Consider the following 72089-nt stretch of genomic DNA (forward strand, 5'->3'; position numbering starts at 1 on the left):
GTGTCATATTAAGAGGTCTTATGCTTACTATTTCTGGAAAAGGTGGACATAATATTTGCTTAATTTGTTTGTTTGGTTTATGTTTTACCTGAGTGGTGTTTGTTGACAGCTAGGTCTTCTGAGCTTCGCGGCCGGGTTCTCACTGGCTGGTGGCAGCGGGGACTTGCTGTCGTTTCGCACCACCTTGGTGTTTACTGGCTGCCTTTGAGGTGTGTCAGTTATTGTCTTAGCGCGCTTGTTCGCACTGCCTGTTAGTAAATTTTAAATTAAGTAATGGCTATATTGCTTAATGATCTGAACTATGGAACTTGTTTAAAATTTTACTTGAAGTTATACATCTCCTTTGGAATATATATGTATTGCCTATGTGATGAATTTTGGTTAGCTATGTTTTTTTTTCTAATCTTGCTTGGACACAAATTACTGTCTTAATTATTATGTTACACAAATATTTTCAAATCATTTAATCGTAATTACTAGTTTGAGCCTAAATTGGGATTCTACTTGCCTTACATGTGGACAATCTTAACCTATTTTGTTGTTTTGTTAGTTTTCAGTAGATTTTATGCTCATTTTAGCAGTGTGTTTGCCCTCTTGTTTGTTGAGGGCTGTTTCATTAAAAAAAATTAGTTTTCTGAAAATCCTTTGAAGGTCCTAAGTGAACTTCTCTTAACGTCTTTAAGGTATCATGCTGTTGCCCTTTGAGTAGCTTCTGTTTTGTGAGGAAAGAAGTTGCTTTTTAAAAAAAAATGTTTATATTTATTCTGGCATTGTGAGTTGTTGCTTGTTGAGGTAAAATCATGTGCTAAAGCCGATTACTTCTGTAAGGAACTAATTAACTTTGTCCTGTCGCTCATAATTACTTGTGATTATTGTATTTATTTATTCACGTTATTATGTGGTGGTTAAATAAATGTAACAGTTTAAACAACAAATGATGCTGCTATTCTGGGTTCGCTCTTACCTGCTTTCCTTGCCCTGCCCCATCCTGTGTTTAGGTATTTCTCTACGAAACGATGGAGTTTTATTAAATTCTTATGGAACTTTCAACCGGATCAGTTCCGTTATCAACATACTTGTAATTTGGCTTAGGTTCCTGATTATGTATTTTTTAGTGACTGAAAAGCAGCAGATGAAGCTCCCATCAACATTAACAGCTGTTGAAAAGTTCAGTATCTATCTTTAGTATCTAAAGTTGACCAGATATTCTCGTGGTAAACAGTATAGATTACAGGAACATACATAATGCGGAACCAATCACTGCTTGTCGCATATACTGTCCTACAATCTCTAGAATAAGCGAAACCAAGTTAATTGTGTTATTGATAAAATGTAAAAAAAGTCAAAATAATACAGTTTCGCTGAAAATGAGCTATTGGATCGAAACTGGTTTCGCCAATTTATAAATGAATAACATTTTGTGCATCTCTTGTCAGTTTGTGTATCAGTGTCATACTTACAAATGGCAGAAGAATTAATTAATAAATTCTCTTTCAGAGTCCTCGTGATAAGAAACGGATGGTGGTGGCTAAACTATGTTAGGTAACAGTAAATAGTTGTTTGCATTAAACTGAGGATGGTAATACACCGAGAACTGGAACAGGTCTTTCTCAAATAGTGGGAGAAAAATAATTTCAAAAGAAGGGAGAATTAGTGGGAACATGAAATGAAACCATGATAATGGATCAGAAGCGGATGAAGAAAACTGTAGGATCAGTTTAGGTACTACACTGGACAACAGTAGCAGGTCAAGGGGAGAGATAACTCCATGAGCTTGCATGTACCGTAATGCTCCATTGCGCATGCATGTAGAATCTATAAGGGGTTGTGAAATGAGAACGAGACAACTGGGAAAGGAAGTAAGTAAACTGTTTGTTATTTCAAAAGTAATCGCCGTAACTATTGATAAATTTATCCCACTGTGAGACAACACGGTTAATGCCTTCATGGAAAAATGTTCGCGGTTGCCTACGGAACCATAACTGTACCCAGGCGAGCACCTCTTCGGCCGCAGCAAATCAACGGCCATGAGTGTCATTCATCAGGCCTCCAGAAATACGGAAGTCGCATTGGAAGAGTATTAGGACGACGTGTTAGCTTGTTCCAGCGAAACTTCTGCAGTGTAGTCCAATCAACCTTGGCAACATGTCGGGCGCGCATAACCTGCAACAGAAAAAGGCGTTCGTCAGTATACCTAACTTTTGGACTTGACGGCGTGCTGCATTTTTTTCAAAGTGTCCATGTATCGCTGTGTTGTTAATTATGGTGACGTGTGTCAGAAAGTCAGTGAACAACGGAATCATCATGACTTTCCCGGAGATGGCGTTTTTGTTGTTTCGACTGCGCTGCTAAAGTTCCGCTGGGAAACCATTAACAGCCTCAATACAGTCCCGATTTCTACATATGCTATTTCCATACTTGTCGAGCCCTGAAGAAAGATATTCGTGGTATCCAAATCCTTCGGATGAAGAGATGCAGGCCTGGTTACAGTCACGGTTCCATAAGCAACGGCTAACGTGCTTACATTTTGGCTTTGACCGTCTTGTCTCACTGTGGGATAGATGTGTCAACAGTTATGGCAATTACTTTTTAAATAATAAACAATTTACTTACCGTCTTCCAATTGTCTTGTCTCATTTGACTGCTCCTTCCATATCACGCAACACGAATTCAAATATAGACGCTGTACAAAGAAAGCGAGGTTTCGAGTTAATGTAAACAACCCTCCATGGAGGTCTGTTTTCTGATTAACAGAGAAACGATGAAAATTCTGAAGCCTTCCAAACAAATGTAATTGTCCTAAAAAAAAAAAAGAGCCGACAGATTTTTAGCAATTGTTTCCCATATCCTGCAGACTGCTCTATGGTGCTTCTACAAGTGTCGTGAGGGCAACACTAAATTCACTTGAATACTAAAGGACAGTCGCAAAGTGGTCATTCTTCCCACTGGCCATCCATGAATGGAATGACAGGGACAAAGTACAGACCACCACGCACTTTACAATAATTGCAGCGGATGCAAATTCCAAAAAGATTTATAGGCATCAACCCCTCTGCCGGTTTTCTGATGATGATATGATCTGAGAAATGAACGTGTATATGCGTCGTTGCATAACTGATGGAGGTCTGACGATCACTTCTGCTATTGACTGCAGAGACAACTTAAGAATTATCAATAATTTGTTTCATAAGCACTGCCTGATGATTCCGCGTATCCATAAATTTTAGAAAAATATGAGGGATCTATATCTGAAAAGTAGTTCTCATTAACAAGAGTTTGTTTGCGTTGACATACATGTGGTGCCTTATAAAAATCAGAACCTATTTGACCGTAATACTTACCATTTTTCACCGGTAGGTGACGCTGTGCAGTTGCAGCATCTGCTGTCAATCGTTATTTACAAAGAATTGTTGTGTGCAGGAAACGACAAACAATTTTTTTATGTGTGCCATGGAAAGACAACGTCACTTCTCAGTTAATGGAAATAAATTATACTAAATCACTATACAGACAACGCGACGAATTGGTGAAAAAAGTTTCATTGCTGAGAAAAATGTAATGTATTTCCGTGAAAGAAAACAGCGCTACTGGTAACCACAAAATCATTTTTATTGCTGCTCTTAGTTTCTCAACAGAGGTCTGTTTATGAAGTAAAGTGACCCCGTAATTTATGTTTACATCCAAACATTCCTAACGTGAAACACATGGTTACGGACTGGTACCGCTTCATTTTTTGAAGCTGTTATAACACTGTACCACGGGGGTATAATAAAGGAAGTTGTTATTACGTCACAAACTTGAAACCGACATCTGCCACGTTAGTTGCCCCAAACACTAGATTATGGTGGAAGTGATTTTATCAAAAGTGCCTGATTGCGTCATTTGGGAGTGTACTAATCATTCTGATTATAGTCTAAAGTGTAAAGGACTCACATTTCACTCATGAATGGGTTCGCTCAAGCGATATTTTCTTTTACATACATTAATTTTGATTATTTAATTTTATTTTAGTAGTTTTATTTCTGTTGTTTGAGTTTAGGTGTTCTAACCTGTTCAACTCAAAAAGCTCTCCGCATGAATGCTGTGCGAATGGAAGATTGGAAACCGACGGAATATAGCACAATTTGTTCTCAACATTTTACGGAAGAGAACATAAACCAAAAATTAGTTTTGTCGGTCTGGTTTAGGAAAGGAGCTTTTCACATCATATACTTTTCTTTTTGGTTGTTCGAAACGGATGGCAAAAACAAAGTTACACTAAAGAAACGGAATGCGTCATATTACTAGATCAAACATGCATTTAAAACCAGAAAACCGTCTGAAATTGGCTTCCTGGAACCATCTTTATCTCGAAAGCACTGTAACAGTTTTTATTTAAAACAACTGTTGCGCGCACATGACAGAAATTAAGAACAAGTTGCAACCGCTGACAGTAGTCTGTTAAGATTAGATTAGATTAGATTAATACTTGTTCCATAGATCATGAATACGACACTTCGTAATGATGTGGAACGTGTCAGGTTAATAAAAGATGTCTGTACAAGAAATTACATTACACAAAATATTGCATGACACTAATGATTAAGTTTTTTTTTTTTTTTTTTTTTTTTTACTTACTTTATATCTAAAAATTCAGCCAATGAGTAGAAGGAGTTGTCATCTAGAAATTCTTTTAATTTATTTTTAAATGTTAGTTGGCTATCTGTCAGGCTTTTGATGCTGTTTGGTAGGTGCCCAAAGACTTTTGTGGCAGCATAATTTACCCCTTTCTGTGCCAAAGTCAGATTTAACCCTGCATAGTGAAGATCATCCTTTCTCCTGGTGTTATAGGTATGCACACTGCTATTACTTTTGAATTGGGTTGGATTATTATCAACAAATTTCATAAGGGAATATATATACTGTGAGGTTACTGTGAGGATCCCTAGATCCTTAAATAGATGTCTGCAGGATGACCGTGGGTGGGCTCCAGCAATTATTCTGATTACACGTTTTTGTGCAATGAATACTTTTCTACTCAACGATGAATTACCCCAGAATATGATGCCATACGAAAGCAGTGAATGAAAGTAGGCATAGTAAGCTAATTTACTGAGATTCTTATCACCAAAATTTGCAATAACCCTAATAGCATACGTAGCTGAACTCAGACGTTTCAGCAGACCATCAATGTGTTGCTTCCAGTTTAACCTCTCATCAATGGACACACCTAAAAATTTTGAAAATTCTACCTTAGCTACAGACTTCTGTTCAAATTCTATATTTATTACTGGAGTTTTGCCATTTACTGTACGGAACTGTATATACTGTGTTTTATCAAAATTTAAAGAGAGTCCGTTTGCTGAGAACCACTTAATAATTTTGTGAAAAACATCATTTACAATTACATCACTTAGTTCTTGGTTTTTGGATGTTATTACTATACTTGTATCATCAGCAAAAAGAACTAACTTTGCATCTTCATCAATGTGGAATGGTAAGTCATTAATGTATATCAAGAACAGTAAAGGACCTAAGACCGAACCCTGTGGGACCCCGTGCTTGATAGCACCCCAGTTTGAGGAATCAGCTGTTTTAACATTACACGAACCACTTATTTCAACTTTCTGCATTCTTCCAGTTAAGTATGAATTAAACCATTTGTGCACTGCCCCACTCAAACCATAATGATTTAGCTTATCTAAAAGAATTCCATGATTTACACAATCAAAGGCCTTTGAGAGATCACAAAAAATACCAATGGGTGATGTCCGGTTATTCAGAGCATTTAATATTTGATCAGTGAAAGCATATATAGCATTTTCTGTTGAAAAGCCTTTCTGAAAACCAAACTGACATTTTGTTAGTACTTTATTTTTACAAATATGGGAGGCTACTCTTGAATACATTACTTTCTCAAAAATTTTTGATAGAGCTGTCAGAAGAGAGATTGGGCGGTAGTTGTTGACATCCGACATATCCCCCTTTTTATGCAATGGTTTTACAATGGCATATTTCAGTCTATCAGGGAAAACACCCTGCTCCAAAGAGCTATTACATACGTGGCTGAGAATTCTACTTATCTGTGGGGAACAAGCTTTAAGTACTTTGCTGGAAATGCCATCAATTCCGTAAGAGCTTTTACTTTTCAGTGAGTTTATTATTTTACTGATTTCAGAGGGAGAGGTTGGTGGAATTACAGCTGTTTCAAACTGTGCAGGTATGGCCTCTTCTATTAATAGCCTTGCCTCTTCTAGAGAAGATCTAGATCCTATTTTCTCCACAACATTTAAAAAATGATTATTCAAAATATTTTCAATTTCTGATTGTTTGTTAGTGCACTTGTCATTCAATTTTATTGCACTAAAGTCTTCCTGTGCTCTTGGTTGCCCTGTTTCCCTTTCAATAATATTCCAAATTGCTTTAATTTTATTATCAGAGTTACTGATCTCAGACATGATACACATGCTTCTGGACTTTTTAATAACTTTTCTTAGTACCGCACAATAGTTTTTATAATATTGAACAATTTCGGGGTCAGTACTCCATCTTGCTGTTAGATACAGTTCTCTTTTGCGGTTGCAAGATATTCTTATTCCTTTAGTTAGCCAAGGTTTTTTATATGTTTTCTTGGAATTATGTTTAACTATTTTCTTGGGAAAACAATTTTCAAATACCCTTAAAAATGTATTGTGAAATAAGTTATATTTCAAGTTTGCATCGGGTTCCTTATACACTTCATCCCAGTCTAGCTGCTGTAGGCTTTCCCTAAAGTTTGCAATATTTATATTGTTAATTGAACGCACTGCTTTGAAAGTCTGATTTATTATACTGCATGGAGCTATGTCATGTACTGTAACAAGCTGTGTACTATGATCTGAAAGACCATTCTCAACAGGATAAGCATTTATGTCCTTAAACTTATCTTGGTCTATAAAAAAGTTATCTATCAATGTACTGCTGTTCTTTGTTATCCGAGTAGGAAAATCAATGACGGAGCTCAAATTGAAAGAACTGAGTAATACTAAAAGGTCATTCTTCCTATTACACTCTTTCAGGGAATCAACATTGAAATCCCCACAAATGATAATTTGCTTCCCCCTGTCTGACAGATAGCACAACAAAGCATCCAAGTTTTCCAGAAATAGCTGGAAATTCCCTGAGGGGGACCTATACACTGTTACAATTATGAAAGTGCCATCCTTTAGTTTAAGTTCAGTGGCACATGCTTCCATATGTTGCTCTACACAAAATTTTTTAGTTTCTAAATTTTTTGCACTGTGGAAGCTTTTGACATATATGGCAACTCCTCCTCTCATCATATTATCTCTACTTACATGTGCAGCTAATTTGTACCCATTGATGCTAACCTTTTGCATATCAGTGACAATGTGATGCTCAGACAGGCATAGTACATCTACTACATTCTCAGTTTCTATATCTTCTAAACAAAGCAGAAGCTCATCAATTTTATTGTTCAATCCCCCAATATTTTGATGAAATATACTAACATTTTTCATTTTACTTTTGCAACTATCTTGAACTTTTTTGACATCTTTAGTACTTGCATGGCTGAGTTTCCCACTGGACACTGATCTTACACTAAAAAAGAGTTTCCACCATGAGATGTAGTTCCTCCCCCCTTTAAATTTCCTGCTATCAGCCCAGCCAGTTTACCCTTCCCTTTCCTGTTGAGGTGTAGGCCATGTCTAGTATAGTCCCACCTACAGAGTGAATCAACACGAACCACACCAATGTGTGACCCCGCATCAGATCCAAGTAGCCGTTCCAACTCCAAATTAACTCTCCTGACAGAAGAGGTCAAATGAGGTCGGTCGTGGCGCTCCAGAACCGACACAAACCCAACACTGGTATGATTCGATGCCGATGCAATATTTGCCAGGTCACACTCTATGCTGTACCCCGGATCTCTGTCAATACTGTTGCCCGGCCCACCCACAATAACCACGGTGTCTTCCTTAGTAAAACCTTTACATAGTGAACCTAAATCCTCTGTAACCTGCCCAAGTTCAGCACTAGGTTTGAAAAAAACTTGTGACCTGGTAATCCAACCCTAATTCATCCTGCAGAAGTTGGCCCACACCCCTAGCATGCGAACTACCTAGCAACAAGACTTTCTTTCTCTTTGCAGACTTCCCTACATTCTTAATCAATTTGCTGCTGAAAGCTTGTTGAGCCCTGTGTACATCTACTTCTGTGAGAGGCTCATCAGTTTCTGACTGAGACAACAGGTCAAACCTATTTTGTACATTAATAACAAAGCGGTCAGAAGAATTTCTTGGCCTGTTCCTCATGCCTGTTGCCACTTCCCACCCCTGTTTACCCTTCTCCCCCCTTAACCTGCCCAGTTCTCGCCTAGCCTCATCTAACTCAGCCTGAAGGGCAGCAATTTTCCCCTCCTGTTCCACAATCTTCCTATCTCTACTGCATAGCCTACAGAACCACTGATGAGTCTCGCTCATTTTCCCAATTCCCACGCCACTACAGTCACCCCAATGAAAAAAGTTACTACATCCATCACACCAGACCCCGGAGCTAACGATCCTACGGCACGTCAGGCACTTTACACTCATGGTACAAATCTATTTTAGTGACAGAAAGACAATTAAGTTACCGGAAAACAATGAAAATACGTGTACGAAAAATTAGGCCTACTCGCGACTATGTAAACAGTGGTTCAGAAGTTTTTTACTGGAAATTACTTAAGAGATGACGATACTCTACAGATATAAATGGGCAGCAAACGTATTTAGCACACTAAACTATCAGTAAATGCTCTTAAGATTGCGGTATGAAGTTTAATCTGAAAACTCAAAAGTTCGGCCTGGCCGCGATATGTAAACAAAATGAACTTTACGTGATTACTGTGAAAATACGCGAGTAAGACAAAAACCTTTAATGGTATGCTTGCAGAGCACTATAATTAACGTAATAAATTAGTTTAAAGTGTTAAAAAACAGTTTATTACTACTTAAATTACTTATCTTGTACAAGAGCTGTGACTCAGACGTCCGTGTAGCAGGCGCAGGGCTACCAACTGTTAAAAGTTTACGACATCCAACACGGCGGTGCCGGCTTCAGAGCAACGTACACCTAAGTCTGCGGCACCATCTCCCGTTATGATAGCTCCACGGATATAACATAAAATGCTCAAATTCTCCGAACACGCTCGTTACTGCACGGAGACAAAAGGTACCGAAGCTTGGTTGTAACACAATGACGGGTTTATTCCCGTGACGTAAGTGCGACCGATGTCAGACCGCAGCGATAACATCTGAGCGCGGATCCTGCCTGTCTGGGCGGCGATTTTGAGCATCACAAGTTAATCAGGCCGAGAACTTCGAAGGATTGAATTTTCTCATTTTGAGAGAGCTGAAGGGCGATGTATATATATTTTTTAAAAACCATTCAACAGCCAAGATTCTTTTATTGAAGACTACGGTTTCAACAGACTATGCTGTCATCTTCAGGTCCTAGTCCTTTTGATGTAAATCATGTTCATTTTACACTGACGACAGCGTAAAATGAACATGTTTTATAACCGGTAGTCTTAAATTAAAAATATATTTTATGTGATCTTGGCTGTTGAAGGGTTTTTAGCTTCAAAGGGGTCAGCTCGATAAAGATGCTCACTGAAGGAGCATGCATTTTGTGTATTCTTGTTCAACAGTGGTTAGCACACTGGACTCGCATTCGGGAGGACGACGGTTCAATCCCGTCTCCGGCCATCCTGATTTAGGTTTTCCGTGATTTCCCTAAATCGTTTCAGGCAAATACCGGGATGGTTCCTTTGAAAGGGCACGGCCGATTTCCTTCCCAATCCTTCCCTAACCCGACCTTGCGCTCCGTCTCTAATGACCTCGTTGTCGACGGGACGTTAAACACTAACCACCACCACCACCACCACCACCACCACCACCATCTTGTTCAGAAGTGTATCTTTCAGCGACATTGGATCTTAAGTCAATGTACCTCACTCGTAGGATGAAGAGGTGTTGTGCCTCACGGGTAACACTATATGGCGCTGTAATCTTTAGTCCATAACAGTGATCTCTGACATAATTACCTGGAGGTCCTACTTAGGCGGGGCTTTCAGTAGGCGATAACACTGTGTCGCAGGGTGGAGCTTATTCAGGCAGGCCATTAAGTTATTGTGGCAACAAAAGAATGAGGTGTTCAACAGCCACATTTCACTATTTCGTTTCCTAGTACCTGTCGTAAAGTTTCACTGTTACTTGAATTTTGTTTTTAATTAAGACTTTCCGCAGGATCCAAATTGGCTAATAAACAAAGTTCCCTCTCAGTAATAATGGATTTGTTCAGATTCAAATACGAGGGTAATCCCAAAAGTAAAGTCTCCTACTTTTTTATAAGTACATAGACCTGTTTATTTCTACAATGGTTTACATCAGTTTACAGCTTGAACATTTAGCTATTTTTCGACATAATCACCTTTTCTGTCGATGCATTTTTGTAGACGCTGTGGCAGTTCTTGTATGCCCATATCATACCAGCTCGCCGCCATGCTGTTCAGAAAGTTATGAACCTCTTCTTTCACCTCGTCGTCGGAGATGAATCGCTTTCTTTTAACCTAGGGAAAAGGTGAAAGTCACTGGGCACCGAGTCAGGACTATAGGATGGGTGGGTAACTATGTTCCACTGAAACTGTTGCAGGAGAGGAACAGTTTGCCGAGCTATGTGGCGATGTGCGGGCGAGCGTTGTCATGGAGAATGTGTACACCCTGGCTCAACATTCCTCTTCTCCGGTTCTGAACTGCCCGTTTGAGTTTTTTCAGAGTCTTACAGCACCTGTCAGCGTTAATTGTGGTCCCACCGATTCAGCTCCGACGACAAAGTGAAAGAAGAGGTTCATAACTTTCTGAACGGCATGGCGGCGAGCTAATATGACATGGGCCTACAAAAACTGCCACAGCGTGTACAAAAATGCATCGACATAAATCGTAATTATGGCGTAAAATAGCTAAATGTTCAAGCTGTAAACTGATGAAATAAACAGGTCTATGTACTTATAAAAATAGGAGACCTTACTTGTGGGGTTACCCTCGTACTTTTCACTTCTTTTCAAATACTTTCGTTCCCCTAAAATAGGCTCATCACGTTGTAGCACACTGAATAAGTAAGTACTCTTGAGTCAAAGCCTTATGACCGCTTCTCACTGCAAGACTGAATGGGATCTAGTGGCTTCGAGGGTACACGACTATCCAGCAAGCTAAATGGAGACAGGAACGGGCTGGAACGCGGAGTGCCGTGGGGCCAGGCAGCTTATATCCAGTGTGTATACTGACCTCTCCCACTTGGAGACGGTATCTTTTCCCAGTCCGGAAGAAGACAGTAGCCACAGCCAGAGACGAGAAATGCTGTAGACTAGAATTGCTGCACTGTACAGAGCGCTAAATGTTGTGATTTTGTGATCTGTTGACAGGCAGCTGACAAGTGTTGGCTTGGTGAAGTTATTGTGTAGCGGGTACTGAGAGCAGTGGATTGGAGCCAGTGGCTGTTGATAAGTTCGCGAACGCAGTGTAACCATTAAAAGTTGTGAAATCTATAATGCCACAGGGGAATAAGACAGTGATTCTTGTACTGTGTTTTATATTCATGCACACGTCGTGTTTCTATAACTGTATATACCCGTAAGTTTTTCCGTGTTACGATGCTCTCCGTTGGTCAGATATTGTTACGATGCGTGGTTCTAAAGTCAGAAACTTAAGAATCAGAGACACAATAAGAACTAAAAATCGGTTACCTAAATCAAATAGTGGCTGGAGACAGATATAATACAATACCCAGAATGTGTCCTTGGAGTCTTTCGCGACGGCATACATGAATAAAACGTTCTCGGTTTTCCAGCAGTGTCAATTCGAATAAAATTCTCGAGCTTTGGATGGCCATCTCCGCCATGGTCGTCAGGAGTTCACTGACTGCCGGGGCTGCTACGGTTTCTCGCCTGTATAGCCATGATGACATCATCGGCAGCCAATCAGATCGACCCAATGTGGCGCGCGTGCGTAAGTCGACCCGGGCAGCTAGCGGAGCTATTGCCAGTGGCAGCACCGGTGACGTCCGGTAGCGCCTGGGGCAGGCGCCACGTTTGAAACTGGCGCTCCCACGTCGTGCATCTGTCTTTGCTTTCTTTCGATGTCCAGCGCCCGTCCCCATGCCCTGCTGAGTCTGTATCCCTGGTCTCTGTTGAAATTGTTGTTGATTAAACGAATCTCGGCCGCTTCCTTTATGGTTCAAAATGGTTCAAATGGCTCTGAGCACCAAAGGATTTAAAATCTGAGGTCATCAGTCCCCTAGATCTTAGAACTACTTGAACCTAACTAAACCAAAGGACATGACACACATCCATGCCCGAGGCAGGATTCGAACCTCCGACCGTAGCGGTCGCGCCCTTCCTTTATAACAGAGTCCCAATATGTAGACGCATGAGCCAACACTTTTGTATTTTGGAGCTGTATTTTATGTCCGTCTCCTAGGCAATGCTCCGCTATGGCCGACTTGTCAAGCTCCCTTTGTTTTATATGGCGCTTGTGCTCAGTGTAACGCTCCTCAACCGTGCGAATTGTTTGTCCAATATACATGCTGCCACATTCACAGGGTACGCCATACACACCGGACACTGGAAAAGCAATGTCGTCTTTAACAGGTCGCAACATATCTCGTATCTTAGGGGTGGGCCGGAACACTAGTCTTAGCCCATGTTTCTGCAGCAGACGTCCTAACTTATTGCTAGTTGCTCCACAGTATGGCAGGAATACAATCCGTTTGGCCTCTTCTACTGATTCACCATGTGTCCTCTCGTCGGCGGCTCTTAAAAGCGTTAGCGATGTCTCTTTTGGCCCCGCGGGATTAGCCGAGCGGTCAAGGGCGCTGCAGTCATGGACTGTGCGGCTGGTCCCGGCGAAGGTTCGAGTCCTCCCTCGGGCATGGGTGTGTGTGTTTGTCCTTAGGATAATTCGCATTCTGGAGGACGCCCGGCCATCCTGACTTAGGTTTTCCGTGATTTCCCCAAATCGCTTCCGGCAGATACCGGGATGGTCCTTTTGAAAGTGCATGGCCGATTTCCGCCCCCGTCCTTCTCTAATCTAAGTTGTTGCTCCATCTTTAAGGACCTCGTTGTCGATGGGATTTTATACACTAATCTCTTCCTCCTCTACAAGAAACGATACAAATACGGTTGCAGGTTGTACCAGCACGTTAGAGTGTGCTGATTGTAATATTGCATTCAGTTGAATGTGTGTTCAAATTCCCTTAAAGTGTTCGTAGCGCTATGAAGGTCTTTTCTACTTCTATAATCATACGGCAGTCATATCACGGTACTTTTCTTCCATGGATCAATTTGTTGTTGTTGTGGTCTTCAGTCCTGAGAGTGGTTTGATGCAGCTCTCCATGCTACTCTATCCTGTGCAAACTTCTTCATCTCCCAGTACCTACTGCAACCTACATCCTTCTGAATCTGCTTAGTGTATTTATCTCTTGGTCTCCCTCTACGAGTTTTACCCTCCATTCTGCCCTCCAATACTAAATTGGTGATCCCTTGATGCCTCAGAACATGTCCTACCAACCGATCCCTTCTTCTAGTCAAGTTGTGCCACAAACTCCTCTTCTCCCCAATTCTACTCAGTACCTCCTCATTAATTATGTGATCGATCCATCTAATCTTCAGCATTCTTCTGTAGCAGCATATTTCGAAAGCTTCTATTCTCTTCTTGCCCAAACTATTTATCATCCATGTTTCACTTCCATACATGGCTACACTCCATACAAATATTTTCAGATACGACTTCCTCACACTTGAATCTATACTTGATGTTAACAAATTTCTCTTCTTCAAAAACGCTTTTCTTGCTGTTGCCAGTCTGCATTTTATATCTTCTCTGCTTTGCCCATCATCTGTTATTTTGCTCCCCAAATAGCAAAACTCCTTTACTACTTTAAGTGTCTCATTTCCCAATCTAATTCCCTCAGCATCACCCGACTTAATTCGACTACATTCCATTATCCTCGTTTTGCTTTTGTTGATGTTCATCTTATATCCTCCTTTCAAGACACTGTCCATTCCGTTCAATTGCTCTTCCAAGTCCTTTGCTGTCTCTGACAGAATTACAATATCATCGGCGAACCTTAAAGTTTTTATTTCTTCTCCATGGATTTTAATACCTACTCCGAATTTTTCTTTTCTTTCCTTTACTGCTTGCGCAATATACAGATTGAACAACATCGGCGAGTGGCTACAACCCTGTCTCACTCCCTTCTCAACCACTGCATCCCTTTCATGTCCCTCGACTCTTATAACTGCCATCTGGTTTCTGTAAAAATTGTAAATAGCCTTTCGCTCCGTGTATTTTACACCTGTCACCTTCAGAATTTGAAAGAGAGTATTCCAGTCAATATTGCCAAAAGCTTTCTCTAAGTCTACAAATACTAGAAACGTAGGTTTGCCTTTTTCTTAATCTAACTTCTAAAATAAGTCGTAGGGTCAGTATTGCCTCACGTGTTCTGCGGAATCCAAACTGATCCTCCCCGAGGTCGGCTTCTACCAGTTTTTCCATTCGTCTGTAAAGAATTCGCGTTAGTAATTTGCAGCCGTGACTTATTAAATTGATAGTTTGGTAATTTTCACATCTGTCAACACCTGCTTTATTTGGGATTGGAATTATTATATTCTTCTTGAAGTCTGAGGGTATTTCGCCTGTCTCATACATCTTGCTCACCAGATGGTAGAGTTTTGTCAGGACTGGCTCTCAGGCTGTCAGTAGTTCTATTGACATGTTGCCTACCGCCGGGGCCTTGTTTCGACTTAATTATTCAGTGCTCTGTCAAACTCTTCACGCAGTATCATATCCCCCATTTCATCTTCATCTGCATCCTCTGCCATTTCTATAATATTGTCCTCAAGTACATCGCCCTTGTATAGAGCCTCTATATACTCCTTCCACCTTTCTGCTTTCCCTTCTTTGCTTAGAACTGGGTTTCCATCTGAGCTCTTGATATTCATACAAGTGGTTCTCTTTTCTCCATAGGTCTCTTTAATTTTCCTGTAGGCAATATCTATCTTACCCCCCGTGAGATAAGCCTCTACATCCTTACATTTGTCCTCTACCCATCCCTGCTTAGCCATTTTGCACTTGCTGTCGATCTCATTTTTGAGACGTTTGTATTCATTTTTGCCTGCTTCATTTACTGCATTTTTATATTTTCTCCTTTTGTCAATTAAATTCAATATTTCTTCTGTCACGCAAGGATTTCTACTAGCTCTCGCCTTTTTACCCACTTGATCCTCTGCTGCCTTCACTACTTCATCCCTCAGAGCTACCCATTCTTCTTCTCCTGTATTTCTTTCCCCCATTCTTGTCAATTGTTCCCTTATGCTCTCTCTGAAAGCCTGTAGAACCTCTGGTTTAGTCAGTTTATCCATTTCTCATCTCCTTAAATTCCCACCTTTTTGCAGTTTCTTCAGTTTTAATCTACAGTTCATAACCAATAGATTGTGGTCAGAGTTCACATATGCCCCTGGAAATGTCTTACAATTTAAAACCTGGTTCCTAAATCTCTGTCTTACCATTATATAATCTATCTGAAACCTGTCAGTATCTCCAGGCTTCTTCCATGTACACAACCTTCTTTTATGATTCTTGAACCAAGCCGTTAGCTATGATTAAGTTGTGCTCTGTGCAAAATTTCACCAGGCGGCTTCCTCTTTCATTTCTTAACCCCAATCCATATTCACCTAGTACGTTTCCCTCTCTTCCTTTTCCTACTACCGAATTCCAGTCACCCATGACTATTAATTTTTCGTCTCCTTTCATTATTTGGATAATTTCTTTTATCTCATCATACATATCAATTTCTTCGTCATCTTCTTCATGGATCAAGACTTTCTATAAAACTGGAGATGTTTTCAGGGCATTTTCGCTAAGTCATACCAGTTATGTACTCAGCTCAAAAAAACAAGAAGTAGGATAATTTCTAGTTATATGAATATTGGAAAATTTAGGAGTGATGTATATTTTCTTCACTACATTAGCATGGGTTGAACAGGAACATTTTTTCAATTAAATCGAAAGGTTCTTCAATAGCTGCATGAGTATCTCAGCGATAGTAATGACTGGTTTTCCTTTCTCAGTTCTACGAACTCGTTCAGAGCCTATGAATGGTCCAGTATCGTATATCATTTACTAAAGGCAGATACTTCCTTTGCTTCATAAAAACCCATGATTTTCCCTCTGCGATCATTTTAGTGAATATATTATAAATTTCGGCTCTTCAGCAAAAGGATCATTCATATCAACTGTTTCAAGAAATATCATTACCTAAAGAATATGTTAATTAACACGATTATCTTTCGTTTTGACGCAGATTTATGAATACGAAATCTTAGTTTGATGTTATTAATACCACTGGGACACGAGTGCACAGAGAAATAAAACTCTTCGTCGAGCTTCATTAAATCTTACCTTTCTTTGTTATTCCTGTGAAAATGATTAACTTCGTTCTAAATTTCATTCTAACTGATGGTATGATACCATTATTTTTCTTTCGGCTTTTCCCCAATTATTGCAACCCTCACAGCCAGAAGCTTTTACCAAAATAGCGGAAAAAATCAGGACGATGAAGGTAGTCTACTGCGACATTTTTGTTTTTCAGGTAATCCAGAATGAAACAAGGAATCAAAGTGCGTCATGCTACACAAAAGATTTATTTAGAGGAAACGAATGTACCACGTCGTCTGACTGAACAGCGTTATGAAGGCGGTGATTAAAATGTCATCAATTTACAAAAGGTTGAACCATATACTCAACCTCAGGAGCAAATTTTCTTTCCCTACAATGGATTGCATAACTCGTGAGGCAGCTGCTAAACCGCCACGATACACATGTACAGGTCAGGCTTGTCCGATGCACGATACATGGCCAAACCTTATACACATAACGAGGTCTTTGGTAAAGGGAGGCTGTGCTGTTTCGACTGAGTAGTAGTGAGCATCAGAACCTCGGTCAGGAACCACACAGGTGCGGCCACCGGTACCACGCTCTTCGGCGTTTCGCGTGAACTGCGGCATCGCTTCGCTCGCTTTGTTTTCCGCCGCAGGCCGGTATTTCAGGCTCACGAGTGGAGATAATCCCGCGTTTGCGGCTGATAATCGCGCATCGCTAAGTGGTTCTGGGAAGCGATCCGAGATAAGGCCAGGCAATTAACGGATCCGAGTGCCGTTAGCAACGAGGGCGAAAAAGGGAGAGCGGAATCCTCGCACGGGGTGCTGTTCAGGGCGATAAATGGAGTGTGATAAAGCACTCAGGAGGGCAACCAACGCCGATTAAATCGCTCTTCACGCCGTGGCGACGGAACACAAGCCCTCTGAAATATGTGCCGTAAAATTCATTTGCTGTTCTAAAAATAACGCACTTGAATTTACCGAATTGGCCTTGTGAGTGTTGAGTCACCAAGGAAAGTCAAACACCCCTACTGAAAACGTTAGTACTAGTTTTTTTCTGGTGACGAATTCCCACCCTCTTTATCAATGCATATCTGTCTCTCTGTTTGTTGTACTCCAACAGTTTTTACAAATCTTTCCTATTTTCTCTGCTATTCACAGCCAGTAGCTCTCTAATGTCTAGAACAGGTTTAGTATATTATCTATTTATAGCAGAAGACCCCAAGAGAAATACCATAATAATAATACTGTGCACTGTAAGTGTAGAATTTCTCTGCATTCAGAAATCGAATTAGCACAAGCGTTGACGGTTTTAGTTTAACTCTTCCAACACTAAAGATAAAAATTTATCTGAGAAAACAACTTTTCAATAATCCTTGTAACACCATTGGTGGGTATTAATTTAATTTTATGTACAATCAAAACCAAGATTGTGTAAAATATTCTACTGAATGCTAGGTATAAAGTCGCTTAGTTAATAATACATTTTTATGATAGAATTACAATAAATTGTACGCTATAGAGGAAATTTAGAAAGAGTTTTTTATACAAATTAAAATAGTAATCTTAAGAACTGGACGAAATGTTCAGAAAATTGACTTTGTAATGCTTCTGAAAGCCGAAACAGTTGCTTTTTTGGGATATTCAAAAGTGTTTGACATTTCATAGTGAATTATTATTATTATTATTATTATTATTATTATTATTATTATTATGTATTAAACTCACGTCTCTTCTCGGTGCGCTTTTTTACGTTTAACATAAGACCTTATTCAAATGGTTCAAATGGGTCTGAGCACTATGGGACTTAACAGCTGAGGTCAATCAGTTCTATAGAACCTAGAACTACTTAAACCTAACTAACCTAAGGACATCACACACATCCATGCCAGAGGCAGGATTCCAACCTGCGACCGTAGCGGTCGAGCGGTTCCAGACTGAAGCGCCTACAACCGCTCGGCCACTTCGGCCGGCAATACCTTATTCACGACATGACTACTGTACAAGATATGGGGAGTTTGTGTCTTTTGACACCAAAAAAACGTACAGAAATGTCCCAGTTAAAATTTAATTAAGCACAAAAACTCACAATAGCTGAGATTAACTTATTAGAATTAGTGAACTCCCAGAATTACTGCACATTCCAGGGAACCATTTACACACGACACGCAGGCCTTGCGACGGGCAGTTCTTTGGCAGGAAATTTAGCTGACATTTTCATAAACACATTAGAAACACGCTTTTTCGTCCATTTCGAACAGACAGAAAAAAATTCGAAGCTATAAACGATGCGTTGATGAAACTTAAGTGCTTTTTGAGCAGTATGTTACCGATATAGATATAATGCATGACCAAATTAATAACTTACATACCAGTATAAAATTTAACGAAAGCAACGGAAATTATCAAAAGTATAAATTCCCTAGACCTCCAGTTTTCATATATCAATAGCCAACACAATTTTAGAATCTTTCTTACGCCAACCAACACGAATTTCATAGTAAGTAATGATGCTTACCATCATATTTGCCATAAGCTATCCTATTTTAACTTTATGATGCATAGACTAAGCAACCTGCTGCTAGACGGTGACGAAATAAAAACGAACCAAAAACCTTGCAAGGAGTAGTTATTGACTATAGTTGCAGAGCAGAGATGATCACTGAACTATTTTAACGGAAAATCTAAAACAGACAATGAAGATATAATTGATGAAAATACACTAGAAAGAGAAAGTGCTAAGTACAGAAAGACTATGTTTGCCAGATTACCATACTTAGGTGCAGTCTCGGATAAAATCGCACAGGTATTCAGGAAAACCAACGTAGTGATCAGTTTTCACACAGGCGGTACATTAGGTAAGAAAATCAGACAGCACTAGTAGAACTTACCATTTCGCAATATCATGGGTACACAGAATAGAACGTACAGTAACAATGTACCTAAATCATAAGTTAACGAATTAGAGGTTTTTCTGTGAGCTGTTAAAAGCCTTCGACTGTGTGAATCACAGCATTCTCTTAGATTAATTATAATACTAGGTTTCACCGGCAATGCTCCGAAATGGCTCGAACCTCATATAACTAACAGAAAATAGAAGGTGTCGTTCCAAATATCTATGAAGAAAGCAATCAGTCTTCATCTGATTGGAAATTAATTACATGTGTCAAGTCAAGTACAGATTTAGAAATGGCTGGTAATCAAATTTTCACTGACATGAATAAATGGCTTAAAGCTAATTCCCCGTCATTAAACTTTGAGAAGACCACTATATGCGATACAGAACTTGTAAGAGATTTCCTTCCAGCATCTGTTTAAGTTATGAAGACATGCAGATCGATGAGGTTGACAGTGCCAAATTTCTGGAACTACAACTCGATAATAAATTCATTTGAGAATGGCACACTACAGAATTGCTGGAGCGCTAAACAAGTCTGTATTTGCAATGAGGAAGATGTCACACGTAGGAGATATAAATATAATAAAGACTTGCACATTTTCCTTATTTTCATTCTATGGTTTTATGTCATATGGGATCATATTCTGGGGTAACTCGTCAAACCGAGCCAAAAGTTCTTAGCATGCAAAATGGTGTAATAAGGTTCTTTTGCGGTGTAAATCCAAAAACATCAGGTAGAAATCTGTTTAAGGGACTTGGTATGCTAACCAATGCTTCTCCGTGTATTTATTCCTTAATGAAATTTATTGCAAGTAATACTTCTCTATTTTCGATCAATAGCTCAATATGTAGCATCAATACTATGAATAAGAACAATCTACATAAAGACGTAAAATCATTTAGCTTGCTCCAAAAAGGGGTCCAATTTCAGGAACATACATTTTCAATAAATTACGAGCTACAATTAAAAACATCGCTTCAGCAAATCACAATTTAAACAGACTGTTTGATACGCAACTCCTTCTACTCAATAGATGAATATCTTAACAAGGACTGTTAGACTAGCTCAAGTAAAAGTGTGTGTTAGATTTCAATTTTGACGGAACTTGGTCACGACAGTCAATATTTGGTGTTTTGTGTATGATAAATTTATGCAAAGTGCATAACTATGTTTCATTCTCACAGTATATTAGTTCTGTAAATATTAGCAGTTACAGTTTACTGTAATGTATTCGCATATTTTGACAGTCACCTAACAAATGATCTGGGTAGTGAGTATTATAATCAAATGTTTTATGTTCTTTATGTTATACTTTCTCACTCGTTCCACACCCAGGAGAATCATCTCATTTTTGTGTCTGTGGAATGAAAACTGAATCTAATCTAATCTCAACAGAATAGAAAGTGGCACATGCACAAAATGTCATACAGGACAAACTAGGCTCTTTAGGACTTGCATTGTACTTGTGTTTTGTATCGATTTTGTTATAAAATGTCACGTATCTTTGTGTAGTAATCTTTGTTCAGCAACAAATTCTTACTGAGGTTGTGTTGACTATCTGTTCAGTATTAAGCTATCTGACGATGGCCTAAGAAGCTGAAAGCTGGTTCATAACGAACTGACGGAATATTCCATGAATACTATACGCCGTGTCTGAAATACGATTTATGAACGTACTCGAAGAAACAGAAATCCACAACTACATTGAAACTTACCGTGACAACTTACTTAATGTTCAACTGTTTTAAGAAATAGACGATTTTTACATAGCTTCCAATCAATTTTATGTGTAAGTGACAGTAGGTAACACTGTATAATGACGAATTACCTTTCCCAACTGATGTGGGTTTACTGCATTTTTGTACGAGGGAGGATCAAGTACAGTCCCATACAATTCAGTTTTGTAAATTAATTTCATCATCTACATTTCATTTTATGTTTAGAGTCTGCCCTGCCGTATCTAATCTATTTTATCAGTGCATCATAATATTGGGTAATTACTTTTTACACTTTTATCGAAAACATTTCAAGCACTTTGGTATTTATTGTAAAGCATACATGCGATGTTCGTAACTAAATTCCGCGTATCAGGGCTTAGTAAGAAGACATATCCTGCATTTACGAAGTAACGTCTTGTGATAATTGTCCAAATTTGTTGTGCCTTAGTGGTGGCTGTATCACCGGAGAGCATTCGCGGCTTTTGTGTTTTTTCAGCAATTGTAATGTATACCCAATGAAAGTGATCTGTCAGATTTCTGTTGCCAAGTTTTGTACGAGAATCCTAATCAGTGCGAGACCTTCTGAACAGAACGTACATATTTTTACGCTACTCTCTACCATCCTTTCCCCTTGCATATTGCAATTATATCATCGTTCATCACCTAGAAAGTTTTATGTTGTCAACAGATGTAAAAAGATGTTATGATATGAAGCTTGCAGTTATTATAGCTGGAATGTACTAGCTCTGGTAAGTGTAAAGACAGTGCAACTTGTGAACGTATTTTCGAGCCAACGGCCTTAGTTCACATGTAGACAGTATGTTAGGACATTGATTTACGACGATTTATGTGAAAGATGTTAACAATGATGGCAGTTCACGTAATTTACATCATTTCATGATGTACAGAACTTCGCACTCATTTGATGTTACTGTATTTCTACAGTGAAAAGACTTATTTTTTACGGTGACATGTATACGTGTCGGAGTATTACCTGACACGTGCTGAAGCAAAAATTAAGTGACGTATTATTTTCACCGTTTTTGAAATGTACTACTGTCTACGTGACATGTTTGTGATGTTCTGTATATACATTCTGTGCTTCATTTTGTATTTTTTAGCTTTTTCAGTACCACATGCAATTGTGAAATAAATTATTTCTTGAAAAGATTCACAGCTACCCACAGCGAAAGTGAGTTACGGGACGAATGGAATGAATTGTTTAATGATTACAGAATGTGGATTGAGAGTAAATCGAGAAAAGACGAAAGTAATGAAAAGTAGTAGGAATTGGAACAGCGAGAAACAACATCAGAATAGGTGATTGACAAGTAGGTGAATTTGAGGACTGCTGCTACCTAGGCGGCAAAATAACCCATTAACCAAAGATGGATGGAGCAAGGAGGACATAAAAAGCTGACTAGCACTGGCAAAAAGGGCATTTCTGCCCAAGAGAAGTCTACTAGTATCAAACATAGGCCTTAATTTGAGGAAGAAATTTCGGAAAATGTACGTTAGGAGCATAGATTGTGCTGCAGTGAGAGATGGACTGTTGAAAAATCGGAACAGAAGAGAATCGAAGCATTTGAGATGTGGCGCAATAGAAGATTGTTGAAAATTAGGATGTGGCGCAATAGAAGATTGATGCAAATTAGGTGGACTGGTAAGGTATTTGCGTAAGCTAACAAGAATAGTGTCAATCCGAGCAAAACTCTTTTTGACAGTAGGGCGCTTCATCTCGACAGTCTTTGCAGCGGCACTCCGAGGTTCAGTCCCCCTGAAGTGCGTTGTAATACTCCTACGTCTCGTCTAAGACTGTTTGACTACTCATGACTTGTAAATTATTTCGACCGTGTCTGTATGGCTTGCTGAAATGAATGAAAACATTATGGTTACCAATTTGCTGTTATTCAACTCTTTCATATACTAATCGAAATAGAAATTGTCTGGATCAAAGGACATCGTTTCGACCTCACTTACGGGGTTGAACAGTAATATTGCAACCGTCGATCGATTCTAGAGCTGCAATAAGACTGGAGATAGCAACACACAATCTATTATTTTAGTCAGTCATGCAATGAATTTATGAACGCGAAATTGTCGCAAGAACTGTATATATTCTCAATGCATTCAATGCGCAAGCTACAGTGGTTGAACACAAAGTTATCCAACGACTGTATGAGAAATTCGATACGAGAAATTCGAGGAACACGTATGACTGGATTTTTCTATCCATGGAGATTTTACCTACAAATCGACGATAGTGGGTTCAAAGGCGAAAGGACCCTACGTTGGACATAGAGGCTTATCCTTCATGGAGACCGTCACACGAAACGTCTCGTCTCTAAAACTTTCTGTCTACGAACAGTTATCTGCCTTTCGTGCATCGAAAATTACGTTTCTGCTTCAAAGTGCCTTAGCATGTGATGTGGCGCTGTGGTTAACACGCAGGGGACTCCCATTCGGAAGGACGACTGTTCAGACCCAAGTCCGGCCATCCTGATCTAGGTTTCTCGTGGTCTCTAAATCGCTTCAGACGAATGCCGGGACGGTTCCTCTGAAAGGGCACGACCGACTTCCTTCCCCATCGTTCCCTATTCCGAGATTGTGCTCCGTCTCTTCGTTGTCGACAGGACGTTAAACACTAATCGGCTCGTCCTGCTCCTTCTCCTGATCCTCAAAGAGCCTTACTCACTTATCCATCTGCTGGAGTAGATTACCTTTGGATGGGACCCGCAAGGCATGTCTTAGGCAACTCGTCTACACCCTGAGGTAAATCAAATGTTTGGGGGGCAGAATCAGTTGGCAAGTGCATATGGTCAATGCACGAAGAAACAAACACTGTTCTTCTGCTTGGTGCTGTGAGCACGGCCGACCTCTTTGGTATAGACACTTTGTGACACTTTGTCTTGCGGTAGAGATATGGACACTTGAAGCGACATCATTCTGGGCTGCAGTGAGGTTACTTGCTTCCTCGGACTGAGAAATTGTACTTTATGACACATCAGATATATTTACGCGAAATAGTTAGCAGTCGTATTCAATGAGGGCAAAATTAGTTCTTTTGTGGTGTTCACAGATTCGTTGGAAAACGCGGTAATCAATATCCAGTTTCTATTCAGTCAACGAGGATTGCAAGTTGACCATCTCATTTCTTTCCCACTAATTAAATGGTAGTATTGGCGTTAATAGAAATATTGGGGGTTTGTATCTCCATGATCATGTAAAGTCTTGCGGTCCGTTAGGGGCACATTATATAAAAATGAGTTATTTGAATTCATGCTCTATATTCTGACGTCTATTCAAATTTTTACGTGTATTCACATAAGAACTACGTTCTCGAACGACCTACTACGATTGAAGCAGAGACCAAACAGCATTCAACAGTGATGGCGCATTCTTCTTTGTAAATGAAATTTCCGGTTTGTCAGCTACACAGCGACGGATACTTACGTATCTTGATAGCTCAAATCTTTTCAGTGTATTAGACGTTATAGGATGCAGAGTGCAAACACATATGCATTACACGAATTACTCCTATAAGGTGTAATTCATAAGCACAAATAGCGAGATCTGTTGTACGGATTGTGGTTTTAGTTTTGTCTTGGTTTATCTTACGTTAAATCCCATCTTAATTATTACATTAGGAGAAAGTTACTTGTCATTACGAAATCATAAACAAAGTTACTCAAATTGAGTTTGTCAACCTATAGGTTAGATTTTATAAAAAGGGGAATGTTTCATCGCACTCACGAGCCCACAGGCTTTCACACTTGTTCCACCCCGAAAGCCGTCGTTATTTCGCCGTGGTTAGCTGCACTGGCTCCTTCCAGAGAGCCAGCACAATCGGTGTCTCAGGCGTGTTCCCCCATGGTAACGACAGAAGAATTCATCTCTGTGATGTTTCTTGGCAGGCCGATTTTTCACGAGGCCTGAGACTGACACTACGTGTGTCTGTTTTGCTGAGTTAGAAGTTAACAGTCCCGCTCTCGTTTACTGCGCCGAAAAACCGCCACTGTGCAAAATCGCCACGGCACGTCGCCAGAAACCACGTGCCGCCAAATGTGCGCCATGCTCTTTCTCTGCCCTCTCCCTTGCTCACGTCACTGACTAGTTTAGAAAAAGATATCTATAAAACGTGAAGCACCTAGAAGACATGGTCAGACTTCAAAATAACTTTGTACACGTAGCCACCATCGGCGGTTATATAAATGCTTAGAGCTGCAGCTCTCTGTCACAGAAAGGGCCACCAGAGCGCATTACTGTCGTTCGTGTTTAGTGTTGTTTTCATGTAAGGGGCGTGAAAAAGTCAAGACACGGAGATGCCAGGTGCTCACGTGAGACACCGTTATCTACACTTGCCAGAGAGAAAGGGGCCTCATTGTGGCCGACTGATCGACTCGTGCAATATCCACTTTTGTAGGTCATTCATATGTCCCCGCAATATCCTTTCTTTCAGGAGTGCTACTTCTGCAAGGTTCGCAGGAGAGCCTCTGTAAAGTTTGGAAGGTAGGAGACGCGGTACTGGCAGAAGTAAAGCTGTGAGGACGTGGCGTGAGTCGTGCTTGGATAGTTCAGTTCGTAGAACACTTGCCCGTGAAAGGCAAAGGTCCCTAGTTCGAGTCTCGGTCCAGCACACAGTTTTAATCTGCCAGGAAGTTTCATTCGTATGTGATGGTGGCCCGATACTGGACAGTATGGGAACATGAGGGCAGGTATACTCGTCACCAAGGGCTAGTCGTCCACAGGTGACCACCACAAGGAAGGATGGCAATATGGTGCACCAAATACATCGTAGCACTGCTACATCTTCAGCTGCCATCCAAGGAAAAGTAAAGTACTCCCTGTAATTTCTGTGTCGTCCTGCTCCATTGGTCAGAGACTAGTAGCAGGTGGATTAGCGAAGGCTGCCATTAACACCAAAACAAAATCCGCTGCCTTTGGACTGGTGCCCGAACCAGTCGCGGGACAATTTATCCAGAAACATTGTCAATAGACTTAAAAATCAGTAATGAAACCCCGTTTGATCAGAATGCTTTATTTACATCGATAAAAATGATGAGCCACAATACTAGTTGTCGGAAAATAACTAACGCAGCCTTGCTATTCTCTTACTGTCAATTCACATTTGCAAGCAATGTAGCTCTGCGAAAATGTTGGAAGCACCCTGAGTAGCTCTATAAAATGCATGGGTATCTGTAAGTGAGGGCAAACGCCCACGATAAATGCCTGTGCAAATGCCCAAAGTTCATAAATGCCCAGGCATTTATACATTTTAAAGATTAATTAATAAGCGTTGGTTATAAAAATTTTAAGCTGAAATTTTGTATTGGAACAAGTGTTTTGCAATACCGCTAGTTGAAAAAATGCTTGAAAGGTAGGGGAGGCTTATTAGGGTAAATAAATTGGACTGTAAACATGAAGTTTTACTTTTTCAATGGGGTCAATTCTTAGGGTAGTGCATAATGAAAAGAAAAAAAGAAAACTCAACTTTAAAATTATTTTTTGAAATAAAGCGTAATTTACATTAAGTAGCTTACCTGTACGAAGTATTTTTACTTATACTATACTACTGCGAAAAACTAAAAAATTCTTCTCAGTCAGTTTCCCGATCTTCATGAGTTGAAGAAGAGTCATGAAGTTCCGACTCTGCTTCAGATCTCCTGAATCTGATTCCTTACTGACTCCTGGATTCCTTTCCATTTTGTCTTTGGTAGGACTGTTCAGTATGGCATTTTCACTGGGATCAACAGGTTTATCTCGTGTTCTTGCACCATTCATCAGCTTCCAGTTATAGGACACGTAGGTTAGATTTGCAGCTCTCTCTGAAGTGACTCAGTTACTTTTTTTTTTACTGTGGATCCGTCCAAAAGTTCTGAAGGAGCACTCTGTTGCAGTAGATGTAACTGGTGCGTTTAGAATTTTTACGCCAACTGCTGCCAATTCACAAGTTGCTCTTAAACTTCGCTACCACAAGAAAGGATTTACAGGATGAATTTTATCCTCCTGAGGGTTAAGACCTATTTCTTCGCACACAAATTGTCTGAAACAAATTCGTTGTTTGTTCCTATAATCAGCAAGGTATCTCTAATCTGTATAACATTTAGTCCAGTGTTCTTTGCTGTGCACTAGTAACATGATAAGCAGCTATCAGGAAAACCCGCCTTTCCTTGGTAAAGCAAGTTGGAATGCTAGTATAAAAAAACATATACTTCTCGCTTCTTGAAGGCAGTGAGTGGTATAGGTACGTTTAAGTGTAAACATTTACTAACTTTTAATATTGAGGGTATCGTCCCGTCCCGCCTCACCCCTTATTTTAATTGGTAACTTATACATTCCAGGAATAAATACTTTAAAAAGTACTTTCGTTATAAATTGTAGGTAAGGTTCCAGTATCACTGCCTAATACATTTATTGATTATTACGACAACTGTTTCATAAGATTTCCATTTTCCATTACGTCTACGCTGCCCTGATGTATATACAGGGTGAGTCACTAACTGTTGCCACCAAGAATAATTCCCAAAGTTTGATAGGAGCTGAAAAGTTTGTGGGACAAAAGTTGCATGGGACATCGAGGGCCATAATATGGCGTTGGTTTTATGTTGCTAGATGGGGTCGCTTCAGCGATATAACCATCAACTTTCTTTTTTAAATGCAACGCTACAGTCTGGTACTTATTTTCTGACAGAAGCTATCGATACGAAACCTATGATGTGTAACATTAAGGTCTTTGAAGGTAAACGAAGGTCAAAAAGGTCACATGAGCGTCCATTTACAGAAGGTGTTAGAAGTGTTGACCATTGGTATCAAAGCAGTGCTGCAAACACCATATCATGGATTGAGTGGTATTCCTTTTCACATCGGCACTTATCGAAGCGCATGCTCTGACAATTAATTCTCTCTCGCATATTTTCAGATGTAGTTGGAACGTCTTAGCCGGCCGCCATACATTTCCTCCGCAATCCAACGATCTGAGAATTGTCTCTGCAACTCATTTCCAGCCATCAGCGGAAAATGTGCCGGACACCCATCGTGGTGATACCACATTCTGTTCCTTGTTCCTAAGGGTTTCTTGCAGGAATGTGGTGTACTTCCTACCATTAAGATATCTTTCGATGAAATAGGGGCACATAATTCTGTCCTCCAGAATCCTACACCATACATTCACCAACCACGGTTTTTGGTGTGCAACTTGCCGGAGCCATCATGGGTTTTCAGTTGTCCAATAGTGCATATTAAGCAAATTAACATTTCCATGGTTCGTGAATGTAGCCTCGTCAGTAAATAAAATCAAATTAATAACTGTGTCATCCCTCTGAACCTGAAGTTGAGCCCATCGGCAGAATTCAATGCGACGCATACAATCCGTACCAGTTAATTCTTGGTGGACACTGATATGGTAGGGATGGTATTTATGGCGATGCAGAACACGAACAACGTTGCTCTGGCTCATTCCAGATTTCCTTGCATTTGACGCGAACGACCACAAGTATCTCGAACCACAGTGGCAAGAGTACCAATTTCTGTTTTCTCGTTAGTCACTTTCCTTTGCCAGATATGTTTCCGATGCGTTAAAGATCCAGTTGTTCTCAATTTATCATACACATATTTAAATGCACGACGCATAGTGTGAGTACGCTGAGGATATCTTTCAACGCATGAGTCTCTAGCTCTCACTGAATTTCGTTGGCATTGTCCGTAAATGAGAAGCATATCGATTTGTACGTCGAAGGAATACATCATTCACATTCGCTTGCTTCGACGATACTAGTCTTACCGTTCCTATTAGTGTTGTATTGCGAAACCACCTAATGGTGTTTACATGTCAATGGTGAATATTTACTATTTTCACGATATACGAGAGAGAATTGTCAGAGCATGTGCCTTGATGAGTGCCGAAGTGGTAAGGAATACCACACAATCCACGAGAAGAAGATTGCAGCACTGCATTGATACCAATGGTCATCACTTCGAACACCTTCTGTAAATGGACGTTCATGGCACCTTTTTGACCTTCGCTGACCCTCAAAGACCTTACCGTTACACGAAACTGGGTTCGTCTCCATAGCCGCTGTCAGAAAATAAGTACCAATCTATAGCATCCCATTTAACAGAACAAAGTTGACCATATCTCTGACGTGACCCCACCTCCGAGATGCTACTTCAAGCGAGAGTCAAATGAATGTGCTCAACGGAAAATACTGAACGTGAAAATGAAGATTTGGCCGTATCTGACTAACCCCTGAAGCAGATCCTAGGATCTCTTAATGGTGATATTATCTCCTCCTTCTTGCTCTTTAACGTATAAGTTACAACATAAACATAAATGATTGATAAGGAAACTAGTCACTACAAAATGATAAATACTGTTTCTGCTTATACGTTTATTGTAGATTAAAACCTCTTTATCTATTACAAACGTTTACACAAGTGGACATAAAGAGATAGAAATGAATTTACTAACAAATATCATTGATCAATTACCCCTTTTTATGGCTACGCGATCTAATATAAATAGCACGATATGACTGACATCATCTACATGCCAGACACTAGAAGACACTACTTTCATGATGGTCTACTGTGGCGTGCAGCCTCAGTGGAAATAAAATTAACATGCTCACAGCTGTTTAGCTGTGTAGCCCTAATAAGCAGAAGCAATTAGTAATATCACCGTACGTACTGCATCCGGTGCGTCGGAGTGATGGTTTTTCGTACACGTCTGCGACGACGGAAGAACTCCAGGCACAAAATATAAAAAAAAGCCTCATTCAGACACTAGTATGGCATAAGACGGTGCTCTGACCAGTGTAATCTGATACTGTCTTCTCCTCTCTGTGTTCTACAGACGAGAAACGCGAACTCCCAGCCACAAGGACGGAGTTCTGATAACGTCTCAACATGAGTATAGGCAGAAGAAATCCTCTTCACTGAAAGCTGCGTACTCAACGACGACTCCCAACCCGGACGAAAAGTCCAGAATCGTACAAGTTCGCAACGGTACAGTGCCTAACCGTTTTAACTATAAAATCTCCTGAGAACAAATACAGTTAGTTGGTCTGTAGCAACAAAGCTGATACTGAGCGACCGTCAGATACGGGCGCTCAAAACGGAAGACCTCTTTCTCTCCACTGCTGGCTTCCCTGCAAAGCTCGGCTCCCCTCCCTCGTAACTGCAGAAGACGAATCATATTCTCGAAACCACGGAATATTCTCCCTCTCTACAGATTCTTCCGAAAGCTGTCCGACCATATTTTAGACTTCTGTAGTCCAGCGTGGAAAGTTTGCAAGGAAATACCTATACCCATTAATTAGAAATTCATACAAGGGTACGCTTCTCAGAGTAGAAATCCTTGAAAATAACCCAGCCTGCGGGATTTCCGAGGTAACGCTTCCTCGTTCCTCTCTGTGGCGTCCAAGATTTTCAGAGTTTCTGAAGTATTATCTGGTTATCCTTCCGGCCCCGCTACAACACCGGCCGGCCGCCACCGTAAAGTGCTTCAGCGCTCAGGTGCTCCGACCGTCCGTCTAGGGATACTTCCTGTGTTAAGCAGACCAACACACCTATGCGGGCTTTTCCACTCAGGCCCTAAGTTACGCCTGCCGTTTCATTTCCACTGGCGTTCCAACCTCTGATAGTATAGGCAATCATTCATTATTCCGTTTTGATAATAAAGACAATCCACCACCTTTCATGCAGTTAGTCTTAACAGCTATTTGCAAGGTGTATATGACAATGCCAGTCTCCTTTAAATATTCATATATATTATGTACAACCTATCAAATGATACCTGATTCCGTTTTTAAATCACGGCAAAGTATGTAGATGAGTGCTTGTAAGGTGCGAAATTACAGCCACCTTACAGATCTAGCAACAAAAAACCATTGTCATATTATGGCCCCTGTTGTCCCATGCAACATTTGTCCCCCAAACGTTTCTGCTACTATCATACTTTCGGAGTTATTCTAGGTGGCAATAGTTAGTGACTCACCCTGTGTAACATCTGCAAAACGATATAGAAAAAATATCTGAACGGTGCGAAAAGTGGCATTTGACCCTAAATAACGAAAAGTTTGAGGTCATCCACATGAGTACTACAAAGAACTCGTAAACCTTCAGTTACACGATAAATCAGTCTAATCTAAAAGCCGTAAATTCAACTAAATACCTAGGTATTACAATTACGAACAACTTAAATTGGAAGGAACACACAGAAAGTGTTGTGGGGGAAGGCTAACCAAAGGCTGCGTTTTATTGGAAGGACACTTAAAAAATGTAACAGACCTACTAAGGAGGCTGCGTACACTACGCTTGTCCGTCCTCTTTTAGAATTCTGCTGCGCGGTTTGGGATCCTTACCAGGTAGGACTGACGGAGTACATTGAAAAAGTTAAAGAAAGGCAGCACGTTTTGAGTTATTGCGAAATATGGGAGAGAGTGTCACAGAAATGATGCAGGATTTGGGCTGGACATCATTAAAAGAAAGGTATTTTTCGTTGCGACGGAATCTTCTCACGAGGTTCCAATCACCAACTTTCTCCTCCGAATGCTAAAATATTTTGTTGACACCGACCTACATAGGGAGGAACGATCACCACCTTAAAATAAGGGAAATCAGAGCTCGTACGTAAAGATATAGGTGTTCATTCTTTCCGCGCACAGCTTTTGCTGTGTGGAACGGCAGCGGTGTATCAGGTCACTGTATAGACACACAGACGCCGTCTCCCCCCAGAGCTAATGCCTGGTGAAAACATCTTATGACGACCAGGGAATGGAGTGAGGAGACTTGCCTTTTTAGCAGGCAGGCACTTTTGTACTCGTGATGCAGAAAACTGGCTCACAGAAAAGCACAGTAAGCTAAAGATAATCATCTAAATGACTGATAGGGCACACTCGGTCCTGGGCTTCTGAAAACATGAGAGATCACCAAACCCTTTGAGTTTGCAAAAAAAGGAAAAAAAATTGCTCAATGTAAAGTGTAAAACCCACCAGTATTGGCTAATGTAAATAAACTGTAAGACAGCAAGAGACACCAGATAGTGATGAGGCAGAGCAGCTCATTGGCTGGAAAAAGAGAGAGTGTGATGTGACTTTTTCATTAGAGGATCGTAGGATACAAGTCATTGGTTAATCATTCAGAGGAAAGAGCCAAGTGTTTTTGTGAGGAGCAGTTTGATCGTTAGGTACTCGAAGAAGCGGAGCCAAGCCGATTAAAATTCGGTGACAGACGAAAAATGTTGCATTGCAACGTTTCCTTTTAACTGACATTCGGTTGGAAGTCAGATCAAGATCAAGATCCGGAGACTTCGCCACCAGACCTTGACACTGAGAGCCGCTGCAGAGCCACCTGAGGACATGCATTGGGGACTTGGAAACATTTTGGGACAATTCGGACTTAGACGCTGGCGAGGGTCGTTGGTTTCACCAATGATGATTTCTAAAGCCACTTCAGCCACCACATGCAATATTACTGTGCTGCAACTGCGAAACAAGGCGTAGGGAAATTAAGTGTAGCTCTTTCATCATCCAGTTACTTCAAGCTTCAGTCTGAGGACATGCATTTTACAGTAATAAACAGTTTGCTATCCAACTCACCCACAGGTGTGACCTATTCTCTCCTGTAGTAATTTCTATATCCATTAACTTTACGACAATCAGAAGGCATTCCATGATTATAAGTAATTTTGTTGCGCAATGATTAGCATTTCCCCCCCCCCCCCCCCTGAGCCTCAGTGTCAGACATTTCAAGTATTTAATGTTGCCACAAATAGCTATTTCTTTATCTATGAGTTTATCATTTTAATGAAGTCCTCACATATTTAATAATTGCTTGTATTGTAATAAATCAAAGTCATTATACCCCTTGTTTCGTTTAATAGTCATAAGTTTCCCTATCCACAATTTTGGAGCATAAATTTGCATATGCTTATCCACACATCTCATAATTCGTCTTCATTTTCAACATCTTTCCCGAGGACATTTTTGGTCAAAGCCTGCCAGTATTCTGTTCACTAACATGGAGCGTCCAGTCTACAGACCCCAGCGCCCTTCTGCAGCCAGAATGTATGAACTGCTGATGAATGGTGTCACATAGTGTTCAGCGATGAATGGCAACTGTACCCTACCCCCGATGACCATAGCAAGCGAATTTGATGGCGACCTGCGGAGAGATCCCGTTCTTCCAACGTTTTGGAAAAGCGCAAGTGTGTCACACCTGGCATCATGGTGCATTGGAGCCATTACTTATGACTGCAGTTCACACGGCTTATACCAACTGAGAGAACTCAAATAGCACAGTGGCATGCCATGGACATCCTGTGTCAACATGTGTTACTACTAATGCAACAGTACCATGATGCCATTACTTCACAGGACAATGGTTGTCCATAGAGGGACAGTTCTCTATGAACTGTCTGCATGAGGTCGAGGTACTCATGTGGCGAGCATGAACCCCCCCCCCCCCACTCCGTTTCCAATAGAACATTTATGGGAGGAATCTCAGAGAAATCCGTTCCACTGCCAGTATTCAGGGTATGGAGGGCAAGTTACAACAGTTGTGAATCAGTTTGCCTCAGGAGAGGATGCAACGGCCTTATGACACCCTTCCTAATGGAATCAGTGCATGCATCCAGGCGAGATGGGGTGCAATGTCATTTGGACAAGTAGAGCTGTACTGCCAAGTTCGTTGTAAATTTGACCTAATTCTAAAGGGTGTTCCATTCAAACCTCCCTCATTTCAAGGACACAGGAGAGAAAAGACACAGTAGATACGACAATGAAAAATGCACCACATTGTAGAACATCTCAATGAATTTATATTCCCGCGTCAGAAGAGCCACGTATCGTCGCTAGAGTGCAGCATGGTCGCATGAAGTGAAAATGGCGGCCGGCCATTGTGGTCGAGCGGTTCTAGGCGCTTCAGTGTGGAACCGCTCTACCGCTACGGTCGCAGGTTCGAATCCTGCCTCGGGCATGGATATGTGTGATGTCCTTAGGTTAGTTAGGTTTAAGTAGTTCTCAGTTCTAGGGGACTGATGACCTCAGATGTTAAGTCCCATAGCGCTCAGAGCCATTTTTTGAAAATGGCGACTCCACAGCAGCGCGCGCAAGCAGTAGTGCAGTTTGCAGAAACAAAATCGCCGATTACTGTGCAAAGAAATTATCGTCGTGCGAATGAATCTGATCCACCATGTGAAAATAATTAACGTATGGTATAGGAAGCTTCTGGCAACAGGAAGTGTTCGCAAATTCCTGGATAGGAAATTTCCATATTGTTGGATCGGACGCCAAGAACACGTTACCTGGCCGCCACGTTCACCCGATGTTACGCCGCTTGATTTCTCCATGTGGGGATTTTGGAGGGACCGAGAGTATGCGACTCCAGTGGTCCCACGTTGCGACATCGTATCACTGATGCGATTGCAACAATAACAAAGGAAATGTTACAAAGAACTTGACAAGAAATTGAATTTAGACTCGATATGCTTTGTGCTACAAATGGTTCACGTGTAGAGGTGTATTAATGATAAATAAATAAATTATTTGAGATGCTGTACAATGTGGTACATTTTTCACTGTCGTATCTACTGTGTTTTTTTTTTCCCGGGTCTTTGACAAAAGAGAGGTTTGCGTGGGACACCCTGTATAATCACTGCAAAAACACATACCCTCTCAACTGGTGAAGTCTCATTTCATTTACTTCTCCCCCTTCTGTGGGCTTCAGTTTTTTTCTTTTTTTTCATGCAGTGTACTTAACACTGATGTGTATGATTGAGTGCTGTAGGTTCTGTCGTATGTAACGCATTTCTGTAAGAGCGCGACGGCTCCTTGACGTTTGTTTCAGATCGGGTGCACTGTTATCACCCGAACTGCCACAGGAAACAGTATTTTACGAGCACAGGGATAAAGGAGGAGGGAAGCTGCATTGCTGCTTGCGATAAGTTGGAAATTTGAGTCGGTCACGGACCGCGTCCAGATGGCAGAAGCGGTGAGTCCAGTGATGGCACGGCGAATGCAGTCGTCCTTTGGTTACTTCGTAAGTAATGGACAGCTCTTCAAAATACGAAGCCCTCACCCTTCCCCTCGCAGAACAGGACTGGGACTCATTCAACGTTCGAGTGCGTGCAGCGGCTCTTCACATCAGCACCACGCTCAAGACAAAGTTCAAAACCATCGTACAATATGCGTTAGATGAGTATGTGCCAAGCAAGATCGTAAGAGGTGGAAAAGAGCCACCGTGGTACACCAACCGAGTTAGAAAACTGCTGCGGAAGCAAAGGGAACTTCACAGCAAACATAAACATAGCCAAAGCCTTGCAGACAAACAAAAATTACGCGAAGCGAAATGTAGTGTGAGGAAGGCTATGCGAGAGGCGTTCAATGAATTCGAAAGTAAAGCTCTATGTACTGACTTGGCAGAAAATCGTAAGAAATTTTGGTCCTACGTCAAAGCGGTAGGTAGATCAAAACAAAATGTCCAGACACTCTGTGACCAAAATGATACTGAAACAGAGGATGACATACTAAAGGCCGAAATACTAAATGTCTTCTTCCAAAGCTGTTTCACAGAGGAAGACTGCACTGTACTTCCTTCTCTAGATTGTCGCACAGTTGACAAAATGGTAGATATCGAAATAGACGACACAGGGATAGAGAAACAATTAAAATCGCTCAAAAGAGGAAAGGCCACTGGTCCTGATGGAAAACCAGTTCGATTTCACAACGAGTACGCGAAGGAACTTGCCCCCCTTCTTGCAGCTGTGTACCATAGGTCTCTAGAAGAGCGAAGCGTTCGAAAGGATTGCAAAAGGGCACAAGTCATCCCCGTTTTCAAGAAGGGACGTCGAACAGATGTGCGGAACTATAGACCTATATCTCTAACGTCGATCAGTTGTAGAATTTTGGAACACGTATTATGTTTGAGTATAATGTCTTTTCTGAAGACTAGAAATCTACTCTGTAGGAATCAGCATGGGTTTCGAAAAAAGACGGTCGTGTCAAATCCAGCTCGCGCTATTCGTCCACGAGACTCAGAGGGCCATAGACAAGGGTTCACAGGTAGATGCCGCGTTTCTTGACTTCCGCAAGGCGTTTGACACAGTTCCCCACTGTCGTTTAATGAACAAAGTAAGAGCATACGGACTATCAGACCAATTGTGTGATTGGATTGAAGAGTTCCTAGATAACAGAACGCAGCATGTCATTCTCAATGGAGAGAGTCTTCCGAAGTAAGAGTGATTTCAGGTGTGCCGCAGGGGAGTGTCATAAGACCGTTGCTATTCACAATATACATAAATGACCTGGTGGATGACATCGGAAGTACACTGAGGCTTTTTGCAGATGATGCTCTGGTGTATCGAGAGGTTGTAACAATGGAAAATTGTACTGAAATGCAGGAGGATCTGCAGCGAATCGACGCATGGTGCACGGAATGGCAATTTAATCTCAATGTAGACAAGTGTAATGTGCTGCGAATACATAGAAAGATAGATCCCTTATCATTTAGCTACAAAATAGCAGTTCAGCAACTGGAAGCAGTTAATTGCATAAATTATCTGGGAGTAGGCATTAGGAGTAATTTAAATTGGAATGGTCATATAAAGTTGATCGTCGGTAAAGCAGATGCCAGTCTGAGATTCATTGGAAGAATCCTAGGGAAATGCAATCCGAAAACCAAAGAAGTAGGTTACAGTACGCTTGTTCGCCCACTGCTTGAATACTGCTCAGCAGTGTGGGATCCGTACCAGATAGGGTTGATATAAGAGATAGAGAAGATCCAACGGAGAGCAGCGCGCTTCGTTACAGGATCATTTAGTAATCGCGAAAGCGTTACGGAGATGATAGATAAACTCCAGTGGAAGACTCTGCAGGAGAGACGCTCAGTAGCTCGGTACGGGCTTTTGTTAAAGTTTCGAGAACATACCTTGAAATGTCCCCTTAGAAAAATTATACACAACTGTCCTTAAACTGACACACAATATTTTTAGCGCAACGCAATCTGACTTTCAATAATTCCTACAAAAGAATGGCCCTGACTAACATTCACCTATACCTTTCACAAATCACTTACCTCACAAAAAATCTTCGTTACTCGAACTACTGCAATACAGCGAGCACCACTACTGCCAGCTAAATAAAAGATTCAAACTACGGAAGGCACTAACTACTGATAGGTATAGTTAGCAAATGAAAGATTTTAGTAGAGAACAAACAATGTATTTACCTTAATAGACATAATATATATGGTAGTTCATGACATCCAGTCTTACAAATTACAAAACTCCGCCATCTCTCTCCCCACGTCCACCACTGGTGGCGGCTCACCTCCAACTGCGCAACGCTAGGCGCTGTTAACATCCAGCTGCCGCTGCCCAACACTACAATGGCAGACAACAATGCAAACCAGCCACAGACTGCACACAGCACAGCCAGTGATTTTCTTACAAAGCGCTACGTGGCGTTGGCGTTACCAATAAAAAAACCTAAACATCCTACTTACAACCTTCACCGAAGAGTCAAACAGTATAATGCTCCCTCCTACGTACATCTGACGAAGAGACCATGAGGATAAAATCAGAGAGATTAGAGCCCACACAGAAGCATACCGACAATCCTTCTTTCCACGAACAATACGAGACTGGAATAAAAGGGAGAACCGATAGAGGTACTCAGGGTACCCTCCGCCACACACCGTCAGGTGCCTTGCGGAGTATGGATGTAGATGTAGAAGATGTCGACCCATCGTCGACACAGTTTCACCGGTCTTGTTACTTAACTGACGCCTCTGTGCTACCTGGTCCCTGTTGCACTCGCTCACAACTCGCCGGTGCTCTCCCACGTCAGATCATTCTTCCTCGATTACATCTAAATGCACACGAATCTTCCCCATACTTGGGCACTTACGGCGCGTGGTGTGTACGGCCAGCTGTTGTCGAATCACCCTGGGTATGCGACTGAAAAACGCCACCCAGGAGTGGCACGGCCTGCAGTGTGTCCAGCAATTCGCCAGAAATATTTTACGACGGAGATCCGACCCACCTGGTACCTCGTGGTCAACGATAAGTTTTCCACAAGGCTACACAACATTGCTCTTGCTGATTTCCCAATGTGCGTGCAGTGTCGTTGAGTAGGCACTGATGGACATCGCCTGGAATGTGGATCTTCCGTGGATCGGGGCTTCTAATTGGGAACATGCTTGCCTTCTGTCTCTGAGTGCCGCCCCAAATGGTAGAGCCCGGAATGCTCCTACATCCGGTTCAGACCTACTTTCCTCAATTCAAGATACATGCGATGAACTGGTGACAGGACTTTCTATGTACTACTGTTTTTAGGTGGGTCTGAAATATGTGTTTGACTGTTGGACTTCCTTACAGAAACGACACGACAATTCGAGATATCGTCAGACTTTTGCTGACTACTTAAACAATGTGTTCAAGAACCTCTCCCCCACAACTTGGTTGTACCGCGTAAAAGAAATTGATTCTGGTGTACAGTGATTGGAATTAGAAGTGGACCACTGAACAAGACTGTATTTCGAGAAGACTTTCCCAGGTACCCTATGTGTAGAGTTCGGCCCAGAGAGTTTCATCTTGTGATGTTTGCGAACGGTCGTCGTCCTTATGTTGCGCTGCTGGATGGGTTTCCTCAGTTTGGTTTCACCGTTTTACATTGTTTACTGAAAAAATACAACGCCATCGCACGGGTTTCATTTTGAATTTTAATACCGTACTCTGTTGCTAGGACCATATGATTCCATTACACATAAAAAAATTAAAATAAATAAAAAATAAAAATTTTTAATATGATGTTAGTGTCGCAAGAGGAAAAGTTAGTGACGTTAAATGAAAGTCATTAAGGCAACCACTGATAAGGAGCCGTAAATCCGAGCTTGAGTCCCAATGAGGTAAAAATGTCCAACCTACGTCACTGCATTACGACAACGCGCTGTGTAGCACGAAGTCACGAATTCCAGCCCACCCCTACCCTTGGTTTCCCCATTTTCTGTTTCATATAAATGTACCTAAGACTGTCACAATGTCGCACTTCCAGCGTCATGGTGAAGAATAAAATACACTATGAGAGGACCGCTCCAAAGACTTTCAAAACGACGGCTGCACTGTCGTTTCAGTGTTTTATAATGACGTGGCTCAACACCCGAAAGGATTTTATTCAAATAGTACTAGGCGTCGTTTTAAATAAGTATCATTTTGAAATTAAAAAAGACGTGCTAAGATATCTCAATAATTTTACTTTTACATGAAAGCTTGTACCTTAATCCACTTTTCTACATAATTTCTGTCAATATTGAGGCATTTGTCATAACGTTGTACCAGTTTTTGAATACCCTCCTCATAGAAGTCTGCCACCTGACTTGTTAACCGTTGCATCACCACTGTTTTGACTTCGTCGGCGCCTTGAAGACGCTGACCGCCCAGGTGTTTCTTCAAGTGCAGGAACAGATGGTATTGGCCACGTTCAATTCAGAACAAAAGACGTGGCAAGTTGAGCAAGGGCATCGTTTTGTGCAAGACAATGCCCGTCCGCATGTGGAGAATCAGACCAAAGATCTCATCACATCTTTTCGATGGGAAACTAGATCATCCTCCGTACAGCCCCGATCTTGCGCCCAGTGACTACCATCTGTTCCTGCACTTGAAGAAACACCTGGGCGGTCAGCGTCTTCAAGACGATGACGAAGTGAAAACAGTAGTGATGCAGTGGTTAAGTCAGGCGGCAGACTTCTTTGAAGAGGGTATTCATAAACGGGTACAACGTTATGACAAGTGCTTCAATATTGACGGAAATTATGCAGAAAAATAGATTAAGGTACAAGCTTTCATGTAAAAATAAAATTATTGAGATATCTTAGCACGTTTTTTTTTTAAATTTCATAACGGAAATTAGTAAGAAACACGCCTCGTATTTAATGAGTTTGAAATTGGGATACAGTCTATCAGCTGTGGCCCAGGAATTGATCTTGCTCGATAAATTATTTGCTTTGTTTGCCAATCACTGGACTGACTGTGTAGCAATTACGCTTGCGTTGCTGGCAGCAGGTGTACTATAGCTGGCCGGATGTTAACGTGAGCAGCTCTTGGGAGTGACCCTCGCAGAGGCCGACCACTGTGCTCGCACGGCAGCCGTGGACCCCGGCAGTGGGCGCGCCGCCGGCGGCCGCTTTCCCCGCTCATTAGCATCCCGCCGGCTTTCGCCCGCCTGCCGCCAGACAACGGCTACGCGTCTCCCTCCTCCGGCGTCGCTTCCCTGTGGCCCACGCCCTCTGCTTTCCTTCACTTACGGCCGCTCTCTCGTTAACACGCACGTGCGCGCATTGAGCAGAGGGCGCAAGCGTACCGACAGACACGCCCAGAACCAGACGTGGGAACTGTATCCGTGGCGGCAGCTTCTAAGCTCGTTTTACACTAGAGTGACGCCTGCCTTCGCTGCTTCTCATTATCACAACAAAGCGTATCTAGGAACTTGTTTACGTTTCGTCAGCCGTTATTAGGAATGAGTAAGTGCTGACTTTGAAAATAGTGATAATTGCGAGCTAACAAGGGCGATGTCTCAAATTCAGTAAACTACATCTCTGATACTTCTTGTTTAACCAAACGAACCTAAATGGTTCCAGAGACCTTTCAAGTTCCAATATACAGGGTATTTCAAAAAGGTACGGCCAAACTTTCAGAAAACATTCCTCACACACAAACAAAGAAAATATGTTATGTGGACATGCGTCCGGAAACGCTCACTTTCCATGTTAGAGCTCATTTTATAACTTCTCTTCAAATCACATTAATCATGGAATGGAAACACACAGCAACAGAACATACCAGCATGACTTTAAACACTTTGTCACAGGAAATGTTCAAAATGTCCTCCGTTAGCGAGGATATATGCATCCACCCTCCGTCGCATCAAATCTCTGATGCGCTGATGCAGCCCTGGAGAATGGCGTATTGCATCACAGCCGTCCACAATACGAGCACGAAGAGTCTCTACATTTGGTACCGGGATTGCGTAGACAAGAGCTTTCAAATGCCCCCATAAATGAAAGTCAAGAGGGTTGGGGTCAGGAGAGCGTGGAGGCCATGGAATTGGTCCGCCTCTACCAATCCATCGGTCACTGAATCTGTTGTTGAGAAGCGTACGAACACTTTGACTGAAATGTTGCAGGAGCTCCATCGTGCATGAACCGCATGTCGTGTCGTACTTGTAAAGGCACATGTTCTAGCAGCACAGGTAGAGTATCCCGCATGAAATCCTGGCGAATCGAGGAAGTACAGTACATACTGGCGAAACTAAAATGAGCTCTAACATGGAAATTAAGCGTTTCCGGACACATGTCCACATAACATCTTTTCTTTATTTGTGTGTGAGGAATGTTTCCTGAAAGTTTGGCCGTACCTTTTTGTAACACCCTGTATATATAGGGTGGTCAGAAAATGTCTGAAACGCTTGTCGTGATGTTGTAGAGCAGATTATACTGAGACATAAATGTTAAGAAAAAAATGCGATACGTTGCACCGTTTCCGAGTTATTTAGCATTGAAGTTAGCCAATAAGGTCGTTGCGCGCGCGAATTCAAGTTTCTGCTGACCAATCAAAGCACTCGTTAGGCAACACCGCCCCTGGCAGACCGCTTGAATATGAGTGCACGACGCCCCGATTGGCTACATTCAGTGCTTAATAACTCGGGAACGGTGCAACGTATCGCATTTTTTCTTAACATTTATGTCACGGTGCAACCTGTCCTGTAACACCTCTACGTGCATTTCAGAAATTTTCCGACCACGCTATTGTAGTAGAACCAGTAAAACATTAATTAACGAATCGGCATACATTACACCATTTTGATTGCCATAGATAAAATAAGGTCCAACTAGATGACCGTGGTCCATTGATAGTGACCGAGCCAAATATCTCACTAAATTAGCAACAAACGAAAAATTAATGAGAACAAATCTGTTAGAGCGTGATGGGGGAAAACAGATGGCGTTATGGATAGCCACTAGGTGGCGCTGCCATAATTCATATTGATAAAAACTTCATTTAAAAAAAATAGTTACCCCGATTTTTTATTACATATTCGTATAGTACGTAAATCATATGAATGCTTGATTTGGAACATTTGTTTCACTTTGTGATGGATGGCGCTGTAATATTCCAACAATTGTAATATGCCTTACCCATTTAGATTGGTGAAATTGTGGTTTTTTAAATTAAAACACACAAAATTGGTTACGTATGGATTTTATTTCTGTTGTTCCATTGTCATAGATTTACTTTTGTGGCCTTATGGTAAATTATGAGAACGCATGCTGTTACTGCGTGAGCAACCAGAGAAACCTCATTAATGTAATAAATGCTCTAAATGATGTCCTTCAACTTCAATGCATTTGGCAATATGTGTAACGAAATTCCTCTCAACAGCGAGTAGATCGCCTTCAGTAATTGTCGCACATGCATTGGCAATGTGCTGACATGTTTTGAGGCGTTGTCGGTGGATTGCGGTAGCAAATATTTTTCATTTTTCCCCAAAGGAAGAAGTCCGGAGGTGTAAGATCCGGTGAACGTGCAGGCCATGATATGCTGCTTCTACGACCAATCCACCCCTCATTAAATATTCTATTTCATACTGCTTCAACTGCACGCGTGCTATGTGCCGGACATCCATCATGTTGAAAGTACATCGCCGTTCTGTCATGAAGTGAAACACCTTGTAGTAGAACCGGTAAAACATCAATTAAGAGATCGGCACACATTACACCATTTAGATTGCCATCGATAAAATAAGGGCCAATTACACGTCCTCCCATAATTCCACACCATACATTAACCCGCCAGGGTCGCTGATGTTCCACTTGTTGCAGTATTTTCCGTTTCCCAATAGTGCATATTATGCCTGTTTACGTTACCTCCGTTGATGGATGACGCTTCGTCACTAAATAGAACACTTGAGAAAAACCTGTTATCGTCTGGTAACTTATTTTCTGCCCAGTGGCGAAAATTTGCACTACGTTCAAAATTATCGCCATGCAATTCCTGGTGCTTATAAATACGGTAAGGGTGAAATGTATGATTATGTAGAATTATCAAAATCGACGTTCTTGAAATTCCCGATTCCCGCTCAGTTTGTCTGCCGCTGATGTGCGGATTAGTCTCAACTGCAGCTAAAACACTTATTTGGGTATCTTCATTTGTTGCAGTTCTTGGTTGCGTCTTCTTCTTTGGCTGAACACTACCAGTTTCTTTAAATACATTAACTATCCGACGAAAGGTCCGGACACCTAGATGTTGTCTGTCAGGATAGCGATCAACATACATAGCACAAGATTATTGGGCAGTTTGATCACAGTAGTCATAAATAAATACATCTGCTTTTCCTGCAACTAATAACCGTTCTATTTTATCAATATTAGTTTTTCCACGTAATTATTATGACTGGACAAGCTTTTTTGTGGCAGGTTACTAATACACAGCGTCACCGATTCAGATCCGGTCCAACTGTCTCGGTGGACAAGTAAGAGGAGACTCAAAGCAATGGCTGACTAACAGCCGAGCATGGCACTTTGAAGGTGTGGCGGTGGAACGTTAAGTTCCGTGCAACCCTCCGATGGTGGAAGGACAGAGGAGGGGTGTAGCAATGTGCCAACTCTATGTCAGGGAGAAAAGTGGCTGGACGTGAACAGTGACTGTACGAAACAGGCAGAAGAACGTGGTCGTACTGGGCCTATCGTCTGTCATAGCCCGAATGATGAGCGATTGGTGAGCGGAACGGGGTGTCGGTGCCAGCGCCGTGGAACTGTAGTGCCGATGGTTTGAAGTCCAGCGATTGTCTCACGGAGGACGTCCAGGTTTCTGTACAGTTGGTGAGCCTTACGGCAAATGGTCGTCTTGAGAATGCCTGTATTTCTCTCTTCATGCAGAGTGACAATCCTGGTGAACGGTGGGCCGTGAAGACTCCACCTGAGAACTTTATTCTGTAGGCGCTGGAGCATCAGCATTCGGCACTTACTGATCGTGGCCCACACAGAGGAACCATAAGTTAGTGAGTGTAGGACAACGGAGCGATAGAGCCAGAGCTTGGTATCTAAATTCAGCTCTCGGCTGGAGAAGAGCGAGTACAAGGCCTTTGTCAACTTTAATCCTTTATGGGTGATGTATTCTGCGTGTCTGTGGAACAAAAGTTTCTTATCCAACCAGACCCCATGATACTTGGTAGCTTGGGCCCACGGGACCCAGACGCCCCTAAGTGAGATGTTGCTTCTTCAGAGTACGATACAGTTCCCCACAGTCGTTTGATGAACAAAGTAAGAGCATATGGACTATCAGACCAACTGTGTGATTGGATTGAAGAGTTCCTAGATAATAGAACGCAGCATGTCATTCTCAATGGAGAGAAGTCTTCCGAAGTAAGAGTGATTGCAGGTGTGCCGCAGGGGAGTGTCATAGGAGCGTTCCTATTCACAATATACATAAATGACCTTGTGTATGACATCGGAAGTTCACTGAGGCTTTTTGCGGATGATGCTGTGGGGTATCGAGAGGTTGTAACAATGGAAAATTGTACTGAAATGCATGAGGATCTTCAGCGAATTGACGAATGGTGCAAGAAATGGCAATTGAATCTCAATGTAGAGAAGTGTAATGTGCTGCGAATACATAGAAAGATAGATCCCTTATCATTTAGCTGCAGAATAGCAGGTCAGCAACTGGAAGCAGTTAATTCCATAAATTATCTGGGAGTACGCATTAGGAGTGATTTAAAATGGCATGAACATATAAAGTTGATCGTCGGTAAAGCAGATGCCAGACTGAGATTCATTGGAAGAATCCTAAGGAAATGCAATCCGAAAACAAAGGAAGTAGGTTACAGTACACTTGTTCGCCCACTGCTTGAATACTGCTCAGCAGTGTGGGATCCGTACCACATATGGTTGATAGAAAAGATAGAGAAGATCCAACGAAGAGCAGTGCGCTCAGTTAGTAATCGCGAAAGCGTTACGGAGATGATAGATAAACTCCAGTGGAAGACTCTGCAGCAGAGACGCTCAGTAGGTCGGTACGGGCTTTTGATAAAGTTTTGGGGACATACCTTCACCGAAGAGTCAAGCAGTATATTGTTCCCTCCCATGTGTATGTCGCGAAGAGACCATGAGGATAAAATCAGAGAGATTAGAGCCCACACAGAAGCATACCGACAATCCTTCTTTCCACGAATAATACGAGACTGGAATAGAAGGGAGAACCGATAGAGGTACTCAGCGTACCCTCCGCCACACTCTGTCAGGTGGCTTGCGGAGTATGCATGTAGATGTAGATTTACATGTAGATGTAGAGTATAGGTTGCCATTTAGTGAAACACAGCCATGGTTTTGACAGAATTTAGGGCCTTTTTATTGGAGCGACAGCAGGTGAATGGTGCCTCCACTTGCCTTTTGAGGAGAGCAATGAGTTGATCGGGATTGCGACCGATCGTATAAAGCCTCATGTCATCGGCGTATTGCGCCAAATGGCAGTGACGGATGACAGACAAGAGGCAAGTGGCAAGTCTTAAACGACAATTTTCGTCGTTCTTTCACCAGAAACTTGATGAGTATTGTAAGGCATTTCTCGAGATTTGACGAGCTCAATGACAGCGATATAATGTTCTTTGCTATCTAGGAGGTACTGGACATAGTCCTTCTGTAAGACAGCCCACAACTGGCCATCGATGAAGCGTTGTAATTCAGCGTTGAGCTTTAGGTAATCCTTTGGACCGTATACCACAATTCTAGGGATTTTCTCCTTCTTCGGTTGTGCAGATGGTGGAGGATGAAAAGCAGGACCAGGAGATGGACGCACGTCCATGGCAGCATCGGGCGTAGCTTCCTCTTGAGAGGGCACGGCAAATGCAGAATCACCGCCACCATGACGATCTCGTTTGGACTTTCTGTGACGGTGTGGGCCGACAGTAGTGAAGTCCTCAGAAGGCCCATCAGGCCGGGAAGATGGAGTAGATGCAGCAGCACTCGGTGTTGCGGCACTTTGGTGGAGCGTTGGTGGGGCGGCTAATGGTGCAGCCTGAGAAGAGAGATCAGCAGCGGGACCCACGCCCTTGGCCGAATCAGGTGGGGATTCCCTTGGAAGGGTGGCATCTGAACCGGAGCCATCGCCGCTGAGACGAGCATGTGCGGACGAGCGGCGGGATGTATGGTGACGGCGTGTTCGGACAGAGGCCTCAGAAGGCCTCAGAAGGCCCATCCGGGGGATGAGAGGAAAGGGACGAAGGTACTTGAAGAGGGGTGTCCAGGTGGAGGTGAGGTACAGCAGGTGACTGATTCGACAAGGACAGCCATTGGGTGAGAGGTCAATCACAAGGCGACCAGGTGAACTGTCCGACGACGGCGACGATGACGACGGCGAGCGGCCCCGCATACAGGAGTGCGGGAGAGGCACACTTTGATGGGTGTCAGTGCCGGAGGTGGCCGGAGATTTTTGGAGGTCGGCACGCCGCGCGCTGTCCTTAGCCCGTTGGGAGATTGCGGTATCGGCGTCACCGGCAGCACGCTGCTCGGTAGGCACCACAGCACTATGCGGTTCAGCGGACGAGTCGCCTCGCCGCGGCTTCGAGGGCCGGCTGTAACAACGTAGCCGGAGTAGTATCTACCACAACACCGAAAATGACGCACACCAAAAATAACGATTGAGAAGGCACCAACAAATCACGTCGTCTGAAACAATACAACTCTGCAGTGAATATTTGTGAACGTTACGAAAGATTTACGAGCACAATAGCAAGAAAACGTGCAATAAACACTACAGAACTCCAACCTGTTCATGTGGACAAGCGTTTTTTTCTTTATTGTTATTTTCAAACTTGTTTAAAGGCAGGCCAGCTGCAGCAGCATACTATGCCGCAGAGAAACATACAAGATACAAATGATGACAATGTGAGATAAAAAATACGGTGGACATGTAAACGAAGACAAACACTTTTTAAAATACATGGAGCCGTTCAAGGGCGTAGACTCCAAGATAAAAGTTGTTCAGACACTTGGACACAGACATAGACGAAAATTGTCACACGTGAACGTAGGTGCACAAAACGAATAACACTGAACCACTTAAGCACAAAACGACAACACACACAGAACCATGAGGCGTCGATCTCCGGTGCGCGAATGTTCACTAACTGTGTACGAGTCTGGGGGCCTGCCAAGAGAGGAGGAGGGGAGATGGGAGAGAGAGAGGGGAGAGCAGATCTATGGGCAGGGGAGAGAGGTGGAGGGGAGGAAAGGGGGGAAGCCCAGGGGAAGAGGGATGGAGACAGGGGAAAAGGAAAGAGAAGGGAGGGAGGGTGCCTAGAGGAGAGGACACAGGGAGTGGGGTCAAGGAGAGGTAGATGGAGGCGAGGAGGACATCATCAGGGAGGGGGAGCTGGCGGAAGCCACCTTGGGAGAGGGTAAGGAGGGTGGAGAGATGGAGACCGGGTGGGATGTGGGAATACAGGTGCGGCAGTGGGCGGGGGTGGGGGAGGCTGGGCGAGACAAGTGGGTGAGGAGGGTCGAGTTTGTGGGAGATGTACAAGATCTGTAGCCTTTCAAGGAAAAGGAGGAGGTGGGGGAACGGAATGAGATGGTACAGGATCCATGTGGGGGAGGGGAGACGGATGTGACAGGTGAGGCAGAGAGCATGGCGTTCAAGGATTTGAACGGATTTATAAAAGGTGGGGGGGGGGGGCGGAGATCCAGGCCATATGGGCATAACAAAGGATAGGGCGGATGAGGTATTTATAGGTGTGGAGGATGTTGGAGGGGTCCAGACCCCACGTAACGCCCGAAAGGAGCTTGAGGAAATGGAGTCGGGAGCGTGACTTGGCTTGGATTGTCCGGAGATGGGGGGGAAGGCCAAGGAGAGGCGACAGTCGAGGGAGACGCCAACGTACTTGAGGTTGGGGGACGGCCATAGACAATGAGATAGAAATCAAGGAGGCGGAAGGAAGGGGTGGTTTTGCCTACAATGATCGCCTGAGTTTTGGAGCGATTGACCTTGAGCAACCGCTGGTTGCACCAAGCGGTGAACTGGTCAAGATGGGATTGGAGAAGATGTAGGTAGCGCTGCAGGGTGGGGGCAAGGGCAAGGAAGGCGGTGTCATTGGCAAACTGGAGAAGGTGGGCGGTGGGTGATGGCGGCTGCATGTCCACCATATACAAAAGGTACAGAACGGGGGAGAGGACGGAGACTTGGGGCACACCGGTGGAGGGGAAAAAGGTGTAGGAATCTGTGTTATGGATGGTGACGTAGGAAGGACGGTGGGAGAGAAAGGAGCCGATCAGGCGGACGTAGTTAATGGTAAGGGCGAAGGTTTGGAGCTTGAAGAGGAGACTGGAATGCCATACACGGTCATAAGCTCGTTCAAGGTCCAGGGAGAGAAAGATAGCGGAGTGATGGGAATTAAGTTGGTCGGAAAGGAGATGAGTGAGGTGAAAGAGAAGTCATCAGAAGAGAAGGACAGCCGGAAGCCACACTGGGTAATGGGAAGGAGGCGGTGCTGGCAGAGATGCTGGTGGATGCATCGGGTGAGGATAGATTCCAGGACCTTGCTGAAGACCGAGGTAAGGCTGATGGGATGGTAGGAGGAGACGGCGGATGGCGGTTTGCCAGGTTTAAGGAACATCAGGATACGGGAGGTTTTCCACAGGTCTGGATAGTAACCGATGGACAGGACTACATTGTAGACCCTGGCCAAGGTGGAGAGGAAAGAGACAGGAGCTTCACAAAGGTGACGGTAGGTGACACGATCGAGACCAGGAGCGGTGTTGCGTTTTGTGCGGAGTGTAGGACGGTGGGGCGACAGTAGGGACATGGGCCTCCACGGCCTCAGACAAGGTCTGCTGGAGAAACGAGGCGGCTTGGGTTACATTGTCAGGGTGGTTGTAGGTGAAGTGGTGGCTATTGACCTGGGTGGAGAGGGTATCACGGTAGGCATTCCAGTTGGCATGGGAATAGTCATGGACATACTTAGGGGGAGGGTCATTATGAGGGTCGGGGCGGGGGCGACGACCGTCTGAAATGGTGAGGAGGACAGGGAGATGGTCGCTACCAATAGGCTCCTGGACATCCACCGTTATGCGGGGACTATGGATGTTGAGGTCGGCGGCGATCACGTAGGAGGAGAAGGTATGGTCAGTGTGGGAGAGGAAGTCGAAGGGAATAGGGACATTAGGGCGGACATAGATGGTGGCGCAGGTGACGGTAAGGCTGGGGAAGAAGAGACTAAGGAACAGGTGTTCGGTGGGGTCGGGAAGGAGAGGATGGAGCTGAACGGGGATCTGGCGGTGGTGATCGATGGCAACTCCGCCAAGCGAAATTGGGAGGGGATTATCGGAGCGGTGAAGGAGGTAGGGCGAAGTGTGGACGACGTGGTGGGTTTGGAGGAAGGTTTCATTGAGGAGGAAGGCATCCACGCAGTGGGTGGCAAGGGTGTGCAGGAAAAGGTTCTTCTTGGCGGGAAGGGAGCGGATATTGTGGAAAAGGATACGGTGCTGTGGTGTCATGACAGGGTGTCAAGACGGGAAAAGGTGAAATGGGCCTGGTTGTTGGAGAAGGTGGCGTACATTTTTAGTTGGAAAACGGAACAGGCAGCGAGGGATATCTGCTGGAGGGTGTGGGGGCGCTGAAAAGGATGAACGTTCTGAAGGACGATTGTGAGGAATCTGATGATGTCCTCAGCGGTAGGGAGTGGACGAAGGGAATTGCCGGGAGGGGCATCCAGAGGGCGGACAGGAACAGTGAGCTCAAGAGTGGTAGGAGGGGGTCGGGCCTTACATTTCTGGGAGTAAGTAGGATGAGGGTGGTTACAGGTATTACAGGAGGGGGGGACTGGGGATTGGGGCACTGCCATAAAAAGTGGGCTTGCCTACAGTGCAGGCAGGTGGAGGCCTAGCGGTGCTCAGATGTCGCGTGTGCATTATACCGCAAGCACCTCTGGCAGCGAAGGCATTGAGGAGGGGACGGGAAGGGTCAACTTGGTAGCGTTGGTGAAAGAGAAGGGCACTCTCCTTCAGGAGACAGTCAATGGAGGGGATGTGTTCAGAGAAGACTCGCATTAGGTGGGTGGTGCCGGCTGAGTTATGGATGCGGAGAACCGCACGCACCTCCAGATGGGGATGCGCCTTGAGCTCCACCAACACCTCCTCCTCTGTGACCACCGGACTAAGCCGATTGATCAAGGCAGTGAGGGTCGGCAGGCGATGCGGGCATTGGTGTTGGCGGGAGGGAGGTGGGGAAGGGGAATGGTGGAGGGAGACATGAGGGCTAAAGTGGGTGACGGGGATGCAGGAAAGGAGATCTGTGTGGAGGGTAGGGCTGGGGGAGGAGATGAGCACCGAATCACGGCGAGGAGTGAGGAGGGAGATGGGGGCGCCAGGAAAATTCTGGGGAATGAAGAGGTTGTGGTTCCGGGCCTCAAGAAGGGAGGGGTCAGGACAGGAGAGGAGGTAGCAGTAGGAGGACGGGGTAGAGTAGGAGGAGTAGGGGGCAGGGACAGGCGGGGAGACAGTCATGGCATCATGGGTTGGGGAATGGGGACGAGGTGGAGCCTGTTTGGGAGTAGAGGAGGCAGGGGTGCCACTGGGGCGCTTGACAGTGGTGGAGGAGGTGTGGGGGATGGGAGTGACTGGAATGTGATGGGGAGTGGCAGGTCCTGGTGCTGGAGTCGACGCCGGAGATGGGGAGGGCGATGGCAAAGATGACGGTGAAGACGATGAAGATGATGATGAAGGCGAAGGGGAGAGTTGATGAGCATGGGCCGTAGCCCGCCGGGCAAACCACCCTGGCAAGGGCCGCAGAAACGGAAGGTGAAAGGGGAGTGAGTGGAGGGAAGGGATCAGAAGAGGCGCGGGAGGTAGGGGCCTGGGATGGGGCAACAAAGAGTGCGGGAGATGGGAGAGTGAGGAGTGGGGGGATGGACTGAGGGGGGAGTGATGCGGCACACCATGTGATAGTGGTGCCGGCGGTGGAGGGGGATGTGTATATGATGGCAGTGGTGGTGGCAGTAGTGGTGGTGGTGGGAAGGGGAAAAACACAGGACAGGACAAATAAGCAAACGAGGGAAGGACAAGGCAACGAGAAACACAGAGAAAAGGGACGGAGAAACTATGAATGAGACTGGGGCTGAAGCTCCACTCTGCTGCTGCTGGCGGGAGAGGCGACCTGTCTGGCTGCTGCTGCTGCTGCTGGACCCTGGCTGGCTGCTGGACGCTGGCTGGCTGCTGGACGCTGGCTGGGACCGCTGCCGGACGCCGGCTGGGACCGCTGCTGGAGGCCTGCTGGGACCGCTGCTGGAGGCCTGCTGGGACTGCTGCTAGACGCTGGCTGCTGGCAGGAACCGCTGCTGGACGGTCGCTGCTGGCTGCTGGCTGGGACCACTGCAGGGTGGCTGGTACCTGCAATCCACCTAACACTTCGATTAGATCCGAGAGGCCAATCGAAGGGCGGTATTCTTCCGGATTACCGCCGGAGATGCGTGGACAAGCGTATTACCATACCTAATTCAAGTAATGAATTGCACTCAGTGCTATCGGGTGCGTTGCTACATTTGTGAGAATATTTCGCGCCATCCATCAGAAATCGAAATAATTGACCCAAATCAAACATTTATATTTATTTATGTACTATACGAATACGTAATAAAAAATGGGGGGTACCACTTAAGAAAATGCAGTTTCTATCAGTTTGACCTATGGGAGCGCCATCTATTGGGCCATACACAGCACCATCTGTTTTCCGCCGTCACGCTCGAACAGGTTTATTTTTCTTATTTTTTCGTTTGATGTTAATTTGAAATATTTGGCTCGGTCACTATCAGACTGAAGCGACGAATGAAAATTTGTACCAAGGCCAGGATTCGAACGCGGGTTTCTTGCGCTAAACAATACGCCACCCTTGTACAATGACTTTGCACAACTGCTTAAATCCTAAACTTAGGTGTGCCACGGTAGTCCATGAAGGTGTGCAAAGCCACTGTGCAATGGTTGCGTAATGATTAGCATATCTACCCAATAAGCAGACTTGGGTTCGAATCCCAGCCTTGGTACAAATTTTCATTCGTCTCTTCACCCTACATTTATATATCAGAGACTTTAAAAGGTCCCTGGAACCATATTGTTTCATTCAATTAAACCACCTATGGTTGGGTTTCAGGCAGGATTACCCATTTCTTTCGATGCTGAGGTACTGTTCCAACATGATTGGAAAGCCTCTCCAGTGCTGTTCGTGTTCAGCTGAAATACAAGTAAGCTGAGGCGTGAATCTAATTTTGGATTGAAGAGGGAGGCATGCTTGGGTAGTCTGTGCAGTTTTTCAAAACCGCTGTGCCAGGATGGTGTACTTGTCAGCCTATCTGCCCAGTGACCAGGAGAACCGGTTTCGAATCCTGGTCTAGGTACAAATTTTCATTCGTCGCTTCTCATTTACTCTCACAAAGTGGCACAGATTTTGGGGAATGTTTCTTACGTCCCTTGCCTTGCAACAGGAATACTCCTTGGAGAAAGCGCGGGCGAAATTGGTTTAGACATGAATTATCAAATGGTGGAACCTTGAAGTGGGAGTGACACGTGGACTCAAGATACAGTGTTAACAAAGATATGAGCCGGCAGGTGTGGCCGAGCGGTTCTAGGAGCTTCAGTCTGGAAGTGGATATTTGGTATTCTCGGTACACCTTTGAGACTGAGGATATCTGAATATTTAATCCTTTACGATTTCCGAAATACAATGTTTTATGTGTCTATCTACAAGTACCATTCCACGTTGAAAGTCTGTTAATTCTCATCATAAATCTTTTCACATGAATCACCTGAGTGTAAGGTCAATACATTGTACCATGTGTGCGCTATACTATCGCCATCTGTATATGTGCATGTCGCTATGCCATGACTTTTGTCGCCTCAGTGTAATAATATCTTAAGGTACTTATGCGATCAGTATTATCGAATGGTTCAAACGGCTCTGAGCACTATTGGACGTAACATTTTAGGTCATCAGTCCCCTAGAACTTAGAACTACTTAAACCTAACTAACCTAAGGACATCACACACATCCATGCCCGAGGCAGGATTCGAACCTGCGGCCGTAGCGGTCACGCAGTTCCAGATTGAAGTGCCTAGAACAGCTCGGCCACAGCGGCCGGCTTCAGTATTATGATGGAACTATTTCTCGATTGGCTGAAATATCTTAAAGGTAAACCTTTATGCAAAAGATGTACATAAAGAAATACTACAAAATTCCATTTTAATCGATGCACATTGTTTTTTCTAAACGTCATATGTAAGTTGGTTTTCAAGCACCTAACCTCAAATCCCAATAACACACATATTGAGGTGTCTCAATATTAGAACCCTTGAGAAATTTAAAAATCTAAATTGACTTGGATATATACTATTTGCTGCCATATGCTTAAAAAGCGATTTATGTGTGTTTATGTGTACATGTCGGTTGTGCAATCATGTACAAACAACTCAACTGATTTACTTGTAATGTTGTGTGGAAATAATTAAAACGTCTGTGCCAAACATAGATTTTTTTGGGAGAGGTTGAAAATACTACTTCAGTTGTAAATTACTTTATTTTCAGACGTCCGGTTTCGGACTGTTATAAGCCCATCCTCAGATGTCGTAGCTGTCCTGTGGTCTCCGAGCGCAGCGTGCACCAGGCGCGGTGTGCTGCTTGTGATCGTGTGAAGATAAAGGAATTTACAGAGAAGCGGTATTTTCAACCTCTGCTATAATGCTCAGCTGCGGATGTTCTTCCAACAGGATAGTTTGAAGATTTTTTGTTGTTGTTTGGAGAATATCCAAGACATCAAGACGTCACTGCAATAAACGTCGTTTTTCAAGATTAAGCAGCCAAATGGCTTACCCAATCTCATTGTAAACAGTACAATCTGGATGCATAAGATAAATGACCACAAAAAATGTATAAGCATTTCTCTGTATTTTCAATTGTCTAACAGCAAACAGAAAAAAGTCAGCGAGACATGAATCGGAAGAAGGTGTATGGAGATCTCTCCCAACCATTTGTTGGACCAGTTCGTTCATTCGTCCGGGGCACTTGTCACATAGGGTTAACTGACGAGGTAGAGAAGATTATTAGAAGTGCTTTACAGTTAGACACTTATTTGATTAGTCAACAGCTCGAAGTACTCCTGCGACAGACGCTTTTGCGTTGAAGATCGCCGAAAAATTTAGTCCCAAATTCCCAAGAACCCAACGTGACTTAAGAAACGTACTGGTTCTTCCATACAAAAAGGGCTGCACCATGAACCCTTCGGCACACTATGCGGCAGGGTTCAAAGTACAGAATATGGAGACGTGCTAATACATGCCCGCACCGTTCTTGTTTTATTTAGGAAGGCCTGAGAATACCAAAAGCCACACTGAACAATATCTTTAAAAACTTAATACTTACAGGAAACCATTGCAGGCTGTAAAAATCGCGTCAAATGGAAGTCTTATTTAAGCGAGACAAGTTTCGGACCCAAATCCATCTGCAGACGTCGGCATAAATTTTTCACGCAAGTTATGCGATGTTTTTCCCACAGAGAAAGCTTGACTTCGTGCAGAAGTATTACAGCCCATTTAACAAGAGACGGAAAAGTATGGCAAATATCCAACATTTTTGCCTCCATGTGCAGAGGGCAGATAAAAACAGAACACACCTTCCAAATGAAGGAACGACTATCGAAAGCTGCCCTTGTGAAATGGTGCGCCAAGTTGCGAGCTGGTCGTGGATGCCACGCACGTGCCCATGTCGGAAATCATAACCCAGAATACGTCCACTCGACTGAGAGGTAATAGAACATCCGTCCTATAGCCATGACACTCCCCATGCAATTATCACGCCTTCGGTCCCTTATAAAAGGCGTTGATGGATCGACGATTGCTGTCGGACGAGGGTATGCAGCTGGTAGTTGCGGAATTCTTCACACTGCAGGACACGTTGTTTCCCCAAACTTGTATTTTCAAGCTGGTTTGTCTGTGAGTAGGATGGTTGCCTCAGTGCTCACGGCGATTTTTCCTGATTGGCACACCGTTTCTAGATTGTACGGCCCCTTATGGTTATTTACGTCCTTTATTCGACAAAGTTGCTGCTGACGGCTTTTCTCATAACTGTAATTACAGTCACGAAGCTTTCCAGCACCATGGACAAATTTAGTGTTAGTATTGGGCTGATTAGAATCAGAAAGGGAACATTACCAGTCCAAGTGAAGTGGATGTCATTGCTGTCCAGCGTTCAGTATACAGAATAGAAAGAAAAAGAATCGAAGAAAGGTCATTAGAGATTTTTTGAAGGACATCATCTTTACGCCAGTGAATCTTATAAGTTTTTATTACATACTATTGCAATTTCGGCCTTAGGCCATTATCAGGTGCTGATATTACGGCTTGAAGCCATGTTAACATAATGTGAGCTAACACATTTTTTATGTCTCTCTTCTTTTTTCTTTATTGGATTTCAATTCCCCGCTGAGGGGCACAGGGCTGGCAGCGGCGTAACATGCTCTTCTACAGCCTACAGAAAAGTTAAAAACCATAATGAGTATAGAAACAAATAAGAAAAACAAGCGATAAAATGGTGATATTTTAAAAAGCTGTAAAATGGCGGTAAGCTGTGGAATTTAAAATATAACAACACTGCAGTGACGATGGGGATGAAGACACACAAGAAGTAGACAGACAAAATTAAAAAACACGGCCACAGTGTGGTTTCTGTTCGCATGGAATAAAAAAACATAACTAGCGGCAGTATGGTGCCTGTTCGCAACACTGACAGGGGATGCACAACACTAAACGCTCACTTGTTACAGCACTATACAGGTGACACGGCGGCAGATGGGGGGGGGGGGGGGGGGGAAGGACCCAGACCTATGAGGGGGAAAAGGGGGGTGAAGAGGAAAAGAAAAACGGGGAAGCTGATGGAGGGAGGGGATATAGGAAAGGGGGGCTGGGTGGATGTGAAAAGGAGTGGGAAAGGCAGTGGAGGGGAGAGCAGAGAGGACAGGGGAGAGAAGGGAGGCAGAGAGAGGTTAGGTGGGGAAGAAACAGGATGGAAGGGGGGAAAGGACAGAGGAAAGGAGGGGAGTTGATGGAAGCCACCTTGGGTAAGGAGATTAAGGGTGTAGATATGGAGAGTAGGGGGGACACAACAGGGAGGGGGTTGGAGAGGAGAGAAGCAACCAGGGGATGAGGAGGATCAAGACGGTGGGAGGTGTATAGTATGTGGATATGTTCGAGGAATAGGAGCAGTTGGGGGAAAGGAATTAGGTTGTAGAAGATCCACGTGGGGAATGGGAGGTTTGTACAGAAGGCGAGGTGCTCGAGGATCTGGAGGGATATAGAATTTGGGGGGGGGGGGGGTGATATCCAGGCAGGACTGGCATAACAGAGGATGGGATGGATTAAGGATTTGTAGGTGTGGAGGATGAGAGAGGGGTTCAACCCCCATGTCTGGCCAGAGAGGAGTATGAGGAGTAGGAGGCGGTTGTGGGCTTTGGATTGGGTAGAGCGGAGATGAGGGATCCAGGTGAGGTGACAGTCAATGGTGGGGCCAAGGTAGGTGAGGGTGGGGGAGAGGCGGAAGGAGCAAGTGATACAAGCTATGGCGATTGCCTGAGTCTTGGAAGGATTGATTTTCTGGAGCCACTGGTTAAACCATGCAAAAAGGTCAAGATGATTCTGGAGAAGGCGTTGGGACCATTGGAGGGTAGGAGCAAGGCCAAGGAATGCCGTGTCATCGACATACTGCAGGATGTGTACTGTTGGGGGGGGGGGGGGGGGGGGCGTTGGGGCATATCTGCCGTGTACAGAAGGTAGAGGAGAGGGGTGAGGACAGAGCTCTAGATCCTTGGGGCACACCTGCAGGGGAGTATAAGGTGCGGGAATCGTCGTTATGGATGGTAACATAGAAAGGGCGGCGGGAGATGAAGGAGGCAATCAGACGGACGTAGTTGACAGGAAGGGTGTAGGTCTGTGCATTTGCAGATTATATTGTTTTACGGTTTTTGAACACGTGTGCTCGCACTGTGAAACAACGACACGAATATATTTAACAGGATTGACAATGACATACAAATGTGTCAGCTTACATTACTTTGACATGGCTTAAACCCGCAATATCAGCACCTGATAATGGCCTAAGGCCGAAATCGCAATAGTGTGTAACAAAAACTTATAACAGTCACTGGTGTGAAGATGATGTCCTTCAAAAAGTTTTTCATGACTGTGAATCCCAGCTACAACAAGTGTAGGTCATTAGAGATGCCTTCCATACCAGTTTGTTACAAGTGAGTAAACCATTAATGATAGAGAGTAGAAGAAACAGGAAGTAGTTGTCCCTCACAATACGATGTCGGCGACGCTCTGAACAATACAGGTCTGCAAGTACCGTCTACAGTACAGAACTACGACCATGGGCAGCACTCGCAGTCCTATAAAACAGTTCCGCTGATGTAAGACGGCGGAGGTACAGTAATTAAATGCAACAATGTGCCTGAGCAGCATGCGCAACGGTGCACAGTGTTTCCGCTGATGCAAGTTCGCGAAAGTACAGCGAGTACTTACGTGTCGTCCGCGTATGAGACGTGCAGCATTGTGCTGCAGCAGGATGTGTGTCAAGGCGGAGTGTGACAGACGTTACGCTGCCATTGTTCCAGAGGAGTGCCTCATCAACATCACGAAGAGTTTGTTCCTGACAAGCAGTTCAGTGCACACAGTTCACGTCTTCGTTGACGAATAACGACGGGCACTGAGTGCAGATCTTTCACTGTATCGCATACGTAGCGTGATATTATTCATAATTGAGAGAATACAGTTTCCAGCTGCATTTTTCACTTTCCTCTTCAACATACACTCAGGAACGTTTATCTGAGATCTCGGCGCAAATTTTTCGGTTTGTGACAGCAACGTGACATAGAAATCTTATGAAAATTGTAGTGTAAGTTCCATAAACTTGTAATCTGTCCTACTGTTTAGACTACCTAAGAGTGTTTCTGCAAAGTGATGAACGCCAGAGCACCAACATACATTGTTTGCTGTAAATCGTTTACAAAACAAGAAATTCTAATAGGGAACGCAAATGTGTTGTGACCGTGGTTTAAGTCCAACACGAACGCAAGGGGCACTCCACCCGAAGAAAGTATATGTGAATTCTAATAGGGAGGCAAACACGAGTGGCTGACATTACAAATACTAGAAAAAGTTGTGACTTAATGAACTCGAGAAATGTATATGCAGGGAAATAAACAGTATAAATACCACCAGTTTAGTTAGGAAATTTCGCGACGAATAAACTTCGTGTAAGAGTTACACCCGAAACGACCTCCGCACACTCGCTTTAAACTCACGAGCGAGTCCTATGACGTCATCTCCGTATGCTCTGAGGCTCGACTGCCCCCTCGTCACTTAGGTCTGTTGATGAGTATAAGCGAATTCATACCTCGTAGAAAGGAGAGTGAGTATAATCACGGACTCGCTGCATATTCGCTAAGTACGCAACCTTTTCGAAAGAACTTTTCGCCATTAGACTGTAAATTACATTTCATTTATTTCATTTTTATGACTTCGCCTTTACAACCACTCTCAAGTGCAAACTGAAATGTCACAAAATTTCCTACTGGCCAAAATGACATAAGTACCATTGGGAATTACGATTACTATGAATCAATATAATGGCTGAGCGGTTAGCAGTGAATTACATGAACAAACACACTTCCCGGATGTTACCGAGTATGTAACGACACTGTCAAAAAACACGACACAATATAATGGCGAAAATAAATTTATAATAGTCTTCGATGAAATAACAGAAACGAATAATAATCTACATAACTCGTTGTTAGCCCATAAAGACAAGTTGCCATGACCAAAAGAATACAGAAATAGCTTGCTTTTTCTCTTAGGGAGACAGCAATGAAATGACTCTGTACTCAGGTTTCGTTTGACACGGCACATACGTCGTGAGGTGGAATAAAAGACATAGAACTATTCTGCATGTTTTTCGTCTGAAATGTGGACTATAGCGTGAAACTTACTCCAGACGTCACTCCTCGTCTAATGTAACGCGTTTGTAATGGTGTACACTGCATCAACTCGTTTCCGTCTTAACACCCTCCACAGTTTCACAAAATCCAGCTTCATTAAAAGCCATCTGATCCCGACAACAGATCATTTCACCTTGTCAGTGCTACTTCACAGTAGCAAGGTCGTGTACTCATCTTTCGTACTCACAATAAGTCACGACTACCCTCACACTCGTGCATGGTTCAGGAACAGAGAACGAGTCGACGAGTTAGAAGTGGCCACAGCGCCACAGTTCTCAGACTCGCCAAAGTACAGCGGGAGCAAAGGATTCCCTTTAGCACTCAATTTACAGGGCAACTTGTCTGTATAGTATGCAGCACGCAATATAAGACTCCTACTTGCTCCGGTTTCATCTCTAGTAAGAGAATCTCTCATTTATTCAGAACAACATTTCAGATTTACACAAGAAATAATATAACAGTTCTCTGGCAAGATCCCCTTGTACACTAATATTTCACAGTGTAGTCACGAGCCCGTAGAAAGTGCTACAGGCTATGTGCAGTAAAATTGACCGTTCCTGTCCCCTCGATAGTGCAAAATTAAAGCTAATCCTTTCCTGAATTACCTTTGTGAATCGGAATTTAGAATTTCCTTCTGCAGTCTCTCCTAGCGCATTGGATTGGATTGCAGTTGCAGATAGTCTATATGGCAGTGCGTGCATCTAATGTACACTGAAGCGCCAAAGCAAGTGGTATAGGCATCCGTATTCAGATACAGAGATATGTAAATAGGCAGAATACGGTGCTGCATAAGGCAATGCCTGTACAGGGTGGTTCATTGATCGTGACCGGGCCAAAAATCTCACGAAATAAGCGTCAAACGAAAAAACTGCAAAGAACGTGTAGTATGTAAATAAATATGGATTAGTTGGACCACTTTTTTCGCTTTGTGATAGATGGTGCTGTAATAGTCACAAACATATGTCTCACAATTTTAGACGAACAGTAGGTAACAGGTAGGTCTTTTAAATTAAAATACAGAACGTAGGTACGTTTGAACATTTTATTTCGGTTGTTCCAATGTGATACATGTACCTTTGTGAACTTATCATTTCTAAGAACGCATGCTGTTACAGCGCGATTACCTGTAAATGCATTAATGCAATAAATGCTCAAAATGATGTCCGTCAGTCTCAATGCATTTTCAATACTTGTAACGACATTCCTCTCAACAGCGAGTAGTTCGCCTTCCGTAATGTTCGCACATGCATTGACAATGCGCTGACGCATGTTGTCAGGCGTTGTCGGTGGATCACGATAGCAGATATCCTTCAACTTTACCCACAGAAAGAAATCCGGGGACGTCAGATCCGGTGAACGTGCGGGCCATGGTATGTTGCTTCGACGACCAATCCACCTGTCGTGAAATATGCTGTTCAATACCGCTTCAACCTCACGTGACCTATGTGTCGGACATCCATCATGTTGGAAGTACATCGCCATTCTGTCATGCAATCAAACATCTTGTAGTAACATCGGTAGAACATTACGCAGGAAATCAGCAAACATTGCACCGTTTACATTGCCATCGATAAAATGGGGCCCAGTTACCCTTCCTCCCATAATGCCGCACCATACATTAACCCGCCAAGGTCGCTGATGTTCCACTTATCGCAGCCATCGTGGATTTTCCGTTGCCCAATAGTGCATATTATGCTGGCTTTCGTTACCGCTGTTGGTTAATGACGCTTCGTCGCTTAATAGAACGGGTGCAAAGAATGTGTCATCGTCCCGTAATTTCTCTTGTGCACAGTGGCAGAACTGTACACGACGTTCAAAGTCGTCGCCATGCAATTTGTGGTGCATAGAAATATGGTACTGGTGCAACAGATGTTGATGTAGCATTCTCAATACCGAAGTTTTTGAGATTCCCGATTTTCGCGCAATTTGTCTGTTACTGATGTGCGGATTAGATGCGACAGTAGCTAAAACACCTACTTGGGCACAATCATTTGTTGCAGGTCGTGGTTGATGTTTCACATGTGCGGAACACTTCCTGTTTCCTTAAATAACGTAACTATCCGGCGACCTGTCCGGACACTTGGATGATGTCGTCCAGGAATCCGAGCATCATACATAGCACACGGCCGTTGGACATTTTGATCACAATAGCCATACATCAACACGATATCGATCTTTTCCGCAATTGGTAAACGGTCCATGTTAACACGGGTAATGTATCGCGAAGCAAATACAGTCCGCACTGGCGGAATGTTACGTGATACCACGTACTTATACGAAACTCCCCAGACTTTAACATTATTGAGCATATCTGGGATGCCTTGTAACGTGCTGTTCAGAAGAGATCTCCACCCCATCGTACTCTTACAGATTTACGGACAGCCCCGCAGGATTCACGGTGTCAGTTACATTCAGCACTACTTCAGACATTAGTCGAGTCCATGCCGCGTCGTATTGCGGCACTTGTGTGTGCTCGCGAGGGCCCTACACGATATTAAGCAGGTGTACCAGTTTCTTTTGCTCTTCAGTGTATTTCCAGTAATATTTCGAGATGCCATTACGGTACGTTTATTAACAAATAACGTAACATATTTGACTGTTACTCACTCTGGTACAATTAATCTCAAAGACTGCGAAAAATAGAGGACCTGTTCGACAAGGTGACTAGATCAGATGTGCACGCTAACACAGAGCGATGTAATTGGCGCGCAACAGGAGTCTCTAGCGTATTTCAAGTGACACCAGGATGTATCTATATTGTTGGGCAGCATATTAATCGTCATTTATTTAGTAATATAAATAGTTTAGTGCATAGGGGAACAACGGTAACAAAGCTTTAATGAGACGTGGGCTGTCCCTAGCATTCAGTATATCAAAATGGGATTCCAATAACTATTATCTGATACAGAAAAAGTCTTAGTTTCTCTCCAAAATATCGGTGGTTCCCCTTCAAGGTTACCTAGTAGATCCACTCTCACAACTTGCTCGAGTCCCGATCCCAGCCTCACACTGTCTGCGTTGCAATTGTGGCAACCGCCTTCTTGTTCATCGCTGTAACAGTCCACACCCACTGCTTAGAGAACGAATTGTTTGCCTTAACTTCAGCGGTCCAGTACAAAGTTAGAATTGACTGATAAATGGTGTCCGAAATAATAGGAACCTCACACCCTGAAAACTGCGTCGCAAGTGGAAAAGGCTATTTGCAAAACACTTGAGTTTACAGATGCGTAGTACGGAGACGGAGTGAAATCATCACGTGTTCTCAACCAAATAAAAATACAAATACCTAATATTCTGCAGGCGAAATCTACACATAAAAAACACGCGAAAACATTACTATTTCATCTAACCTAACTTCCACCGTTATTTTCCACTGAATAGAAACTACTGCAATGCTTGCGGATGGTTGAAGCTCACCACAGTACCAATGTCTGCTGGTCGAATGTGTTCATGCCCGTGCTAGGCAAATTGCACCCTCGCAAGAAAAGTGACACAAGTCGAAAAAAGGCAATTTTTAGTTTATCTGACTAAAAAATACGTGACACCTCTATCTCGCAATCTGTTCATTTGAGGGCCATTGTGTCAGTTTTGTTCTAGGCAACTACATGATTCGCCACGATAAGGACAATTTCGCTTCAGCATTGCTACTGGCAACTGTGCACGGGTCATTCAAGAAGGGCGGCACATTCTCAGTTGTCACACTTTTCGATTATAATATATTGAGTGTTACAATGTACTTGTTTATACAGTGCCTGTGTCTTACATTACAATGTCCTTCACACATGCATGCACGGTTGAAGGAACAGACACAGTTTTGACGATTACAGTTATTGTATAACAAAATTTCGTAATATTTACAGTAGCTGTAATCGTCAAAACAGCGATTGTTCCCTCAATCAAGCATGTATGTCCGAGAGACATTGTGATATAATATATCGACTGTATATAAACACGGACATTGAAATAATCATTGATATCAGGGGCAAGGCGAACTATCAACTACTGTAATCGCCGATTACAGTTACAGGAAAAACGCATTTTCTTTACACTTACACATTCTTGGTATTAATTTTATCTATGGCCTTAGTTGTGGACATACCTCATACTCGTAAAACGCACTGTTAACCCAGAGGCAATTGAGGCATTAACCGCTGTCAGTGTGACAGTAGTCGCCAGTCTGGAATAATAAAGGGGCCCATCAGCCACTTGCTACACTCCTGTAAGCTCCCAGAAACAGCGATTAACGATGAGCGCATGTCTCATTGTAAGCTCCGCCCCCTCTCTCGCCTCCGCTAGAGAAAGAGAAGGAGCGCTGGGCAGCTGTTACAGGCAGTTGATAATAAGGTATCGCCAACGATTTTCTAGCACCTCTAAAACACATGTCTTATTCTTTCGCGCGCTACAGTGCTGAAGTCACTGCACATATTTTAATGTTTCATAGAGTGCTACTCTGAGATAAAGCGTTCACAGGAGTGGAATTCGTGGCGGGCCATGTCAAACCAATCAGAAGACTGATGCCGAGAAAAAAAAGTGTTTTAGTGCATGTCATTATTTTGTCATTAAAGTTTAGTGAACAGGTATATCGTTTAATGATTTCAAATTAGTTTTAGTGTAAGTGTGAAGTTCAGTTACTGCAGCAGTCTGGACGAACTAACGGCCTCTCAAAAGCTAGAAACATATGACATTGTAAATTGGTGTTGGAAAGTTAGTGGAAACATATATAAGAAGGACTTAGTTTTGAGGGTAAAAGTGACATGATCAGGCGGGAAAAGTCTACACCAAACCTTCCACATTTATACATTAACTAAAAATTATGTCATACATCCTCCCCCCAAGAACCATGGACCTTGCCGTTGGTGGGGAGGCTTGCGTTCCTCAGCGATACAGATAGCCGTACGTAGGTGCAACCACAAGGGAGGGGTATCTGTTGAGAGACCAGACAAACGTGTGGTTCCTGAAGAGGGGCCGCAGCCTTTTCAGTAGTTGCAGGGGCAACAGTCTGGATGATTGACTGATCTGGCTTTGTAACACCAGCCAGAACGGCCTTGCTGTGCTGGTACTGCGAACGACTGAAAGCAAGGGGAAACTACAGCCGTAATTTTTCCAGAGGGCATGCAGCTTTACTGTATGATTAAATGATGATGGCATCCTCTTGGGTAAAATATTCCGGAGGTAAAATAGTCCCCCATTCGGATCTCCGGGCGGGGACTACTCAAGAGGACGTCGTTATCAGGAGAAAGAAGACTGGTGTTCTACGGATCGGGGGTGGAATGTCAGATCCCTTTATCGGGCAGGTAGGTTAGAAAATTTAAAAAGGGAAATGGATAGGTTAAAGTTAGATATAGTGGGAATTAGTGAAGTTCGGTGGCAGGAGGAACAAAAATTTTGGTCAGGTGAATATAGGGTTATAAATACAAAATCAAATAGGGGTAATGCAGGAGTCGGTTTAATAATGAATAAAAAATAGGAGTGCGGGAAAGCTACTACAAAAGCATAGTGAACGCATTATTGTGGCCAAGATAGATACGAAGCCCACGCCTACTACAGTGGTACAAGTTTATATGCCAACTAGCTCTGCAGATCACGAAGAAATTGAAGAAATGTATGCTGAAATAAAAGAAATTATTCAGATAGTGAAGGGAGACGAAAATTTAATAGTCATGGGTGACTGGAACTCGGTAGTAGGAAAAGGAAGAGAGGGAAACGTAGTAGGTGAATATGGATTGGGGTTAAGAAATGAAAGAGGAAGCCGCCTGGTGAAATTTTGCACAGAGCACAACTTAATCATAGCTAACACTTGGTTCAAGAATCGTAAAAGGTTGTATACATGGAAGAAGCCTGCAGATACTGGCAGGTTTCAGATAGATTATATAATGGTAAGACAGAGATTTAGGAACCAGGTTTTAAATTGTAAGACATTTCCAGGGACAGATGCGGACTCTGACCACAATCTATTGGTTATGAACTGTAGATTAAAACTGAAGAAGCTGCAAAAAGGTGGGAATTTAAGGAGATGGGAACTGGATAAACTGAAAGAACCAGAGGTTGTACAGAGTTTCAGGGAGAGCATAAGGAAGCAATTGACAGCAATGGGGGAAAGAAGTACAGTAGAAAAAGAATGGGTACCTCTGAGGGATGAAGCAGTGAAGGCAGCAGAGGATCAAGTAGGTAAAAAGACAAGGGCTAGTAGGAATCCTTGGGTAACAGAAGAAATATTGAATTTAATTGATGAGAGGAGAACATATGAAAATGCAGTAAGTGAAGCAGGCAAAAAGGAATAGAAACGTCTCGAAAATGGCTAAGCAGGGTTGGCTAGAGAACAAATGTAAGGTTGTAGAGGCTTATCTCATGAGGGGTAAGATAGATACTGCCTACAGGAAAATTAAAGAGACCTTTGGAGAAAAGAGAACCACTTGTATGAATATCAAGAGCTCGGATGGAAACCCAGTTCTAAACAAAGAAGGGAAAGCAGAAAGGTGGAACGAGTATATAGAAGGTCTACACGATGGTGATGTACTAGAGGACAATATTAGGGAAATGGCAGAGGATATAGATGAAGATGACATGGGAGACACGATACTGCGTGAAGAGTTTGACAGAGCACTGAAAGACCTGAGCCGAAACAAGCCCCCAGGAGTAGACAACATCCCATTAGAACTACTGACGGCCTTGGGAGATCCAGTCCTGACAAAACTCTACCGTCTGGTGAGCAAGATGTACGAGACAGGCTAAATACCCTCAGACATCAAGAAGAATATAGTAATTCCAATTCCAAAGAAAGCAGGTGCTGACAGATGTGAAAATTACCGAACAATCAGTTAAATATGTCACGGATGCAAAATACTTACGCGAATTATTTACAGACGAATCGAAAAACTGGTAGAAGCCGAGCTCGGGGAAGATCAGCTCGGATTCCGTAGAAATGTTGGAACACGTGAGGCAATACTGACCTTACGACTTATCTTAGAAGAAAGATTAAGGAAAGGCAAACCTACGTTTCTATCATTTGTAGACTTAGAGAAAGCTTTTGCCAATGTTGACTGGAATACTCTCTTTAAAATTCCGAAGGTGGCAGGGGTAAAATACAGGGAGCGAAAAGCTATTAACAATGGTTGGGAAGAGCGTGAGACAGGATTGTAGTCTCCCGCCGATGTTATGCAATCTGCATATTGAGCCAGCAGTGAAGGAAACAAAAGAAAAGTCCGGAGTAGGTATTAAAATACATGGAGAAGAAATAAAAGCTTTGAGGTTCGCCGATGACATTGTAATTCTGTCAGAGACAGCAAAGGACTTGGGAGAGCAGTTGAACGGAATGGACAGTGTCTTGAAATAAGGATATAAGATGAACATCAGCAAAAGCAAAACGAGGATAATGGAATGCAGTGGAATTAACTCGGGTGATGCTGAGGGAATCAGATTAGGATATGAGACACTTAAAGTAATAAAAGAGGTTTGCTATTTGGGGAGCAAAATAACTGATGATGGTCGAAGTAGAGAGGATATTAAGTGTAGACTGGCAATGGCAAGGAAAGAGTTTCTGAAGAAGAGAAATTTGTTAACATCGAGTATAGATTTAAGTATCAGGAAGCAGTTTCTCAAAGTATTTGTGTGGAGTGTAGCCATGTATGGAAGTGAAACATGGACGATAACTAGTTTGGACAAGAAGAGAATAGAAGCTTTCGAAATGTGGTGCTACAGGAAAATGCTGAAGATTAGATGGGTAGATCATATAACTAATGAGGAGGTATTGAATAGGATTGGCGAGAAGAGAAGTTTGTGGCACAACTTGACTAGAAGAAGGGATCGGTTGGTAGGACATGTTTTGAGGCATCAAGGGATCACCAATTTCGTATTGGAGGGCAGCGTGGAGGGTAAAAATTGTAGAGGTAGACCAAGAGATGAATACGCTAAGCAGATTCAGAAGGATGTAAGTTGCAGTAGGTACTGGGAGATGAAGAAGCTTGCACAGGATAGAGTAGAATGGAGAGCTGCATCAAACCAGTCTCAGGACTGAAGACCACAACAACACATGTCATACATTTTCAAGAGTCTTGGTAGTCGTCTTACAAATCGTTCTGTGACTCAAAGGAGATACAAAAATTATGTTGCTGGCCACGTGTTTTGTTTTTGTAGATACAATAAAAGGTATTTTCTGAATATCCGGAATCTTTGTGTGGGAGAAGGAAAGATAAGACTGGTTCTAAGCTATTCAGTCTGCATCCACACATGGAGGGTAAGACATTTGCACTCTTATTGTGGAAGGTTTTTTTATGATAGCAGTGTGATGTTACTCTATTTCGTCTTCCTGTAGAAACAACACGGGGATGTACTCATAGCATAATATAGCAGTTGCTATTGGTTTTTTTAAAAAATAGTTGTTCGCTTATAAGAGGATTATATCGCTCTTCTTGTAAGACACACTGTTACCACCCACAAGAAAACACTTCTACCCATTCTGGAATGTTCATTCTATATTGGTTACCGTGTTGTTGTTTGGTCCCACCAGCATTACTTCATTGGTGAAGTTTTCTACTCACCATAGTGTGTTGGAACTTGATAGCTGAATGTATGTTGAAGGACTGTTGCATGAGTTTAAGTATTTACTTTGTAGTATATTCAATGCAAGAGTGAATGTTCCTAGTTTAATATTCGTTGTAACAAGCGTAATTTCATACCAAGAGCTTGAGTTTGCACTTATTTAGCTAGGGCTTTGATTGATTTTAGTACTATACTGTCACAGCATTCGTTTTAAAAGCATATAAGTATACCCTATGCACAGTGTGAGGTGAGGCCATTTGGTACAATATTCACTGTTGTAAACATGAGCTGGCATTATAGAAGTTGTAACTGTTACGAATAGCAACACTTTAGGCAGACACACAGTGGTTACTCCACGAGGCGCAAGTAACCTGCGTAAAATTCCTACATCGTCTATTCCTCCACCTGTAAGTAGGCTGTTTAGGTTTTCTTATTGGTAATGCCGCTTAGCGCTCGGTATGAAAAATCACTGGCTGTGCTGTGCGCAGTCTGTGTTTAGTTTGCATTGTTGTCTGCTATTGTAGTGTTGAGCAGCGTCAGCTGGATGCTAACAGCGCGTAGCGTTGCGCAGTTGGAGGTGAGCCGCCAGCAGTGGTGGACGTGGGCAGAGAGATGGCGGAGTTTTGAAATTTGTAAGAATTGGTGTCATGAACTGCTATATATATTATGACTAGTGAGGTAAATACATTGTTTGTTCTCTATTAAAATCTTTCATTTGCTAACTATGCCTATCAGTAGTTAGTGCCTTCAGTAGTTTGAATCTTTTATTTAGCTGGCAGTAGTGGCGCTCGCTGTATTGCAGTAGCTTGAGCAACGAAGATTTTTGTGAGGTAAGTGATTTGTGAAACGTATAGGTTAATGATAGTCAGGGCCATTCTTTCGTAGGGATTTTGGGAAGTCAGATTGCATTGCGCTAAAAAGATATTGTGTATCAGTTTAAGCACATTCGTGTATAATTGTTCAAAGAGGACGTTTCACATAGACCAGTCGTGTACAATTTTTCTAAGGGGACGTTTCATATGTCGACCCTTAGCCAAGGATACCTCACTGGAATCTTCTGATTTTTTCTTGTAGTTTGTGTAATTAATGTAGATTTTGTTTATTGCTAGCGCGTAATTGTAGAGAGAATCTCCTTTGTAGTTGTAGTCTTTCATTGTTGTACAGTACAACGGTTGTAGCATGCATGTAGAGTTGCACAAAGTATTTCGCAGCTGCGCTTGCAATTAACTAGATATTATTTTCTATGTTAATGTATTCTCTTATTTTTGCTCTTCAAATTGTTTTTTTTCTGTGTTGTCGTGTGAAATATTGTGACAATAATGGCGTGTGAAAAACGTAATACTGGGCTCCAAAGTAAACTGAGAAATGACAGTGAAGACGAAAGCAGTGTGTTAGCGCCACCGAGTAATGAATTAACTAATGTTCAAAGTAGTAATTTGGTAATTGTACATAGGTAAATGGAGCGGGCTGCAAACAATGGTGTAGACAGTGAAATAAGTAATGAACAGGGAACAATTATCGATAGATCAGTCGGCAACAGCTCGCCTCAGGATTCCGAAATGACAGGACACATTCTTGCAAATACTGTGGATTCAGGTTTTGCGTCCTCACCGCTTTCTCAAATAAGTCAAGACACATTTTCTGTTTTTCAAACTGCGAATATTGCCGGTTCAAATGCATTGCCGAAAAGCACTGAGGAACATGTTTCAGACACCAGTGCACTGATATTAAAGTTAATGCAACAAATGGGACAAAGGCTACAAAAGTTAGACACAACGCTTGAACAAAATCAGAAACAAATGGAACAAAATCAGAAACAAATGGGACAAAAGCTTCAAAAGTTAGACACAATGGAACAAAATCTTCAAAAGTTAGACACAATGGAACAAAATCTTCAAAAGTTAGACACAATGGAACAAAATCAGAGACAAACAGAGCAAAAGTTAGACGCAATGGAGCAAAAGCTTCAAAAGTTAGACTCAGTGGAACATACACTTGAACAAACACGTGAAGATTTAACTACTGAATTACATAAAATCGAATCGAAATGTCAAAAAGTCTGTAATGACGTAAAAACACAAATTTGTGAGCATTTCCAACCTATTTTTTCACGGCATGAAAATGCATTACAGAATCACGAAGCAGCCATAAAAGAACTGCAAACAATTGTTCATGAAAATCATGAGACATTGCAAGCTAAAATTGACTCAGTTGCATCTACCGATTCGGTTACGCAACTTGCAAAAACTCAAGAAAACTTAAAGGACACAGTAGATACTCTGAAAATTGGTTCCGAAAGACACATGGAGGACATTAGATCATTATCAGAGAAAGTAGTTGAACTTTCGGATCAGCTAAATAATTTATCTACGAAGGTAGATGATAATGTGAATGACACAAAACAGGTAGTCTTTAATGACACAGAAGAGTGCGAACAAATTAGGAAATTCAAACAAAGTCTGAATCAAATTAGTACGCAACACCAAAGAGAAATCCGGGAAGTACAAGATCAGTTGACACAGGTAATACAACAATTACGTATTTCAGAGGACACTCGCGCTCCAATACGGGAAGAGGGACATAAAAATACGGAACTGCCACAAAATAATAACACAGGGCACTTTGGAGATTATGAAAGAAATTGGCAAAGTACACCGAATTTTGAGATGGAACCGCCGAAACGACGTAACAATGACCGATATGCGACCCGCCGACACGATGATTTTGACTATAACCTGTTCATTACTAAATGTAAATTCAAAACATTTAAGAATTCTGGCAACGACATTCATCCACAAGCGTGGCTCCATCAATTCTCTCATTGTTTTCCTCCCAACTGGTCACTAGAGCACAGATTAGAATTTATGTGTGGCTAGTTAGAGAATGAACCAGCTCTAAGAATGCGATCGGTCATTCACGATTGCCACAGTGAAGTAGAATTTTACCATGCCTTCCTCTCAGCATATTGGTCCCAAGCCACACAAGACAGAGTAAAACATAGCATCATGATGATGAAACACTTTGAACGATCTGAATTTTCCAGTCTTGTCAAATATTTTGAAGACATGTTGCATAAGAACCAGTATCTTTCAAACCCATACAGCCCGTCAGAACTCATCCGCATTTGCTTAATCAAATTGCCTGAACATTTAAGGAATATTATTTTGGCAGGGCGTTTCAAAGACGACATTGAAGCTTTTCAGGGACTCTTACAAGAATTAGAAATTGACACACACAGTCGCGGGATGCGAAAACAGGAAAACAATCACTACAGTTCACATCCGTCACAATTCGGTGACGACAAAAACAATTAACTGGACACGACAAGTCTATTCTTACAACTCAAATCGTGACCAAAACAGACACCACCCGTATGACAACCACTGGCGGATTAGTAATAGTTACAGAGAAAGATCGCATTTCCGTAGTAATGACTATCACAGAGACAATCAGAGAAACAGACAATAAGGAAACCAAAATAATTATTATCAATGGAGACAGAATAACTTAAGACGCAACGGTCCAGCGCGCAGTTACGATTCAGGAAGAAATTCTCCACCACGTGGCCGACAAGAAATTAATTACAGAAATTACCGACATGACGACAGACGATATGATCGTAACGACAGATCTGAATTGCATCAGAACTGGCGGGATTCAAACAGAGCAGGGCCCTCTCGGCAAGGTGAATTTGTAGAAGTTAGGTCTCCTAATCCCAATAACGGCGCGCGCCAACATAGAGACAGACAATGACTCGCACCGCAGGCAGCCGCCTGCGCCGGCTGGCTCAGAGAAAAATAACATAGACGCTAACCTTGGCAGAAATTCCAGTGTTCCTTACCGACGTAATCACATGATAATTGCTTTTCAGTTGAAACTCTTGAGTACTATGAAGAGTAAAGAATTGCACTATATTTCACATGTAAACCGTTTATTGAGAGACAATCTGCTTTTTAACTTAGTCTTTACCATAAAATTTTTCACTTCACGCTACTAGTACAATTTGTCACACTGAAAAACTAACATGCGACAATGTTTTGAAGTTAACTATCCAGTCTAGAACCTAGGGAACATTTTTAAACAGAAATTACGAATGCATTGTTATAGTGAACAGACGTCACAGTGTTATTGTGTGTGTACATTCTTGCTTGTTAGTTGCACGATTACGTAACGATTATAAGGCTCACATACTTAGAACATTTACCAGTATTGTTAATGAGATTTTAATGCAACATTTTGGTTTACTTGAAAATACATTCTGGATTTAAAGTACTTTCTGTGAGATACCAGAAGATACAGTGGTTAGTTTATGTGACAGCTACACGAATTTATCACGACGTTACTAATGAGTGACAATTTACAGTGTTGCTTTTGCAGTTTATCTGTTTTATATCTG

Source organism: Schistocerca gregaria, chromosome 1, assembly GCF_023897955.1.
Source record: "Schistocerca gregaria isolate iqSchGreg1 chromosome 1, iqSchGreg1.2, whole genome shotgun sequence".
Taxonomy (NCBI): domain Eukaryota; kingdom Metazoa; phylum Arthropoda; class Insecta; order Orthoptera; family Acrididae; genus Schistocerca; species Schistocerca gregaria.